Source organism: Procambarus clarkii, chromosome 18, assembly GCF_040958095.1.
Source record: "Procambarus clarkii isolate CNS0578487 chromosome 18, FALCON_Pclarkii_2.0, whole genome shotgun sequence".
Taxonomy (NCBI): domain Eukaryota; kingdom Metazoa; phylum Arthropoda; class Malacostraca; order Decapoda; family Cambaridae; genus Procambarus; species Procambarus clarkii.
The window spans coordinates 8005239-8077327 of record NC_091167.1 but is presented as its reverse complement, the minus strand read 5'-3'; the positions used below and the strand labels follow the sequence as shown (position 1 = coordinate 8077327).

The window sequence follows — 72089 nt, the reverse complement described above, 5'->3', positions numbered from 1 at the left end:
CAACACCCGGCGTCCCCAACGCCATCAACACAACACACCCTGTTCTCTGGTAATCCGATAATTACCTGACCAACACTCGTCAGGTATAATTTCTTGTGTAGTGGCCACCCGCCACATTCTACCACCTGCGTTAACATACTTCAACGCTAATGTCTACAATACACCCGGTGTTACAACAACCAGTTATGCTAAACATGCTACACCTTGGCGCTACAATGCCATGCACTATACTACATCCATAATATCAACAGTCAAAACATGCACATTTCACTACATTAAATACTATGCATTACGCTGGCGTTTAATAAGCCACTACACGTGCATTACACTACACACCCCGGCGTACAAACGCCAATACACAACCATGCACTACACTTGGCGTCCAAACACCAATACACAACCACGCACTACTCCCGGCGCCACACACCCCCACCAACGGGACACTCTCCCCGTGTCCCAAGGTAACACTCTCCATAATGCTACCTGCACCCACAAAAAAATCTCCAAGGACCTCTCCACGGTACACAGACATCGAACCCCAGACGTCAAATTACGCGTCGCTCGCTATGCCTAGGAGTTCACAATTCACTTCGCGTATTTTCTGTATCTATGTAACGCCTGAAATTGCTCGAATCTTTACGTAATATTTAATTATCTTTAAAATATTAGGTTTACACTTTACGTGAAATTTAATTTACGTCATATTACGTAGTTTTCACGCTTGATTTGTCCTTAGCAACGTTTTATCACTATTTCCGCCTTACCAACGATATAAAACAAGCTCCAAGGTGCGGCTTGCTTGGCCCACCCATCGCTTGGCCCGCACATGGCCGCACATGGCCCACGCTGGCCCACATTCACCCGCGCTAGTTTACCTCGCCACGCTGTATAATCCGCACTACGAACACTGTATAATCCGCACTACGAACACTGTATAATCCGCACTACGAACACTGTATAATCCGCACTACGAACACTGTATAATCCGCACGACGAACAATGCACTTGTTTTGGATCCCGATGCTTCAGTGGTCCAGACTTGCCTCTTAGCCATCTCTCGTTGCGGGAATCTGGAAAGAAAGAAATAAACCCCACATGTGCCCCACAATGGCCTAGTCCCTTTAATTAACTAACTCCTCTGACCTGGTCTCACCTGACCCTTCTTTCCTCCGTCTAGTAACCACCATTCTCACCACAACCCGACGTCTACCATTTCCCGAACATTCCCTCACCAACTAAACCAGAACCACACTTCGTTCATCTCGCACAGTGTTCCAAAACCTGTTTGCGCTGCCACCAAATATGTCATCTACCAATTCCCTAACATTCCCTCACCAACCAAACCAGGAACACTATGAGGGGACAGATGGAAGGTATTTAAAGGCCGTCGGGTTTTGTCATTTAATTACAAAGAATAGACTCTGACAAATAATAACATATTAACATACTCTATTAGGTCAATACACTTCCAATACCCATAGACCACTTGACCTCCGCGATCACCACCCACACTCGTAACTTCCGCCTAAGTCCCTAATACGGAATGATTACTACAACGCTCCACACCCGGTTAGTCTTTCATTCAATACTCACATACTGCAGACTTAACTTGGTCACTAAGATCACATCAGGTTCTCGCATAGCTGTCTGCTACACTTCGCTGCAGCTGCAAACGGAGATCCAGAGGACTTCTCAGTTCAACTCCCACAATCAGACTGACTCCAGTCAGCCATCTACCTCAACCATTTCACCCCGCCTCTCAAGGAAGGTATAATCCGATTAACTATAATTCATGACACTATTGGTGGCGGTGTCACTCTGTTCATGACACTATTGGTTGTGGTGTCACTCAGTTCAATACACTATTGGAGGCGGCGTCACTCTGTTCATTACACTAATGGAGGCAGCATCACTATGTTCATGACACTATTGGTGGCGGCGTTACTCTGTTCATGACACTATTGGTGGCGGTGTCACTCTGTTCATTACATTATTAGTGGCAACGTCACTCTGTTCATGACACTATTGGTGGCGGCGTCACTCTGTTCATGAAAATATTGGTTGCGGCGTCACTCTCTTCATTACACTATTGGTGGCGGTGTCACTCTGTTCATGACACTACTGGAGGCGGCGTCATTTTGTTCATGACACTATTGGTGGCGGTGTCATTCTGTTCATGACACTATTGGTAGCAGAGTCACTCTTTTCATGACACTATTGGTTACGGCGTCACTCTGTTCATGACACTATTGGTGGCAGCGTCACTCTGTTCATTACACTATTAGTGACGGCGTCACTCTGTTCACGACACTATTGGTGGCGGCGTCATTCTGTTCATGACACTTTTGGTCGCGGTGTCACTCTTTTCATGACACTGTTGGTGGCGGCGTCACTCTGTTCATGACACTATTGGTTATGGCGTCACTCTGTTCATTACAGTATTGGTGGCAGCGTCATTTTGTTCATGACACTATTGGTTGCGGCGTCACTCTTTTCAGGACACTATTGGTGGCGGCGTCACTCTATTCATGATACTATTGGTTGTGGCGTCACTCTTTTCAGGACACTATTGGTAAAGCCGTCAGTCTGTTCAAGACACTATTGGTGGCGGCGTCACTCTGTTCATAACATTATATGTGTCGGCGTCACTTTGTTCACGATACTATTGGCGGCGGCGTCACTCTGTTCATGACTCTATTGGTGGTGGTGTCAGTCTGTTCATAACATTATATGTGTCGGCGTCACTTTGTTCACGATACTATTGGCGGCGGCGTCACTCAGTTCATGTCTCTATTGGTGGTGGTGCCAGTCTGTTCATAACATTATAGGTGTCGGCGTCAATCTGTTCATGACACTGTTGATGACGGCGTCACTTTGTTAATGACACTATGTGCGGCGGCGTTACTCTGTTCATGACACTATTGGTGACGGCGTAACTCTGTTCATGACACTATTGGTGGCGGAGTCACTTTGTGACACTACTGATGGAGGCGTCAATCTATTCACGACACTATTGTCGGGTGCGTCACTCTGTTCATGACACTATTGGTTGCTACGTCACTTTGTTCATGAACTTTTGGTGGCGGTGTCACTCTGCTAATGACACTATTGGTGGCATCGTCACTCTGTTCATGACACTGTTGGTGGTGGCGTCACTCTGTTCATTACAATATTGGTGGCGGCGTTAGTCTATTCATGACACATTTGTGGCGGCGTCACTGTGTTCAAGACACTATTGGTAGCAGAGTCACTCTTTTCATGACACTTTAGGTAACGGCGTCACTCTGTTCATTACACTATTGGTAGTAGCTTCACTCTGTTCCATAACACTATTGGTGGCGGTGTCACTCAGTTAATTACACTATTAGTGGCGGTGCTGTTACTGTTCGTTCCCACCACTCGTAATATTGGGTACAGTGTTAAGTATAGTCTAGGGTCACTAGCCGTATCTAAATGATATACCAGGGTGCCCGGTGATACAGTACAAGAAAGAAAAAATATAATACCATGTTATAAACATAGGCACAACTTATATATATATACATATATATTATAATATATTTAACACACAAACTAATGGCATGTAATGTCAATACTATCAAACATGGCAATCACTTTGAATAACACTAGTGAATCAATGGGTAATTAATTAAAAGGTAAAGTTCCTTCAGACAAAAATTATGCTACATTACTACAACAGTACAGAACACTTAACCGAGTATGTTTCCCAGGTGACGTCTCTCAGCGAACTGAGCTCTCTCTCCGACACTACCCATAATTCTCGTAAAAGTCACAAGTCAAAATTCAAAAGTTTCATGAACAGAGTAACGCCGCCACCATTAGTGTCATGAACAGAGTGACCCCGCCACCATTAGTGTCATGAACAAAGTGACGCCGCCACAAATAGTGTTATGGAACAGCGTGACGCCGCCGCAAATAGTGTTATGGAACAGAGTGACGCCGCCACCAATAGTGTTATGGAACAGAGTGACGCCGCCACCAGTAGTGTTATGGAACAGAGTGAAGCTGTTACCAATAGTGTTATGGAGCAGAGTGACGCCGCCAGCAATAGTGTCATGAACAGAATGTCGCCGCCACCAATAGTGTGATGGAACAGAGTGACGCCACCACCAATAGTGTCATGAACAGAGTGACGCCGCCTCCAATACTGTTATGGAACAGATTTACGCCGCCACCAATAGTGTTATGGAACAGAGTGACGCCGCCTCCAATAGTGTTATGGAACAGAGTGACGCTGCCACCAATAGTGTCAGGAACAGAGTAACGCCGCCACCAATAGTGTCATGAACAGATTGACGCCGCCACCAATAGTGTTATGGAACAGAGTGACGCCGCCACCAATAGTGTCAGGAACAGAGTGACGTCACCACCAATAGTGTCATGAACAGAGTGACGCCGCCTCCAATAGTGTTATGGAACAGAGTGACGCCGCCGCCAATAGCGCTATAGAACAGAGTGACGCCGCCACCAATGGTGTTATGGAACAGATTGACGCCGCCACCAATAGTGTTATGGAACAAAGTGACGCCGCCACCAATAATGTTATTGAACAGAGTGACGCCGCCACCAATAGTGTTATGGAACAGAGTGACGCCGCCGCCAATAGTGTTATGGAACAGAGTGACGCCGCCTCCAATAGTGTCATGAATAGAATGTCGCCGCCACCAATAGTGTTATGGAACAGAGTGACGCCGCCGCCAATAGTGTTATGGAACAGATTGACGCCACCACCAATATTGTCATGAACAGATTGACGCCGCCACCAATAGTGTTATGGAACAGAGTGACGCCGCCACCAACAGTGTTATGGAACAGAGTCACGCCGCCACCTATAGTGTCGTGAACAGAGTAACGCCGCCACAAATATTGCATGAACAGAGTGACTCCGCCACCAATATTGCATGAACAGAGTGACGCCGCCACCAATAGTGTTATGGAACAGAGTGATGCCACAACCAATAGCGTCACGAACAGAGTGACGCCGCCACCAATAGTGTTATGGAACAGAGTGACGCCACAACCAATAGTGTCATGAACAGAGTGACGCTGCCACCAATAGTGTTATGGAACAGAGTAACGCCGCCACCAATAGTGTCATGAACAGAGTGACGCCGCAACCAATAGTGTCATGAACAAAGTGACGCCGCCTCCAATAGTGTCATGAACAGAGTGACACCGCCAACAGTAATGTCATGAACAAAGTGACGCCACCACCAATAGTATCATCAATAGAGTGACACCGCCACCAATAGTGTCATGAACAAAGTGACGCCGCCATCAATAGTGTCATGAACAAAGTGACGTCGCCACTAATAGTGTCATTAACAGAGTGACACCGCCATCAATAGTGTCATGAACAAAGTGACGCCGCCACCAATAGTGTCATGAACAGAGTGTCGCCGCCACCAATAGTGTTACGGAACAGAGTGACGCCGCCACCAATACTGTTATGGAACAGAGTGACGCCGCCACCAATAGTGTTATGGAACAGAGTGACGCCGCCACCAGTAGTGTCGGGAATCCGACACACACATACACACACACACATAACATAGTATCACCCTTTTTTCGTTTTCCCTTCAGGAAAGAAAATGGGATATCCCGTGACGTCATAGACAACACGTAGATTTCAATGTTCTAATGATGTTTATAGAAAAGTTTTGTATCTAGATTTAACAAAAAAGTAATGAACAAGACTGAATATAATTATTGTTATGGCCCTCTCGGGTCGCAACTGGGTTCTTACTCTGATGTTGTTAGAGGAAGGGTATCCGGCCCCAAGCCAGTAGTGGCTTTCAAGGGATGAGATCCGTAACGCAAGTAACTTAAAGGGGAAGGGAAATAAAGTCAAGAACTTAATACTATAATTATTACCATCACCAATAAATAATATATAAAAGATTACACGGGGGGAGGGGTATTAACACTGCACAGGGGAATTATTTACACTGTCGTCTTCTCCTGAAGACTCTGGATCCTCTCGGTGCCAAGCTCTCGGTGCTCTCGTGGTCTCTCGACGAATCCTTCGACAAGCTGAGTCTACCCCGGACACAGGCCAGCAAAAAACACAGTTCCACTGGGGCACCGCCGTGGAGGCCGTCAACCACAAGTCCAGCAAACTGCTGGCAGGTTCCGGATCAGCAACGCTGTTCAGGCCACTCCACGAGCGATACTAGGGTAGCGCCCTAGTCAGGAGCCTCGCGTGATACCACAGATCACTCTCTTGTCCACAATACCCCAGTGGTCAATCGTCTCCAGCAGTCGGTCCCGGGTACGACAATCCTTCAACTGCCACTACACTGGCAGGGTAACACCACAGTGTTCCTCCGGGAGGCGACTCACAGCTGCTGCAGCAAAGCACTTGGAATGGGGACGGCTGCCTTGGGTAGACTGACTCAACTTCCCTTACAGCAGTCCCAGGTCGACTCTTTAAGCAGACACATCATCAATAACAGGGACACACTAAAGCACCTCACTTACAGGCTCAGACACAAACGTCCGACATATCCACTCCATAGATGGCGTTGTCGTCTGAGCACCACCTCACCAGAGGTCAGCGGCGGCTGCGTGGTGAGCTGAACAGGACTGGAAACTGGCCCTCGTGGCCAGTACACTTCGTCCTCACCAGGTGTCGTCGTCCATTTGGAGGGGGTTTCGGGAGCTGACCCACAGATGGCGCGGTCGTCACTGCTCCGTGCTCGGACGTCGGGCTCGGGTCCGTAACAATTATTAACACCAAAATGTAGCTAGGTTCCCTTGTTAATGTAAAATTACTTTGAGAAGTGAACCAGGCTGAGGGCGTTGGCCCCAAAGAGAGACCGACGCTCCCACTCCACAACAATAACAAAACAGCCCTACGCTGTGCAAGGCTTTAGAGCTGGTGAAACCAACTAGACACCCCAATTACGCGTCAACAACCAGCAATACAGCCTATTAACATCACAACAACGACCGTATTCGGCTTATCAAGTATTGTATTTGAAATTATAGTGTACACATATTTTGGTTTATAAATAAGTCGGTCACGATGTATGAAGAAAACAAACACAATGTACGTGTACTCCATTACAGCCCTCACATTTCATGTCATACCTGTAATTGATATGTTTAGGGAACTTTGATTAATTCCTTGCATCCCATACAGGTAAATTGTGATAGGAGCACCAAGAATCTGTGCAGACAGTTGGTCCATACACATAATTAACTACTTGTTTGCCAAACCTTGTCCTTCCCACCAGCCGCCATTACGTGGCACAAAGAGGCAGGGCCACCCCCATCTTGATACTTCACCTACACGCCTTAGCAGGCCCCCACAACAGGCTCAGCTAAGCCATTTTAGTATAGTAGTATTAGTAGTCATAATTAGTAATTATTACTAGTAGATTAGACCACCATATGTGGTATGATGTAATGATAAGTGAAACACCACATGTGGTATTATAATATTATAAAGGGTAAACAATTGGTAGTTTAAGAAGGAGCCATCTCAAAGTGGTTTAGGCTACCAATTGTCCCCCCCATAATGTGAGATAATTTCAGGCAGTTTACAAGTACATACAGTTCACTCAATTAATTCTTACTTACTGAGAAAAATAAATAAGACAGAACTTTATCTTATTAAAGTCTATTTAAAAAAGAGAATAGCTGCCTGAAGTTTCTCCACATTAATTTGGTCCTTCGAACCTAGATATAATATACATAACATTAGTGCAATATTACCTTCACAAATTATAGCAGGAAGACACTGCTATATTTTTGCATTTTTCTAGCCTAACTTTTCAATCTCATAGCAAACAGAACTTACAACAAGCACTATTATTGTTCTGGCAGTACCAAAGGGACAATTGTGCTTTTTTCATTTCATTACAAGAGGTTGATAAGAGGCTACTTTACTTATAAGTTACTTATAAATGTTTTTTGTAATTTTAAGCATATAAAACATTACTTTATTACTTTAATATTGCATTATTACTGCCATTACTGTATCAATTACTGCATGCCACATTATTTACAACTAATTCTTGCACAAGGGTAGGACAGTTTAGGCTGGTGTTGTACAGCAACCTAGTCTAATTTATTGTGCTAGCCTGGTGTAAGGGTAAGAATTTTACACTTGTCTAGAGTTGAACACATATTACAACCTAGCAAGTACATATTTTTATGCAGTATTTAAGACAACCCGAATTGTGTTGTCAACATGATATCAATATAACTATAGGCATAATTTAACTATAATCATTTCACCTTTGAGTGTTAACCTGTGTCTCTGTACCAACCAAGAGTGATAAAGAAAGGCTAACTTGCGGATACCAGCATTGATACAGGTCTACCATTCAAATTATAGTGTGTATGATTATACAGTGTATATTTAAATAAATGATTAGTAGCTCTAGTTTGGAAACTAGTGGCTCTACTAATACAAGTGCCAGAAATAGTCCTGACACTTGTCCTACCCGACTAACAAGTACTTCCAAGATGTCTACTGTCAAAAATGTAAAAATAACCCTAACCAGTATGAAGGGACATTTGACACGACAGATTAGCAAATGTGAAGACTTGAGTAATCAAACTCCAGTTAATTATGCAGCACTGGAAAACTATCGTAAGCTTGCACAGAACAAATATCACCATGTGTTGCAACAAATGATGAAATATTAAGAATTACTTAACGTTACCAATATTGATGAAGATACAATGAACAACATACTACAAGAAAACTCTGATTTTGAGGATGCAATGTTTGCAAGGTTGCAACACTTTGATGATATCATAAATGCCCATAAAGCCAATATAAATATTGCAACCACAACTTCCCAGAACCAGACAGCACCAGAAGTCAAATTGCCATCACTCAGTCTCCCAACTTTTTCTGGAACAGAGGACGAGAGTTGGGACGGTTTCTGGAGCAAATTTGTCGATTCTGTGGATTCTAATGCTAATGTACCAAAAACGACAAAGTTTACATACTTAGAGAGTGTCTTAAAGGATGAAGCGTTTCAGGTGGTCTGTAATCTGAATCACACAGATGACGATTATGACAATGCAGTACAACTCCTGAAAGATAATTATGCTAAACCAGAAAGGACCATCAGAATTCTAACACAGAAACTGTTAGACATTAAACCTCCAAATAATACAGCAGTCTCACTCCAAGCCTTCAGATTGGAGCTTGAGTCCATGCTCAAGGCACTTAAAAATAAAGTGAACTTGCATGCATCAGATTGGATAATCCAAGTCCATATGACACGAAAATTACCCAGGGACATACTGGATTAGTTGTTTGTGTTATTTGGTAAGTCCTCCCTAACAGTAACGGAGATTACCAAGGGTTTACAAACCATCATAGAACGAGAAAGAGTTAATCCAGAAGGAAAAGCGACATCTAAACCTTCGTCTACTACTAATAGTAAACAACAGAGTACAAACAGTACTCCAAACAAAGCTAAAACAACTTCCCCCTCCACAAAGTGGAATCAAAGCAGAGTGGGCACATATGCAGTTGGTCCCTCCAAACCTACAGTTAACGCGTCACCCAAAACGGTGACTCCTCAAAATACTGTTAACGTCTGGAGACCATGTGTGTCTTGTGAGCAATCACATTCCATGTACAATTGCAGACGTTACCCCGATCGTGCAACACTCAAAAACGACTCAAGGAGTTACATAGATGTACCAAGTGTATAAGGGAACATCATCCCGACAACTGTACAACTACAATACACACCTGCAATAGGTGCCATAAGGGTCAACACCATACAGCACTTTGTGGGGACACAAGTACAAAGTCTGCCAAACCACAGGAGGAGGAAGGAGCTACCACTTCAGTACAGCTTTGTACTGTGTTACCTGACATAAGTGTCTTCTCAACAAGGTCTAAACATAAATCAGCTCTACCTACTGCACGATTGATCATTAGAAATGGAAAGAACAAGGCCACCGTACGTGGATTATTTGATCAAGGGTCCCAACTGACCTTTATATCAAAGGAGTTGGTAGATAAACTGAAACTTACACCTGTAGAGGAGACACGAATAAACATAGCAGGATTTCTGACTGACTCAGGAGCCCGAGCTTACAGGGTAGTACGACCCAAAGTACAATTAGGAGGTTATGTACGAAAGGTACTAGCACTGGTAGTTGATAGATTCCCAACAGACCTGTATGTAGAAGGTCTAGGAACAACAGCCAAATTCCTGGAAGAAAAGGGAATTCCTTTGGCTGATTAATTACATCGAACAACCTTTCCAATATTGGAATTCTTATGGGATCAGATGTCTACCATAAGTTTATCATAGGAAAGGAAGATTACCACGGTATGAACGTGTTAACATCTGCAGGTGGCTATTTACTAACAGGCCCAGTATTACGGCTGAAACAACCCGCACCTGTAGACCACCAACATGCCAACACAGTAATGGTTGCATGACTAAGAGACCAGTCTCCACTGCAACACAGAGGCATGTCCGAGGATGAGCTTGATCCCCCAGTACATAAATTATGGGACCTGGCAACTCTCGGCATTGTCCCTGAACAACCTAGCCCAGATGATGACTGGACTTACAAACAATACCTGGACTCAGTTATCTACAAAGATAATCAGTACTGGGTCAGGTTACTATGGAAGCTGAATCACCCTCAGCTACCCGTCAACCACTTTATGGCACAAAATCAATTAAGATCACAGGTGTTGCGCTTACAAAGACAACCTGAGTACTTGAAGTTGTACAGCTCGATGACAAATTTATCGAAGTTGTAACAAATGATAACCCAAAGGAAGGACACTACCTGCCACACCATCCTGTACAGAAGAATTCAGCTACTACCCCACTACAGATAGTATTTAATTGCAGGGCTAAGATGGGGCAGAATAGTGTTTCGTTAAATGACTGCCTTCAAACTACCCCCTAGCCTAACACAAAGGCTTTATGACGTGCGGTTAAAGTTTCGTATAGGGACTTATGCATATACGGCCGACATTAGCAAGGCATTCCTTAGGGTAGGTCTTCAAGAAGAAGACCGGAACTACACAAAGTTCCTATGGATTAAGGATCCTAACGATCCGAACAGTGAATTAATCACTTACCGGTTTGCGTCAGTTTTGTTTGGGGCCACGTCCTCTCCATTTCTGCTTCAAGCTACCTTGGATACGCACTTGAAGAAGTCCAATAGCCCGAAAAAGATGGAAATTAGCGAAAACCTGTATGTGGATAATTTTCAAGGAACAACCAACAGTGAGAGTAAACTGTTGGACATATACCATGAGGGCCAACCGAGAATTAATGGGAGTCAATATGCCTCTCCAGTCTTGGGTCTCTAACAATGACAAATTAAAACAACTGATCGCAACTGAATTTCCCGACTACCAAGTACCCGAGATGACAAAGGTACTAGGTGTCCAATGGAACACGACAACCGATCAGCTGACAATCAAGTCAGTGGAGACAGATACCACTAACTTAACAATGAGGAAATTGCTATTACAAGTCAGTAAACCCTTCGACCCATTAGGACTATTAAGTCCAATACTAATTAATGGGAAGAAGTTGATTTAAGATTGTTGGCAACAAAAGATAGGCTGGGATGATTTTCTAACACCTGCCCTACAAGAAAAATGGCAAGGGTTAGTGAAAGATTTAAGTATCCTAAAGTCTGTCAAGTTTCCTAGGAACACAGTAGTAAATGAAAAGGAACCAATTAAGCTGCATGTATTTTGTGATGCCTCAGGAAAGGCTTATGGTACAGTAGCTTACCTGGTCTCAAATGGGCAAGCCAATTTGCTCACATCAAAGGCCAGAGTGGCACCTTTAAAGAAAAGATCACTGCCACAACTGGAATTAACAGCCTTACTGCTAGGCGTAAGATTGGCTCATTATCTGATCAAGGCCTTAAGCCACATCCACTTTAAAGAAACAGTAGTATGGTCAGATAATGAGGCAGTGCTACAGTGGGTTAAAAACAATAACAGTAAGAATCCTTATGTGAGTAACCGCGTTAAGGAAATACGAGAGTTGTCAGCAGGGTATAAACTAAGATATGTACCTACTAAAGAGAATCCAGCTGACTATCTCTCCCGAGGCCTGACTTTACGGCAATTAACAAAGGCAGAGATGTGGTTCAATGGACCTCAGTGCCTAATCAGCGACCAGTGGCCTGAACAAAAGCCACAAGTCATTGTGACCAATCTCACTGTTCCCACTGAGAACCCGGAACTACCTCGGACTTTGGTAATTGATCCTGCTCGGTACTCTGAACTGAACAAACTTATAGGTGTCACCCAAGTAGTGTTTGATTTTCTAAAGAAAATGGGAATCAAGCATAAATTCCCTAGTGCCCTAAGGTACTGGGTCAAAAGAGCTCAGATCGACACATTCGGGACAGAATTTGACAATGTTCCTAAGAAGCTACAACATGATCTGGGTCTCTGGTTAGACACTGACAATTATAACTTGATAAGATGCGGAGGACGCTTACAGCATGCTGACATAGATCTGGAAGCAAAAACTCCAATATTGCTCCCTCGTCACCACATAGTAAGCAAACTAATTGTGTTACATATACACAAATACTGCACTCTGCATGGTGGGGTATTAGATACTCTCACGGACTTAAGACAACAGTACTGGCTACCCCAAGGTAGACAGACAGTAAAATCCATAATCAAATCCTGTGTTGTTTGCCGGAGATACGATGCCAGAGTGTGTCCATATCCTGGCCCTCCTCCACTTCCGAAGGAACGAGTCGTACATATTCGTCCCTTTGAGACAACAGGAGTAGATTTCACAGGAGCACTAACACTAACAGGCACTAAAGACAAGAAACCAGTAAAAGCCTATATCTGTCTTTTTACTTGTGCCACAACAAGGGCAGTCCATCTAGAAGTGACTCCCGATATGAGTGCCGAAGCATTCTTACAGGCTTTCCGCAGGTTTGCTTCACGTAGATCTTGTCCTAAGTTAATGATTTCAGACAATGGGTCCAACTTAGTGGCAGGAGAAGCATGTCTGAGGAAAATCTGGACACACCCAAAGGTATGACCAGCCCTAACTCAACGGCAGTGCCATTGGAAATTCATACCTCCCAGAGCACCATGGCACGGAGGTTTCTATGAACGCATGGTTGGTACGGTGAAACGTTCCCTACGGAAAAACCTACACCACCAAAGGATTGACCTACAGGAGCTTCAAACAGTAATCATAGAGATAGAAGCACGAGTTAATAACCGACCACTTACCTACCTCTCTGATGAAGTTTTGCAGCGTGAACCATTAAGTCCAGCTCATCTGATGTATGGGAGACCTCTCAAAACACTTGTGTCCCTTACGGACGAGGAACCAGAGGATCCTTCATATGTCAAAGAGAGTGATTTGGCTCAACATTTCAAACATCTTTCAAGGGTGATAAGTCGGTGGAATGACGTATGGACTCGTGAATACCTTACAGCTCTGAGGGAAGATCATTATGGGGCAAACAATCCCTATAACAGAATTAACTTGAACCCTGGTGACATAGTTCTGGTGGATAGTGATGGACCACACTCAGAGTGGCCTACAGGTCAATTAGTCTCTGTTCATCCAGACAGGCAGGGCATCTTGAGAATAGTGAAAGTAAAATGCCGAGGCATCACTACTCTCAAAACTTTAGAGAAATTAGTACCTTTAGAACTGGCCAGGAAAGAAGACTTGCAACGACTTCCAGCACCTGATACGCCAGTACGGGACATACGTCCCCAATGGACTGCTGCACAACAATGTAAACTCAAATTAAAGCAGCACTATAATTCTGAAGGAGAAGAATAAGTGATCGCAGTCCTTACTGGGACTTCGACCCGTGTTCTTCCCCCCCCCCCCCCCCCCCCCGGAATTATGTCGGAAATCCGACACACATACACACACACACACATAACATAGTATCACCCTTTTTTCGTTTTCCCTTCAGGAAAGAAAATGGGATATCCCGTGACGTCATAGACAACACGTATATTTCAATGTTCTAATGATGTTTATAGAATAGTTTTGTATCTAGATTTAACAAAAAAGTAATCAACAAGACTGAATATAATTATTAACACCAAAATGTAGCTAGGTTCCTTTGTTAATGTAAAATTACTTTGAGAAGTGAACCAGGCTGAGGGCGTGGCCCCAAAGAGAGACCGACGCTCCCACTCCACAACAATAACAAAACAGCCCTACTCTGTGCTAGGCTTTAGAGCTGGTGAAATCAACTAGACACCCCAATTACGTGTCAACAACCAGCAATACAGCCTATTAACATCACAACAACGACCGTATCCGGCTTATCAAGTATTGTATTTGAAATTATAGTGTACACATATTTTGGTTTATAAATAAGTCGGTCACGATGTATGAAGAAAACAAACACAATGTACGTGTACTCCATTACAGCCCTCACATTTCATGTCATACCTGTAATTGATATGTTTAGGGAACTTTGATTAATTCCTTGCATCCCATACAGGTAAATTGTGATAGGAGCACCAAGAATCTGTGCAGACAGTTGGTCCATACACATAATTAACTACTTGTTTGCCAAGCCTAGTACTCCCCACCGGTAGCCATTACGTGGCACAAAGAGGCAGTGCCACACCCATCTTGATGCTTCACCTACACGCCTTAGCAGGCCCCAACAACAGGCTCAGCTAAGCCATTTTAGTATAGTAGTATTAGTAGTCATAATTAGTAATTATTACTAATAGATTAGACCACCATATGTGGTATGATATAATGATAAGTGAAACACCACATGTGGTATTATAATATTATAAAGGGTAAACAATTGGTAGTTTAAGAAGGAGCCATCTCAAAGTGCTTGAGGCTACCAATTGTCCCCCCCCCATAATGTGAGATAATTTCAGGCAGTTTACAAGTACATACAGTTCACTCAATTAATTCTTACTTACTAAGAAAAATAAATAAGACAGAACTTTATCTTATTAAAGTCTATTTAAAAAAGAGAATAGCTGCCTGGAGTTTCCCCACAAGTAGTGTTATGGAACAGAGTGACGCCACCACTAATAGTGTCATGAACAGATTGACGCCGCCACCAATAGTGTCATGAACAGAGTGACGCCGCCACCAACATTGTTATGGAACAGAGTGACGCCACCACTAATAGTGTCATGATCAGATTGACGCCGCCACCAATAGTGTCATGAACAGAGTGACGCCGCCACCAACAGAGTTATGGAACAGAGTGACGCCACCACTAATAGTGTCATGATCAGATTGATGCCGCCACCAATAGTGTCATGAACAGAGTGACGCCGCCACCAACAGTGTTATGGAACAGAGTGACGCCGCCACCAATAGGGTTATGGAACAAAGTGACGCCACCAACAATAGTGTCATGAACAGAGTGACACTGCCACCAATAGTGTCATGAACAGAGTGACGCCACCACCAACATAGTTATGGAACAGAGTGACGCCGTCACCAGTAGTGTTATGGAAAAGAGTGAAGCCGCCACCAATAGTGTTATGGAACAGAGTGACGCCGTCGTCTATACTGTTATGGAACAGAGTGACGCCGCCACCAATAGTGACATGAACAGAGTGACGCCGCCACCAATAGTGTTATGGAATAGAGTGACGCCGCCGCCTATAGTGTTATGGAACAGAGTGATGCCGCCACCAATAGTGTTATGGAACAGAGTGACGCCGCCGCCAATAGTGTTATGGAACAGAATGTCGCCGCCACCAATAGTGTTATGGAACAGAGTGACGCCACCACCAGTAGAGTCATGAACAGAATGTCGCCGCCACCAATAGAGTTATGGAACAGAGTGACGCCACCACCAATAGTGTCAGAAACAGAGTGACGCCCCCACCAATAGTGTCATTAACAGAGTGACGCCACAGCCAATAGTGTCATGAACAGAGTGACACCGCCACAAATAGTATTATGAACAGAGTGACGCCGCCACCAATAGTGTCATGAACAGAGTGACGCCGCCACCAATAGTGTTATGGAACACAATGACGCCACCACCAATGGTGTCATGTACAGATTGACGTCGCCACCAATCGTGTTATGGAACAGAGTGACGCCGCCATTAGTAGTGTTATGGAACAGATTGACGCCGCCACCAATAGTGTTATGGAACAGTTTGACGCCGCTTCCAGTAGTGTTATGGAACAGAGTGACGCCGCCGCTTATATTGTTATGGAACAGAGTGACGCCGCCGCTTATACTGTTATGGAACAGAGTGACGCCGCCACCAGTAGTGTCATGAACAGAATGTCGCGGCCACCAATAGTGTTATGGAATAGAGTGACGCCACCACCAATAGTGTCAAGAACAGAGTGACGCCGCCTCCAATAGTGTCATGAACAGATTGACGCCGCAACCAATAGTGTCATGAACAAAGTAACACCTCCACCAATAGTGTCATGAACAGAGTGACACCGCCACCAATAGTGTCATGAACAGAGTGACGCCGCCACCAATAGTGTTATGGAACAGTTTGACGCCGCTTCCAGTAGTGTTATGGAACAGAGTGACGCCGCCGCTTATATTGTTATGGAACAGAGTGACGCCGCCACCAGTAGTGTCATTAACAGAATGTCGCCACCACCAATAGTGTTATGGAATAGAGTGACGCCACCACCAATAGTGTCATGAACAGAGTGACGCCGCCACCAATAGTGTCCTGAACAAAGTGACGCCGCCACAAATAGTGTCATGAACTGATTGATTCCCTAACCAATAGTGTCATGAACAGAGTGACGCCCTCACCAGTAGTGTCATGAAAAGAATGTCGCCGCCACCAATAGTGTTATGGAACAGAGTGACGCCACCACCAACACCTTGAGGTTACCTTGAGGTGCTTCCGGGGCTTAGCGTCCCCGCGGCCCGGTCGTCGACCAGGCCTCCTTGTTGCCGGACTGGTCAACCAGGCTGTTGGACGCGGCTGCTCGCAGCCTGACGTATGAACCAATAGTGTCATGAACAGATTGACGCCGCCACCAATAGTGTTATGGAACAGAGTGACGCCACCACCAATAGTGTCAGGAACAGAGTGACGCCACCACTAATAGTGTCATTAACAGAGTGACGCCACAGCCAATAGTGTCATGAACAGAGTGACACCGCCACAAATAGTATCATGAACAGAGTGACGCCGCCACCAATAGTGTCATGAACAGAGTGACGCCGCCACCAATAGTGTTATGGAACACAATGACGCCACCACCAATGGTGTCATGTACAGATTGACGTCGCCACCAATCGTGTTATGGAACAGAGTGACGCCGCCACTAGTAGTGTTATGGAACAGATTGACGCCGCCACCAATAGTGTTATGGAACAGTTTGACGCCGCTTCCAGTAGTGTTATGGAACAGAGTGACGCCGCCGCTTATATTGTTATGGAACAGAGTGACGCCGCCACCAGTAGTGTCATGAACAGAATGTCGCCGCCACCAATAGTGTTATGGAATAGAGTGACGCCACCACCAATAGTGTCATGAACAGAGTGACGCCGCCTCCAATAGTGCCATGAACAGATTGACGACGCAACCAATAGTGTCATGAACAAAGTGACACCTCCACCAATAGTGTCATGAACAGAGTGACACCGCCACCAATAGTGTCATGAACAAAGTGACGGCGCCTCCAATAGTGTCATCAATAGAGTGACGCCACCACCAGTAGTGTCATGAACAAAGTGACGCCGACACCAATTGTGTCATGAACAGAATGACACCGCCACCAATAGTGTCCTGAACAAAGTGACGCCGCCACAAATAGTGTCATGAACTGATTGATTCCCTAACCAATAGTGTCATGAACAGAGTGACGCCCTCACCAGTAGTGTCATGAAAAGAATGTCGCCGCCACCAATAGTGTTATGGAACAGAGTGACGCCACCACCAATACCTTGAGGTTACCTTGAGGTGTTTCCGGGGACTTGCGTCCCCGCGGCCCGGTCGTCGACCAGGCCTCCTTGTTGCCGGACTGGTCAACCAGGCTGTTGGACGCGGCTGCTCGCAGCCTGACGTATGAACCAATAGTGTCATGAAAAGATTGACGCCGCCACCAATAGCGTTATGGAACAGAGTGATGCCACCACCAATAGTGTCAGGAACAGAGTGACGCCACCACCAATAGCGTCATTAACGGAGTGACGCCACAGCTAATAGTGTCATGAACAGAGTGACACCGCCACAAATAGTATCATGAACAGAGTGACGCAGCCACCAATAGTGTCATGAACAGAGTAACGCCGCCACCAATAGTGTTATGGAACACAATGACGCCACCACCAATGGTGTCATGTACAGATTAACGTCGCCACCAATCGTGTTATGGAACAGAGTGACGCCGCCACTAGTAGTGTTATGGAACAGATTGACGCCGCCACCAATAGTGTTATGGAACAGTTTGACGCCGCTTCCAGTAGTGTTATGGAACAGAGTGACGCCGCCACTTATATTGTTATGGAACAGAGTGACGCCGCCACCAGTAGTGTCATGAACAGAATGTCGCCGCCACCAATAGTGTTATGGAATAGAGTGACGCCACCACCAATAGTGTCATGAACAGAGTGACTCCGCCTCCAATAGTGCCATGAACAGATTGACGCCGCAACCAATAGTGTCATGAACAAAGTGACACCTCCACCAATAGTGTCATGAACAGAGTGACACCGCCACCAATAGTGTCATGAACAAAGTTACGGCGCCTCCAATAGTGTCATCAATAGAGTGATGCCACCACCAATAGTGTCATGAACAAAGTGACGCCGACACCAATAGTGTCATGAACAGAGTGACACCGCCACCAATAGTGTCCTGAACTAAGTGACGCCGCCACAAATAGTGTCATGAACAGAATGACACCGCCACCAGTAGTGTCCTGAACAAAGTAACGCCGCCACAAATAGTGTCATGAACTGATTGAATCCCTAACCAATAGTGTCATGAACAGAGTGACGCCCTCACCAGTAGTGTCATGAAAAGAATGTCGCCGATACCAATAGTGTTATGGAACAGAGTGACGCCACCACCAATACCTTGAGGTTACCTTGAGGTGCTTCCGGGGCTTAGCGTCCCCGCGGCCCGGTCGTCGACCAGGCCTCCTTGTTGCCGGACTGGTCAACCAGGCTGTTGGACGTGGCTGCTCGCAGCCTGACGTATGAACCAATAGTGTCATGAGCAGATTGACGCCGCCACCAATAGTGTTATGGAACAGAGTGACGCCACCATCAAAAGTGTCAGGAACAGAGTGACGCCACCACCAATAGTGTCATTAACAGAGTGACGCCACAGCCAATAGTGTCATGAACAGAGTGACACCGCAACAAATAGAATCATGAACAGAGTGACGCCGCCACCAATAGTGTCATGAAGAGAGTAACGCCGCCACCAATAGTGTTATGGAACATAATGACGCCACCACCAATGGTGTCATGTACAGATTAACGTCGCCACCAATCGTGTTATGGAACAGATTGACGCCGCCACCAATAGTGTTATGGAACAGTTTGACGCCGCTTCCAGTAGTGTTATGGAACAGAGTGACGCCGCCGCTTATATTGTTATGAACAGAGTGACGCTGCCACCAGTAGTGTCATGAACAGAATGTCGCCACCACCAATAGTGTTATGGAATAGAGTGACGCCACCACCAATAGTGTCATGAACAGAGTGACGCCGCCTCCAATAGTGTCATGAACAGATTGACGCCGCAACCAATAGTGTCATGAACAAAGTGACACCTCCACCAATAGTGTCATGAACAGAGTGACACCGCCACCAATAGTGTCATGAACAAAGTGACGGCGCCTCCAATAGTGTCATCAATAGAGTGACGCCACCACCAATAGTGTCATGAACAAAGTGACGCCGACACCAATAGTGTCATGAACAGAGTGACACCGCCACCAATAGTGTCCTGAACAAAGTGATGCCGCAACAAATAGTGTCATGAACTGATTGATTCCCTAACCAATAGTGTCATGAACAGAGTGACGCCCTCACCAGTAGTGTCATGAAAAGAATGTCGCCACCACCAATAGTGTTATGGAACAGAGTGACGCCACCACCAATACCTTGAGGTTACCTTGAGGTGCTTCCGGGGCTTAGCGTCCCCGGGGCCCGGTCGTCGACCAGGCCTCCTGGTTGCCGGACTGATCAACCAGGCTGTTGGACGTGGCTGCTCGCAGCCTGACGTATGAACCAATAGTGTCATGAACAGATTGACGCCGCCACCAATAGTGTTATAGAACAAAATGACCCCGCCACCAACAGTGTTATGGAACAAAGTGACGCCGCCACCAATAGTGTTATGGAACAGTGTGATGCCGCCACCAATAGTGTCATGAACAGAGTGACGCCGCCACCATTATTGTCATGAACAGAGTGACGCCGCCACCAACAGTGTTATGGAACAGAGTGACGCCACCACCAAGAGTGTCATGAACTGAGTGACACCACCACCAATAGTGTCATGAACAGAATGACGCCACCACCAATAGTGTCATGAACAGAGTGACACCGCCACCAATAGTGTCATGAACAGAGTGACGCCGCCACCAATAGTGTTATGGAACAGAGTGACGCTGCCACCAACAGTGTTATGGAACAGAGTTACGCCGCCACCAGTAGTGTCATGAACAGAATGTCGCCGAAACCAATAGTGTTATGGAACAGTGACCCCACCACCAATAGTGTCATGAACAGAGTGACACCGCCACCAATTGTGTTATGGAACAGAATGTCGCCGCTACCAGTAGTATTATGGAACAGAGTGACGCCGCCACCAATAGTGTCATGAACAGAATGACGCCACCACAAATAGTGTTATGGAACAGAGTGACGCCACCACCAAGAGTGTCATGAACAGAGTGACACCGCCACCAATAGTGTCCTGAACTAAGTGACGCCGCCACAAATAGTGTCATGAACAGAATGACACCGCCACCAATAGTGTCCTGAACAAAGTAACGCCGCCACAAATAGTGTCATGAACTGATTGAATCCCTAACCAATAGTGTCATGAACAGAGTGACGCCCTCACCAGTAGTGTCATGAAAAGAATGTCGCCGATACCAATAGTGTTATGGAACAGAGTGACGCCACCACCAATACCTTGAGGTTACCTTGAGGTGCTTCCGGGGCTTAGCGTCCCCGCGGCCCGGTCGTCGACCAGGCCTCCTTGTTGCCGGACTGGTCAACCAGGCTGTTGGACGTGGCTGCTCGCAGCCTGACGTATGAACCAATAGTGTCATGAGCAGATTGACGCCGCCACCAATAGTGTTATGGAACAGAGTGACGCCACCATCAAAAGTGTCAGGAACAGAGTGACGCCACCACCAATAGTGTCATTAACAGAGTGACGCCACAGCCAATAGTGTCATGAACAGAGTGACACCGCAACAAATAGAATCATGAACAGAGTGACGCCGCCACCAATAGTGTCATGAAGAGAGTAACGCCGCCACCAATAGTGTTATGGAACATAATGACGCCACCACCAATGGTGTCATGTACAGATTAACGTCGCCACCAATCGTGTTATGGAACAGATTGACGCCGCCACCAATAGTGTTATGGAACAGTTTGACGCCGCTTCCAGTAGTGTTATGGAACAGAGTGACGCCGCCACCAATAGTGTCATGAACAGAATGACGCCACCACAAATAGTGTTATGGAACAGAGTGACGCCACCACCAAGAGTGTCATGAACAGAGTGACGCCGCAACCAATAGTGTCATGAACAAAGTGACGCCGCCACCAATAGTGTCATGAACAGAGTGACACCGCCACCAGTAATGTCATGAACAAAGTGACGCCGCCACCAATAGTGTCATCAATAGAGTGACACCGCCACCAATAGTGTAATGAACAAAGTGACGCCGCCACCAATAGTGTCATGAACAAAGTGACGTCGCCACTAATAGTGTCATTAACAGAGTGACACCGCCATCAATAGTGTCATGAACAAAGTGACGCCGCCACCAATAGTGTCATGAACAGAGTGTCGCCGCCGACAATAGTGTTAGGGAACAGAGTGACGCCACCACCAATAGTGTCATGAACAAAGTGACGCCGCCACCAATAGTGTCATGAACACAGTGACGCCGCCACCAATACTCTTATGGAACAGAGTGACGCCGCCACCAATAGTGTTATGGAACAGAGTGACGCCGCCACCAGTAGTGTTATGGAACAGAGTGACGCCACCACTAATAGTGTCATGATCAGATTGACGCCGCCACCAATAGTGTCATGAACAGAGTGAGGCCGCCACCAACAGTGTTATGGAACAGAGTGACGCCGCCTCCAATAGATTCATAAACAGAGTGACGCCGCCATCAATAGTGTCATGGACAGAGTGACGCCGCCACCAATAGTGTCATGAACAGAGTGACACCGCCACGAATAGTGTCATGAAGAGAGTGACGCCGCCACCAACATTGTTATGGAACAGAGTGACGCCGCCACCAGTAGTTTTATGGAACTGAGTGAAGCCGCTAGCAATAGTGTTATGGAACAGATTGACGCCGCCGTCTGTACTGTTATGGAACAGAGTGACGCCGCCACCAATAGTGTCATGAACAGAGTGACGCCGCCACCAATAAAGTTATGGAATAGAGTGATGCCGCCGCCTATAGTGTTACGGAACAGAGGGACGCCGCCACCGATAGTGTTATGGAACAGAGTGACCCCCCCACAAATAGTGTCATGAACAGAGTGACGCCGCCACCAATAGTGTTATGGAACACAATGACGCCACCACCAATTGTGTCATGTACAGATTGACGTCGCCACTAATAGTGTTATGGAACAGAGTGACGCCGCCGCTTATATTGTTATGGAACAGAGTGACGCCGCCACCAGTAGTGTTATGGAACAGAGTGACGCCACCACTAATAGTGTCATGATCAGATTGACGCCGCCACCAATAGTGTCATGAACAGAGTGAAGCCGCCACCAACAGTGTTATGGAACAGAGTGACGCCGCCTCCAATAGATTCATAAACAGAGTGACGCCGCCATCAATAGTGTCATGGACAGAGTGACGCCGCCACCAATAGTGTCATGAACAGAGTGACACCGCCACGAATAGTGTCATGAAGAGAGTGACGCCGCCACCAACATTGTTATGGAACAGAGTGACGCCGCCACCAGTAGTTTTATGGAACTGAGTGAAGCCGCTAGCAATAGTGTTATGGAACAGAGTGACGCCGCCGTCTGTACTGTTATGGAACAGAGTGACGCCGCCACCAATAGTGTCATGAACAGAGTGACGCCGCCACCAATAAAGTTATGGAATAGAGTGATGCCGCCGCCTATAGTGTTACGGAACAGAGTGACGCCGCCACCGATAGTGTTATGGAACAGAGTGACCCCCCCACAAATAGTGTCATGAACAGAGTGACGCCGCCACCAATAGTGTTATGGAACACAATGACGCCACCACCAATTGTGTCATGTACAGATTGACGTCGCCACTAATAGTGTTATGGAACAGAGTGACGCCGCCGCTTATATTGTTATGGAACAGAGTGACGCCGCCACCAGTAGTGTCATGAACAGAATGTCGCCGCCACAAATAGTGTTATGGAATAAAGTGACGCCATCACCCATTGTGTCATGAACAGATGAACGCCGCAACCAATAGTGTCATTAACAAAGTGACACCTCCACCAATAGTGTCATGAACAGAGTGACACCGCCACCAATAGTGTCATGAACAAAGTGACGCCGCCACCAATAGTGTCATCAATAGAGTGACACCGCCACCAATAGTGTTATGAACAAAGTGACGCCGCCACCAATAGTGTCATGAACAGAGTGACGCCGCCACCAACAGTGTTATGGAACAGAGTGACGCCACCACCAATAGTGTTATGGAACAGAGTGTAGCTGCCACCAGTAGTGTTATGGAACAGAGTGACGCCGCCACCAACAAAATGAACAAAATGACGCCGCCACAAATAGTGTCATGAACTGTGTGATTCCCTAACTAATAGTGTCATGAACAGAGTGATGCCGCCACCAACAGTGTTATGGAACAGAGTGACGCCGCCACTAATAGTGTCATGAACAGATTCATGACACCAATAGTGTCATGAACAATAGTGTTCATGACACCAATAGTGTCATGAACAGAGTGACACCGCCACCAATAGTGTCATGAACAAAGTGACGCTGCCACCAATAGTGTCATCAATAGAGTGACACCGCCACCAATAGTGTTATGAACAAAGTGACGCCGCCACCAATAGTGTCATGAACAGAGTGACGCCGCCACCAACAGTGTTATGGAACAGAGTGACGCCACCACCAATAGTGTTATGGAACAGAGTGTAGCTGCCACCAGTAGTGTTATGGAACAGAGTGACGCCGCCACCAACAAAATGAACAAAATGACGCCGCCACAAATAGTGTCATGAACTGTGTGATTCCCTAACTAATAGTGTCATGAACAGAGTGACGCCGCCACCAACAGTGTTATGGAACAGAGTGACGCCGCCACTAATAGTGTCATGAACAGATTGACGCCGCCACCAATAGTGTTATAGAACAGAGTGACGCCGCCACCAATAGTGTTATAGAACAGAGTGACGCCGCCACCAATAGTGTTTTGGAACAGAGTGACGCCACCACCAATAGTGTCAAGAACAGAGTGACGCCGCCACCAATAGTGTCATGAACAGAGTGACGCCGCAACCAATTGGGTTAAGGAACAGAGTGACGCCACCACCAATAATGTTATGAACAGAGTGACACCGCCACCAATAGTGTCATGAACAGAGTGACGCCGCCACCAATAGTGTTATGGAACAGAGTGACGCCGCCACCAATAGTGTTATGGAACAGAGTGACGCCGCCACCAACAGTGTTATTGAACAGAGTGACGCCGCCACCAACAGTGTTAAATTTGTCAAATATTAGGGGGACTCCCGGTTTGCCTCCTGCCTTCTCATACGGGGGACAAAGTGACACCTCCACCAATAGTGTTATGAACAGAGTGACACCGCCACCAGTAGTGTCATGAAAAGAATGTTGCCGCCACCAATAGTGTCATGAAAAGAATGTCGCGACCACCAACAGTGTTATAGAACAGAGTGACGCCGTTACCAATAGTGTTATGGAACAGAGTGACGCCGCCACCAATAGTGTTATGGAACAGAGTGACGCCGCCACCAACAGTGACGCCGCCACCAACAGTGTTATGGAACAGAGTGATGCCGCCACCAATAGTGTTATGGAACAGAGTGACGCTGCCACCAACAGTGTTATGAAACAGAGTGACGCCGCCACTAGTAGTGGTATGGAACAGAATGTCGTCGCTACCAATAGTGTTATGGAACAGAGTGACGCCACCACCAGTAGTGTCATGAACAGAATGTCACCGCCACAAATAGTGTTATGGAATAAAGTGACGCCACCACCAATAGTGTCATGAACATATGGACGCCGCAACCAATAGTGTCATGAACAAAGTGACACCTCCACCAATAGTGTCATGAACAGAGTGACACCGCCACGAATAGTGTCATGAAGAGAGTGACGCCGCCACCAACATTGTTATGGAACAGAGTGACGCCGCCACCAGTAGTTTTATAGAACAGAGTGAAGCCGCCACCAATAGTGTTATGGAACAGAGTGACGCCGCCGTCTATACTGTTATGGAACAGAGTGACTCCGCCACCAATAGTGTCATGAACAGAGTGACGCCGCCACCAATAAAGTTATGGAATAGAGTGACGCCGCCGCCTATAGTGTTACGGAACAGAGGGACGCTGCCACCAATAGTGTTATGGAACAGAGTGACGGCGCCACCAATAGTGTTATGGAACAGAATGTCGCCGCCACCAATAGTGTTATGGAACAGAGTGACGCCACTACCAGTAGAGTCATGAACAGAATGTCGCCGCCACCAATAGAGTTACGGAACAGAGTGACGCCGCCACAAATAGTATCATGAACAGAGTGACGCTGCCACCAATAGTGTCATGAACAGAGTGACGCCGCCACCAATAGTGTTATGGAACACAATGACGCCACCACCAATGGTGTCATGTACAGATTGACGTCGCCACCAATAGTGTTATGGAACAGAGTGACGCCGCCATCAGTAGTGTCATGAACAGAATGTCGCCGCCACAAATAGTGTTATGGAATAAAGTGACGCCATCACCAATAGTGTCATGAACAGATGAACGCCGCAACCAATAGAGTCATGAACAAAGTGACACCTCCACCAATAGTGTCATGAACAGAGTGACACCGCCACCAATAGTGTCATGAACAATTGACGCCGCCACCAATAGTGTCATCAATAGAGTGACACCGTCACAAATAGTGTTATGAACAAATTGACGCCGCCACCAATAGTGTCATGAACAGAGTGACGCCGCCACCAACAGTGTTATGGAACAGAGTGACGCCGCCACCAATAGTGTTATGGAACAGAGTGTAGCTGCCACCAGTAGTGTTATGGAACAGAGTAACGCCGCCACCAACAGTGTCCTGAACAAAATGACGCCGCCACAAATAGTGTCATGAACTGTGTGATTCCCTAACTAATAGTGTCATGAACAGAGTGACGCCGCCTCCAACAGTGTTATGGAACAGAGTGACGCCGCCACTAATAGTGTCATGAACAGATTGACGCCGCCACCAAAAGTGTTATAGAACAGAGTGACGCCGCCACCAACAGTGTTATGGAACAGAGTGACGCCGCCACCAATAGTGTTATAGAACAGAGTGACGCCGCCACCAATAGTGTTTTGGAACAGAGTGACGCCACCACCAATAGTGTCAAGAACAGAGTGACGCCGCCACCAATAGTGTCATGAACAGAGTGACGCCGCAACCAATTGGGTTAAGGAACAGAGTGACGCCACCACCAATAGTGTTATGAACAGAGTGACACCGCCACCAATAGTGTCATGAACAGAGTGACGCCGCCACCAATAGTGCTATGGAACAGAGTGACGCCGCCACCAACAGTGTTATTGAACAGAGTGACGCCGCCACCAATAGTGTTAAATTTGTCAAATATTAGGGGGACTCCCGGTTTGCCTCCTGCCTTCTCATACGGGGGACAAAGTGACACCTCCACCAATAGTGTTATGAACAGAGTGACAGCCGCCACCAATAGTGGCATGAACAAAGTGACGCCGCCACCAATAGTGTCATGAAGAGAGTGACACCGCCACCAGTAGTGTCATGAAAAGAATGTTGCCGCCACCAATAGTGTCATGAAAAGAATGTCGCGGCCACCAACAGTGTTATAGAACAGAGTGACGCCGTTACCAATAGTGTTATGGAACAGAGTGACGCCGCCACCAATAGTGTTATGGAACAGAGTGACGCCGCCACCAACAGTGTTATGGAACAGAGTGATGCCGCCACCAATACTCTTATAGAACAGAGTGAAGCCGCCACCAATAGTGTTATGGAACAGAGTGACGCCGCCACCAGTAGTTTTATAGAACTGAGTGAAGCCGCTAGCAATAGTGTTATGGAACAGAGTGACGCCGCCGTCTGTACTGTTATGGAACAGAGTGACGCCGCCACCAATAGTGTCATGAACAGAGTGACGCCGCCACCAATAAAGTTATGGAATAGAGTGATGCCGCCGCCTATAGTGTTACGGAACAGAGGGACGCCGCCACCGATAGTGTTATGGAACAGAGTGACCCCGCCACAAATAGTATCATGAACAGAGTGACGCTGCTACCAATAGTGTCATGAACAGAGTGACGCCGCCACCAATAGTGTTATGGAACACAATGACGCCACCACCAATGGTGTCATGTACAGATTGACTTCGCCACTAATAGAGTTATTGAACAGAGTGACGCCGCCACTAATAGTGTTATGGAACAGAGTGACGCCGCCGCTTATATTGTTATGGAACAGAGTGACGCCGCCACCAGTAGTGTCATGAACAGAATGTCGCCGCCACAAATAGTGTTATGGAATAAAGTGACACCATCACCCATTGTGTCATGAACAGATGAACGCCGCAACCAATAGTGTCATGAACAAAGTGACACCTTCACCAATAGTGTCATGAACAGAGTGACACCGCCACCAATAGTGTCATGAACAAAGTGACGCCGCCACCAATAGTGTCATCAATAGAGTGACACCGCCACCAATAGTGTTATCAACAAAGTGACGCCGCCACCAATAGTGTCATGAACAGAGTGACGCCGCCACCAACAGTGTTATGGAACAGAGTGACGCCACCACCAATAGTGTTATGGAACAGAGTGTAGCTGCCACCAGTAGTGTTATGGAACAGAGTGACGCCGCCACCAACAGTGTCCTGAACAAAATGACGCCGCCACAAATAGTGTCATGAACTGTGTGATTCCCTAACTAATAGTGTCATGAACTGTGTGATTCCCTAACTAATAGTGTCATGAACAGAGTGACGCCGCCACCAATAGTGTTTTTGAACAGAGTGACGCCACCACCAATAGTGTCAAGAACAGAGTGACGCCGCCACCAATAGTGTCATGAACAGAGTGACGCCGCCACCAATAGTGTTATGGAACAGAGTGACGCCGCCACCAACAGTGTTATTGAACAGAGTGACGCCGCCACCAATAGTGTTAAATTTGTCAAATATTAGGGGGACTCCCGGTTTGCCTCCTGCCTTCTCATACGGGGGACAAAGTGACACCTCCACCAATAGTGTTATGAACAGAGTGACAGCCACCACCAATAGTGGCATGAACAAAGTGACGCCGCCACCAATAGTGTCATGAAGAGAGTGACACCGCCACCAGTAGTGTCATGAAAAGAATGTTGCCGCCACCAATAGTGTCATGAAAAGAATGTCGCGGCCACCAACAGTGTTATAGAACAGAGTGACGCCGTTACCAATAGTGTTATGGAACAGAGTGACGCCGCCACCAATAGTGTTATGGAACAGAGTGACGCCGCCACCAACAGTGTTATGGAACAGAGTGATGCCGCCACCAATAGTGTTATGGAACAGAGTGACGCTGCCACCAACAGTGTTATGGAACAGAGTGACTCCGCCACTAGTAGTGGTATGGAACAGAATGTCGTCGCTACCAATAGTGTTATGGAACAGAGTGACGCCACCACCAGTAGTGTCATGAACAGAATGTCACCGCCACAAATAGTGTTATGGAATTAAGTGACGCCACCACCAATAGTGTCATGAACATATGGACGCCGCAACCAATAGTGTCATGAACAAAGTGACACCTCCACCAATAGTGTCATGAACAGAGTGACACCGCCACGAATAGTGTCATGAAGAGAGTGACGCCGCCACCAACATTGTTATGGAACAGAGTGACGCCGCCACCAGTAGTTTTATAGAACAGAGTGAAGCCGCCACCAATAGTGTTATGGAACAGAGTGACTCCGCCACCAATAGTGTCATGAACAGAGTGACGCCGCCACCAATAAAGTTATGGAATAGAGTGACGCCGCCGCCTATAGTGTTACGGAACAGAGGGACGCCGCCATCTATAGTGTTATGGAACAGAGTGACGGCGCCACCATTAGTGTTATGGAACAGAATGTCGCCGCCACCAATAGTGTTATGGAACAGAGTGACGCCACTACCAGTAGAGTCATGAACAGAATGTCGCCGCCACCAATAGAGTTTCGGAACAGAGTGACGCCGCCACAAATAGTATCATGAACAGAGTGACGCTGCCACCAATAGTGTCATGAACAGAGTGACGCCGCCACCAATAGTGTTATGGAACACAATGACGCCACCACCAATGGTGTCATGTACAGATTGACGTCGCCACCAATAGTGTTATGGAACAGAGTGACGCCGCCATCAGTAGTGTCATGAACAGAATGTCGCCGCCACAAATAGTGTTATGGAATAAAGTGACGCCATCACCAATAGTGTCATGAACAGATGAACGCCGCAACCAATAGTGTCATGAACAAAGTGACACCTCCACCAATAGTGTCATGAACAATTGACGCCGCCACCAATAGTGTCATCAATAGAGTGACACCGCCACAAATAGTGTTATGAACAAATTGACGCCGCCACCAATAGTGTCATGAACAGAGTAACGCCACCACCAATAGTGTCATGAACAGAGTGACACCGCCACCAATAGTGTCATGAACAATTGACGCCGCCACCAATAGTGTCATCAATAGAGTGACACCGCCACAAATAGTGTTATGTACAAATTGACGCCGCCACCAATAGTGTCATGAACAGAGTGACGCCGCCACCAACAGTGTTATGGAACAGAGTGACGCCGCCACCAATAGTGTTATGGAACAGAGTGTAGCTGCCACCAGTAGTGTTATGGAACAGAGTAACGCCGCCACCAACAGTGTCCTGAACAAAATGACGCCGCCACAAATAGTGTCATGAACTGTGTGATTCCCTAACTAATAGTGTCATGAACAGAGTGACGCCGCCACCAACAGTGTTATGGAACAGAGTGACGCCGCCACTAATAGTGTCATGAACAGATTGACGCCGCCACCAAAAGCGTTATAGAACAGAGTGACGCCGCCACCAACAGTGTTATGGAACAGAGTGACGCCGCCACCAATAGTGTTATAGAACAGAGTGACGCCACCACCAATAGTGTTTTGGAACAGAGTGACGCCACCACCAATAGTGTCAAGAACAGAGTGACGCCGCCACCAATAGTGTCATGAACAGAGTGACGCCGCAACCAATTGGGTTAAGGAACAGAGTGACGCCACCACCAATAGTGTTATGAACAGAGTGACACCGCCACCAATAGTGTCATGAACAGAGTGACGCCGCCACCAATAGTGCTATGGAACAGAGTGACGCCGCCACCAACAGTGTTATTGAACAGAGTGACGCCGCCACCAATAGTGTTAAATTTGTCAAATATTAGGGGGACTCCCGGTTTGCCTCCTGCCTTCTCATACGGGGGACAAAGTGACACCTCCACCAATAGTGTTATGAACAGAGTGACAGCCGCCACCAATAGTGGCATGAACAAAGTGACGCCGCCACCAATAGTGTCATGAAGAGAGTGACACCGCCACCAGTAGTGTCATGAAAAGAATGTTGCCGCCACCAATAGTGTCATGAAAAGAATGTCGCGGCCACCAACAGTGTTATAGAACAGAGTGACGCCGTTACCAATAGTGTTATGGAACAGAGTGACGCCGCCACCAATAGTGTAATGGAACAGAGTGACGCCGCCACCAACAGTGTTATGGAACAGAGTGATGCCGCCACCAATACTCTTATAGAACAGAGTGAAGCCGCCACCAATAGTGTTATGGAACAGAGTGACGCCGCCACCAGTAGTTTTATAGAACTGAGTGAAGCCGCTAGCAATAGTGTTATGGAACAGAGTGACGCCGCCGTCTGTACTGTTATGGAACAGAGTGACGCCGCCACCAATAGTGTCATGAACAGAGTGACGCCGCCACCAATAAAGTTATGGAATAGAGTGATGCCGCCGCCTATAGTGTTACGGAAAAGAGGGACGCCGCCACCGATAGTGTTATGGAACAGAGTGACCCCGCCACAAATAGTATCATGAACAGAGTGACGCTGCCACCAATAGTGTCATGAACAGAGTGACACCGCCACCAATAGTGTTATGGAACACAATGACGCCACCACCAATGGTGTCATGTACAGATTGACTTCGCCACTAATAGAGTTATTGAACAGAGTGACGCCGCCACTAATAGTGTTATGGAACAGAGTGACGCCGCCGCTTATATTGTTATGGAACAGAGTGACGCCGCCACCAGTAGTGTCATGAACATTATGTCGCCGCCACAAATAGTGATATGGAATAAAGTGACGCCATCACCCATTGTGTCATGAACAGATGAACGCCGCAACCAATAGTGTCATGAACAAAGTGACACCTTCACCAATAGTGTCATGAACAGAGTGACACCGCCACCAATAGTGTCATGAACAAAGTGACGCCGCCACCAATAGTGTCCTCAATAGAGTGACACCGCCACCAATAGTGTTATCAACAAAGTGACGCCGCCACCAATAGTGTCATGAACAGAGTGACGCCGCCACCAACAGTGTTATGGAACAGAGTGACGCCACCACTAATAGTGTTATGGAACAGAGTGTAGCTGCCACCAGTAGTGTTATGGAACAGAGTGACGCCGCCACCAACAGTGTCCTGAACAAAATGACGCCGCCACAAATAGTGTCATGAACTGTGTGATTCCCTAACTAATAGTGTCATGAACTGTGTGATTCCCTAAATAATAGTGTCATGAACAGAGTGACGCCGCCACCAACAGTGTTATGGAACAGAGTGACGCCGCCACTAATAGTGTCATGAACAGATTGACGCCGCCACCAATAGTGTTATAGAACAGAGTGACGCCGCCACCAACAGTGTTATGGAACAGAGTGACGCCGCCACCAATAGTGTTATAGAACAGAGTGACGCCGCCACCAATAGTGTTTTTGAACAGAGTGACGCCACCACCAATAGTGTCAAGAACAAAGTGACGCCGCCACCAATAGTGTCATGAACAGAGTGACGCCGCCACCAATAGTGTTATGGAACAGAGTGACGCCGCCACCAACAGTGTTATTGAACAGAGTGACGCCGCCACCAATAGTGTTAAATTTGTCAAATATTAGGGGGACTCCCGGTTTGCCTCCTGCCTTCTCATACGGGGGACAAAGTGACACCTCCACCAATAGTGTTATGAACAGAGTGACAGCCGCCACCAATAGTGGCATGAACAAAGTGACGCCGCCACCAATAGTGTCATGAAGAGAGTGACACCGCCACCAGTAGTGTCATGAAAAGAATGTTGCCGCCACCAATAGTGTCATGAAAAGAATGTCGCGGCCACCAACAGTGTTATAGAACAGAGTGACGCCGTTACCAATAGTATTATGGAACAGAGTGACGCCGCCACCAATAGTGCTATGGAACAGAGTGACGCCGCCACCAACAGTGTTATGGAACAGAGTGATGCCGCCACCAATAGTGTTATGGAACAGAGTGACGCTGCCACCAACAGTGTTATGGAACAGAGTGACTCCGCCACAAGTAGTGGTATGGAACAGAATGTCGTCGCTACCAATAGTGTTATGGAACAGAGTGACGCCACCACCAGTAGTGTCATGAACAGAATGTCACCGCCACAAATAGTGTTATGGAATTAAGTGACGCCACCACCAATAGTGTCATGAACATATGGACGCCGCAACCAATAGTGTCATGAACAAAGTGACACCTCCACCAATAGTGTCATGAACAGAGTGACACCGCCACGAATAGTGTCATGAAGAGAGTGACGCCGCCACCAACATTGTTATGGAACAGAGTGACGCCGCCACCAGTAGTTTTATAGAACAGAGTGAAGCCGCCACCAATAGTGTTATGGAACAGAGTGACGCCGCCGTCTATACTGTTATGGAACAGAGTGACTCCGCCACCAATAGTGTCATGAACAGAGTGACGCCGCCACCAATAAAGTTATGGAATAGAGGGACGCCGCCGCCTATAGTGTTACGGAACAGAGGGACGCCGCCATCTATAGTGTTATGGAACAGAGTGACGGCGCCACCAATAGTGTTATGGAAAAGAATGTCGCCGCCACCAATAGTGTTATGGAACAGAGTGACGCCACTACCAGTAGAGTCATGAACAGAATGTCGCCGCCACCAATAGAGTTACGGAACAGAGTGACGCCGCCACAAATAGTATCATGAACAGAGTGACGCTGCCACCAATAGTGTCATGAACAGAGTGACGCCGCCACCAATAGTGTTATGGAACACAATGACGCCACCACCAATGGTGTCATGTACAGATTGACGTCGCCACCAATAGTGTTATGGAACAGAGTGCGCCGCCGCTTATATTGTTTTGGAACAGAGTGACGCCGCGATCAGTAGTGTCATGAACAGAATGTCGCCGCCACAAATAGTGTTATGGAATAAAGTGACGCCATCACCAATAGTGTCATGAACAGATGAACGCCGCAACCAATAGTGTCATGAACAAAGTGACACCTCCACCAATAGTGTCATGAACAGAGTGACACCGCCACCAATAGTGTCATGAACAAAGTGACGCCGCCACCAATAGTGTCATCAATAGAGTGACACCGCCACAAATAGTGTTATGAACAAATTGACGCCGCCACCAATAGTGTCATGAACAGAGTGACGCCGCCACCAACAATGTTATGGAACAGAGTGACGCCGCCACCAATAGTGTTATGGAACAGAGTGTAGCTGCCACCAGTAGTGTTATGGAACAGAGTGACGCCGCCACCAACAGTGTCCTGAACAAAGTGACGCCGCCACAAATAGTGTCATGAACTGTGTGATTCCCTAACTAATAGTGTCATGAACAGAGTGACGCCGCCACCAACAGTGATATGGAAGAGAGTGACGCCGCCACCAATAGTGTTACGGAACAGAGTGCCGCCACCACCAATAGTGTCATGAACAGATTGACGCCGCCACCAATAGTGTTATAGAACAGAGTGACGCCGCCACCAACAATGTTATGCAACAGAGTGACGCCTCCACCAATAGTGTTATAGAACAGAGTGACGCCACCACCAATAGTGTCATGAACAGATTGACGCCGCCACCAATAGTGTTATAGAACAGAGTGACGCCACCACCAATAGTGTCATGAACAGAGTGACGCCGCCACCAATAATGTCATGAACAGAGTGACGCCGCAACCAATAGGGTTAAGGAACAGAGTGACGCCACTACCAATAGTGTTATGAACAGAGTGACACCGCCACCAATAGTGTCATGAACAGATTGACGCCGCCACCAATAGTGTTATGGAACAGAGTGACGCCGCCACCAACAGTGTTATGGAACAGAGTGACGCCGCCACCAATAGTGTTATAGAACAGAGTTTAGCTGCCACCAGTATTGTTATGGAACAGAGTGACGCCGCCACCAACAGTGTTATGGAACAGATTGACGCTGCCACCAGTAGTGTCATGAACAGATTGACGCAGCAACCAATAGTGTCATGAACAAAGTGGCGCCGCCTCCATTAGTGTCATGAACAGAGTGACACCGCCACCAATAGTGTCATGAACAGAGTTACGCCGCCACCAATAGTGTCATCAATAGAGTGACACCGCCACCAATAGTGTCATGAACAAAGTGACGCCGCCACCAATAGTGTCATGAAGAGAGTGACACCGCCACCAGTAGTGTCATGAAAAGAATGTTGCCGCCACCAATAGTGTCATGAAAAGAATGTCGCGGCCTAAAATAGTGTTATAGAACAGAGTGACGCTGCCACCAACAGTGTTATGGAACAGAGTGACGCCGCCACCAGTAGTGGTATGGAACAGAATGTCGTCGCTACCAATAGTGTTATGGAACAGAGTGACGCCACCACCAGTAGTGTCATGAACAGAATGTCACCGCCACAAATAGTGTTATGGAATAAAGTGACGCCACCACCAGTAGTGTCATGAACATATGGACGCCGCAACCAATAGTGTCATGAACAAAGTGACACCTCCACCAATAGTGTCATGAACAGAGTGACACCGCCACGAATAGTGTCATGAAGAGAGTGACGTCGCCACCAACATTGTTATGGAACAGAGTGACGCCGCCACCAGTAGTTTTATAGAACAGAGTGAAGCCGCCACCAATAGTGTTATGGAACAGAGTGACGCCGCCGTCTATACTGTTATGGAACAGAGTGACTCCGCCACCAATAGTGTCATGAACAGAGTGACGCCGCCACCAATAAAGTTATGGAATAGAGTGACGCCGCCGCCTATAGTGTTACGGAACAGAGGGACGCCGCCACCAATAGTGTTATGGAACAGAGTGACGGCGCCACCAATAGTGTTATGGAACAGAGTGACGCCACTACCAGTAGAGTCATGAACAGAATGTCGCCGCCACCAATAGAGTTATGGAACAGAGTGACGCCGCCACAAATAGTATCATGAACAGAGTGACACTGCCACCAATAGTGTCATGAACAGAGTGACGCCGCTACATATAGTGTTAGGGAACACAATGACGCCACCACGAATGGTGTCATGTAAAGATTGACGTCGACACCAATAGTGTTATGGAACAGAGTGACGCCGCCACTAATAGTGTTATGGAACAGAGTGACGCCGCCGCTTATATTGTTATGGAACAGAGTGACGCCGCCACTAGTAGTGTCATGAACAGAATGTCGCCGCCACAAATAGTGTTATGGAATAAAGTGACGACAACACCAATAGTGTCATGAACAGAGTGACACCGCCAGCAATAGTGTTATGGAACAGTGTGATGCCGCCACCAATAGTGTCATGAACAGAGTGACGCCGCCACCATTATTGTCATGAACAGAGTGACGCCGCAACCAACAATGTTATGGAACAGAGTGACGCCACCACCAAGAGAGTCATGAACAGAGTGACACCACCACCAATAGTGTCATGAACAGAGTGACGCCACCACCAATAGTGTCATGAAGAGAGTGACACCGCCACCAGTAGTGTCATGAAAAGAATGTTGCCGCCACCAATAGTGTCATGAAAAGAATGTCGCGGCCTAAAATAGTGTTATAGAACAGAGTGACGCTGCCACCAACAGTGTTATGGAACAGAGTGACGCCGCCACCAGTAGTGGTATGGAACAGAATGTCGTCGCTACCAATAGTGTTATGGAACAGAGTGACGCCACCACCAGTAGTGTCATGAACAGAATGTCACCGCCACAAATAGTGTTATGGAATAAAGTGACGCCACCACCAGTAGTGTCATGAACATATGGACGCCGCAACCAATAGTGTCATGAACAAAGTGACACCTCCACCAATAGTGTCATGAACAGAGTGACACCGCCACGAATAGTGTCATGAAGAGAGTGACGTCGCCACCAACATTGTTATGGAACAGAGTGACGCCGCCACCAGTAGTTTTATAGAACAGAGTGAAGCCGCCACCAATAGTGTTATGGAACAGAGTGACGCCGCCGTCTATACTGTTATGGAACAGAGTGACTCCGCCACCAATAGTGTCATGAACAGAGTGACGCCGCCACCAATAAAGTTATGGAATAGAGTGACGCCGCCGCCTATAGTGTTACGGAACAGAGGGACGCCGCCACCAATAGTGTTATGGAACAGAGTGACGGCGCCACCAATAGTGTTATGGAACAGAGTGACGCCACTACCAGTAGAGTCATGAACAGAATGTCGCCGCCACCAATAGAGTTATGGAACAGAGTGACGCCGCCACAAATAGTATCATGAACAGAGTGACACTGCCACCAATAGTGTCATGAACAGAGTGACGCCGCTACATATAGTGTTAGGGAACACAATGACGCCACCACGAATGGTGTCATGTAAAGATTGACGTCGACACCAATAGTGTTATGGAACAGAGTGACGCCGCCACTAATAGTGTTATGGAACAGAGTGACGCCGCCGCTTATATTGTTATGGAACAGAGTGACGCCGCCACTAGTAGTGTCATGAACAGAATGTCGCCGCCACAAATAGTGTTATGGAATAAAGTGACGACAACACCAATAGTGTCATGAACAGAGTGACACCGCCAGCAATAGTGTTATGGAACAGTGTGATGCCGCCACCAATAGTGTCATGAACAGAGTGACGCCGCCACCATTATTGTCATGAACAGAGTGACGCCGCAACCAACAATGTTATGGAACAGAGTGACGCCACCACCAAGAGAGTCATGAACAGAGTGACACCACCACCAATAGTGTCATGAACAGAGTGACGCCACCACCAATAGTGTCATGAACAGAGTGACACCACCACCAATAGTGTCATGAACAGAGTGACGCCGCCACCAATAGTGTTATGGAACAGAGTGACGCTGCCACCAACAGTGTTATGGAACAGAGTTACGCCGCCACCAGTAGTGTCATGAACAGAATGTCGCCGAAACCAATAGTGTTATGGAACAGTGACCCCACCACCAATAGTGTCATGAACAGAGTGACACCGCCACCAATTGTGTTATGGAACAGAATGTCGCCGCCACCAACAGTGTTATGAAACAGAGTGACGCCACCACCAGTAGAGTCATGAACAGATTGTCGCCGCCAGCAATAGTGTTATGGAACAGAGTTATTCCCTAACCAATAGTGTCATGCACAGAGTGACGCCGCCACCAATAGTGTTATGGAACAGAGTGACGCCGCTACCAGCAGTGTTATGGAACAGAGTGACGCCGCCACCAATAGTGTCATGAACAGAATGACGCCACCACATATAGTGTTATGGAACAGAGTGACGCCACCACCAAGAGTGTCATGAACAGAGTGACGCCGCAACCAATAGTGTCATGAACAAAGTGACGCCGCCACCAATAGTGTCATGAACAGAGTGACACCGCCACCAATAGTGTCATGAAGAAAGTGACGCCGCCACCAATAGTGTCATGAACAAAGTGACGTCGCCACTAATAGTGTCATTAACAGAGTGACACCGCCATCAATAGTGTCATGAACAAAGTGACGCCGCCACCAATAGTGTCATGAACAGAGTGTCGCCGCCGACAATAGTGTTAGGGAACAGAGTGACGCCACCACCAATAGTGTCATCAATAGAGTGACACCGACACCAATAGTGTCATGAACAAAGTGACGCCGCCACCAATAGTGTCATGAACAAAGTGACGTCGCCACTAATAGTGTCATTAACAGAGTGACACCGCCATCAATAGTGTCATGAACAAAGTGACGACGCCACCAATAGTGTCATGAACAGAGTGTCGCCGCCGACAATAGTGTTAGGGAACAGAGTGACGCCACCACCAATAGTGTCATGAACAAAGTGACGCCGCCACCAATAGTGTCATGAACACAGTGACGCCGCCACCAATACTCTTATGGAACAGAGTGACGCCGCCACCAATAGTGTTATGGAACAGAGTGACGCCGCCACCAGTAGTGTTATGGAACAGAGTGACGCCACCACTAATAGTGTCATGATCAGATTGACGCCGCCACCAATAGTGTCATGAACAAAGTGAGGCCGCCACCAACAGTGTTATGGAACAGAGTGACGCCACCTCCAATTGATTCATAAACAGAGTGACGCTGCCATCAATAGTGTCATGGACAGAGTGACGCCGCCACCAATAGTGTCATGAACAGAGTGACACCGCCACGAATAGTGTCATGAAGAGAGTGACGCCGCCACCAACATTGTTATGGAACAGAGTGACGCCGCCACCAGTAGTTTTATAGAACTGAGTGAAGCCGCTAGCAATAGTGTTATGGAACAGAGTGACGCCGCCGTCTGTACTGTTATGGAACAGAGTGACGCCGCCACCAATAGTGTCATGAACAGAGTGACGCCGCCACCAATAAAGTTATGGAATAGAGTGATGCCGCCGCCTATAGTGTTACGGAACAGAGGGAAGCCGCCACCGATAGTGTTATGGAACAGAGTTACCCCGCCACAAATAGTATCATGAACAGAGTGACGCTGCCACCAATAGTGTCATGAACAGAGTGATGCCGCCACCAATAGTGTTATGGAACACAATGACGCCACCACCAATGGTGTCATGTACAGATTGACGTCGCCACTAATAGAGTTATTGAACAGAGTGACGCCGCCACTAATAGTGTTATGGAACAGAGTGACGCCGCCGCTTATATTGTTATGGAACAGAGTGACGCCGCCACCAGTAGTGTCATGAACAGAATGTCGCCGCCACAAATAGTGTTATGGAATAAAGTGACGCCATCACCCATTGTGTCATGAACAGATGAACGCCGCAACCAATAGTGTCATGAACAAAGTGACACCTCCACCAATAGTGTCATGAACAGAGTGACACCGCCACCAATAGTGTCATGAACAAAGTGACGCCGCCACCAATAGTGTCATCAATAGAGTGACACCGCCACCAATAGTGTTATGAACAAAGTGACGCCGCCACCAATAGTGTCATGAACAAAGTGACGCCGCCACCAACAGTGTTATGGAACAGAGTGACGCCACCACCAATAGTGTTATGGAACAGAGTGTAGCTGCCACCAGTAGTGTTATGGAACAGAGTGACGCCGCCACCAACAGTGTCCTGAACAAAGTGACGCCGCCACAAATAGTGTCATGAACTGTGTGATTCCCTAACTAATAGTGTCATGAACAGAGTGACGCCGCCACCAACAGTGTTATGGAACAGAGTGACGCCGCCACTAATAGTGTCATGAACAGATTGACGCCGCCACCAATAGTGTTATAGAACAGAGTGACGCCGCCACCAACAGTGTTATGGAACAGAGTGACGCCGCCACCAATAGTGTTATAGAACAGAGTGACGCCGCCACCAATAGTGTTTTCGAACAGAGTGACGCCACCACCAATAGTGTCAAGAAAAGAGTGACGCCGCCACCAATAGTGTCATGAACAGAGTGACGCCGCCACCAATAGTGTTATGGAACAGAGTGACGCCGCCACCAACAGTGTTATTGAACAGAGTGACGCCGCCACCAATAGTGTTAAATTTGTCAAATATTAGGGGGACTCCCGGTTTGCCTCCTGCCTTCTCATACGGGGGACAAAGTGACACCTCCACCAATAGTGTTATGAACAGAGTGACAGCCGCCACCAATAGTGGCATGAACAAAGTGACGCCGCCACCAATAGTGTCATGAAGAGAGTGACACCGCCACCAGTAGTGTCATGAAAAGAATGTTGCCGCCACCAATAGTGTCATGAAAAGAATGTCGCGGCCACCAACAGTGTTATAGAACAGAGTGACGCCGTTACCAATAATGTTATGGAACAGAGTGACGCCGCCACCAATAGTGTTATGGAACAGAGTGACGCCGCCACCAACAGTGTTATGGAACAGAGTGATGCCGCCACCAACAGTGTTATGGAACAGAGTGACGCCGCCACTAGTAGTGGTATGGAACAGAACGTCGTCGCAACCAATAGTGTTATGGAACAGAGTGACGCCACCACCAGTAGTGTCAAGAACAGAATGTCACCGCCACAAATAGTGTTATGGAATAAAGTGACGCCACCACCAATAGTGTCATGAACATATGGACGCCGCAACCAATAGTGTCATGAACAAAGTGACACCTCCACCAATAGTGTCATGAACAGAGTGACACCGCCACGAATAGTGTCATGAAGAGTATGACGCTGCCACGAATAGTGTCATGAAGAGTGTGACGCTGCCACCAACATTGTTATGGAACAGAGAGACGCCGCCACCAGTAGTTTTATAGAACAGAGTGAAGCCGCCACCAATAGTGTTATGGAACAGAGTGACGCCGCCGTCTATACTGTTATGGAACAGAGTGACTCCGCCACCAATAGTGTCATGAACAGAGTGACGCCGCCACCAATAGTGTCATGAACAGAGTGACACCGCCACGAATAGTGTCATGAAGAGAGTGACGCCGCCACCAACATTGTTATGGAACAGAGTGACGCCGCCACCAGTAGTTTTATAGAACTGAGTGAAGCCGCTAGCAATAGTGTTATGGAACAGAGTGACGCCGCCGTCTGTACTGTTATGGAACAGAGTGACGCCGCCACCAATAGTGTCATGAACAGAGTGACGCCGCCACCAATAAAGTTATGGAATAGAGTGATGCCGCCGCCTATAGTGTTACGGAACAGAGGGAAGCCGCCACCGATAGTGTTATGGAACAGAGTTACCCCGCCACAAATAGTATCATGAACAGAGTGACGCTGCCACCAATAGTGTCATGAACAGAGTGATGCCGCCACCAATAGTGTTATGGAACACAATGACGCCACCACCAATGGTGTCATGTACAGATTGACGTCGCCACTAATAGAGTTATTGAACAGAGTGACGCCGCCACTAATAGTGTTATGGAACAGAGTGACGCCGCCGCTTATATTGTTATGGAACAGAGTGACGCCGCCACCAGTAGTGTCATGAACAGAATGTCGCCGCCACAAATAGTGTTATGGAATAAAGTGACGCCATCACCCATTGTGTCATGAACAGATGAACGCCGCAACCAATAGTGTCATGAACAAAGTGACACCTCCACCAATAGTGTCATGAACAGAGTGACACCGCCACCAATAGTGTCATGAACAAAGTGACGCCGCCACCAATAGTGTCATCAATAGAGTGACACCGCCACCAATAGTGTTATGAACAAAGTGACGCCGCCACCAATAGTGTCATGAACAAAGTGACGCCGCCACCAACAGTGTTATGGAACAGAGTGACGCCACCACCAATAGTGTTATGGAACAGAGTGTAGCTGCCACCAGTAGTGTTATGGAACAGAGTGACGCCGCCACCAACAGTGTCCTGAACAAAGTGACGCCGCCACAAATAGTGTCATGAACTGTGTGATTCCCTAACTAATAGTGTCATGAACAGAGTGACGCCGCCACCAACAGTGTTATGGAACAGAGTGACGCCGCCACTAATAGTGTCATGAACAGATTGACGCCGCCACCAATAGTGTTATAGAACAGAGTGACGCCGCCACCAACAGTGTTATGGAACAGAGTGACGCCGCCACCAATAGTGTTATAGAACAGAGTGACGCCGCCACCAATAGTGTTTTCGAACAGAGTGACGCCACCACCAATAGTGTCAAGAAAAGAGTGACGCCGCCACCAATAGTGTCATGAACAGAGTGACGCCGCCACCAATAGTGTTATGGAACAGAGTGACGCCGCCACCAACAGTGTTATTGAACAGAGTGACGCCGCCACCAATAGTGTTAAATTTGTCAAATATTAGGGGGACTCCCGGTTTGCCTCCTGCCTTCTCATACGGGGGACAAAGTGACACCTCCACCAATAGTGTTATGAACAGAGTGACAGCCGCCACCAATAGTGGCATGAACAAAGTGACGCCGCCACCAATAGTGTCATGAAGAGAGTGACACCGCCACCAGTAGTGTCATGAAAAGAATGTTGCCGCCACCAATAGTGTCATGAAAAGAATGTCGCGGCCACCAACAGTGTTATAGAACAGAGTGACGCCGTTACCAATAATGTTATGGAACAGAGTGACGCCGCCACCAATAGTGTTATGGAACAGAGTGACGCCGCCACCAACAGTGTTATGGAACAGAGTGATGCCGCCACCAACAGTGTTATGGAACAGAGTGACGCCGCCACTAGTAGTGGTATGGAACAGAACGTCGTCGCAACCAATAGTGTTATGGAACAGAGTGACGCCACCACCAGTAGTGTCAAGAACAGAATGTCACCGCCACAAATAGTGTTATGGAATAAAGTGACGCCACCACCAATAGTGTCATGAACATATGGACGCCGCAACCAATAGTGTCATGAACAAAGTGACACCTCCACCAATAGTGTCATGAACAGAGTGACACCGCCACGAATAGTGTCATGAAGAGTATGACGCTGCCACGAATAGTGTCATGAAGAGTGTGACGCTGCCACCAACATTGTTATGGAACAGAGAGACGCCGCCACCAGTAGTTTTATAGAACAGAGTGAAGCCGCCACCAATAGTGTTATGGAACAGAGTGACGCCGCCGTCTATACTGTTATGGAACAGAGTGACTCCGCCACCAATAGTGTCATGAACAGAGTGACGCCGCCACCAATAAAGTTATGGAATAGAGTGACGCCGCCGCCTATAGTGTTACGGAACAGAGGGACGCCGCCACCAATAGTGTTATGGAACAGAGTGACGGCGCCACCAATAGTGTTATGGAACAGAATGTCGCCGCCACCAATAGTATTATGGAACAGAGTGACGCCACTACCAGTAGAGTCATGAACAGAATGTCGCCGCCACCAATAGAGTTATGGAACAGAGTGACGCCGTAACAAATAGTATCATGAACAGAGTGACGCTGCCACCAAAAGTGTCATGAACAGAGTGACGCCGCCACCAATAGTGTTATGGAACACAATGACGCCACCACCAATGGTGTCATGTACAGATTGACGTCGCCACCAATAGTGTTATGGAACAGAGTGACGCCGCCGCTTATATTGTTTTGGAACAGAGTGACGCCGCCATCAGTAGTATCATGAACAGAATGTCGCCGCCACAAATAGTGTTATGGAATAAAGTGACGCCATCACCAATAGTGTCATGAACAGATGAACGCCGCAACCAATAGTGTCATGAACAAAGTGACACCTCCACCAATAGTGTCATGAACAGAGTGACACCGCCACCAATAGTGTCATGAACAAAGTGACGCCGCCACCAATAGTGTCATCAATAGAGTGACACCGCCACAAATAGTGTTATGAACAAATTGAAGCCGCCACCAATAGTGTCATGAAAAGAGTGATGCCGCCACCAACAGTGTTATGGAACAGAGTGACGCCGCCACCAATAGTGTTATGGAACAGAGTGTAGCTGCCACCAGTAGTGTTATGGAACAGAGTGACGCCGCCACCAATAGTGGCATGAACAAAGTGACGCCGCCACCAATAGTGTCATGAAGAGAGTGACACCGCCACCAGTAGTGTCATGAAAAGAATGTTGCCGCCACCAATAGTGTCATGAAAAGAATGTCGCGGCCACCAACAGTGTTATAGAACAGAGTGACGCCGTTACCAATAGTGTTATGGAACAGAGTGACGCCGCCACCAATAGTGTTATGGAACAGAGTGACGCCGCCACCAACAGTGTTATGGAACAGAGTGATGCCGCCACCAACAGTGTTATGGAACAGAGTGACGCCGCCACTAGTAGTGGTATGGAACAGAACGTCGTCGCAACCAATAGTGTTATGGAACAGAGTGACGCCACCACCAGTAGTGTCATGAACAGAATGTCACCGCCACAAATAGTGTTATGGAATAAAGTGACGCCACCACCAATAGTGTCATGAACATATGGACGCCGCAACCAATAGTGTCATGAACAAAGTGACACCTCCACCAATAGTGTCATGAACAGAGTGACACCGCCACGAATAGTGTCATGAAGAGTGTGACGCTGCCACGAATAGTGTCATGAAGAGTGTGACACTGCCACCAACATTGTTATGGAACAGAGAGACGCCGCCACCAGTAGTTTTATAGAACAGAGTGAAGCCGCCACCAATAGTGTTATGGAACAGAGTGACGCCGCCGTCTATACTGTTATGGAACAGAGTGACTCCGCCACCAATAGTGTCATGAACAGAGTGACGCCGCCACCAATAAAGTTATGGAATAGAGTGACGCCGCCGCCTATAGTGTTACGGAACAGAGGGACGCCGCCACCAATAGTGTCATGGAACAGAGTGACGGCGCCACCAATAGTGTTATGGAACAGAATGTCGCCGCCACCAATAGTATTATGGAACAGAGTGACGCCACTACCAGTAGAGTCATGAACAGAATGTCGCCGCCACCAATAGAGTTATGGAACAGAGTGACGCCGTAACAAATAGTATCATGAACAGAGTGACGCTGCCACCAAAAGTGTCATGAACAGAGTGACGCCGCCACCAATAGTGTTATGGAACACAATGACGCCACCACCAATGGTGTCATGTACAGATTGACGTCGCCACCAATAGTGTTATGGAACAGAGTGACGCCGCCGCTTATATTGTTTTGGAACAGAGTGACGCCGCCATCAGTAGTATCATGAACAGAATGTCGCCGCCACAAATAGTGTTATGGAATAAAGTGACGCCATCACCAATAGTGTCATGAACAGATGAACGCCGCAACCAATAGTGTCATGAACAAAGTGACACCTCCACCAATAGTGTCATGAACAGAGTGACACCGCCACCAATAGTGTCATGAACAAAGTGACGCCGCCACCAATAGTGTCATCAATAGAGTGACACCGCCACAAATAGTGTTATGAACAAATTGACGCCGCCACCAATAGTGTCATGAAAAGAGTGATGCCGCCACCAACAGTGTTATGGAACAGAGTGACGCCGCCACCAATAGTGTTATGGAACAGAGTGTAGCTGCCACCAGTAGTGTTATGGAACAGAGTGACGCCGCCACCAACAGTGTCCTGAACAAAGTGACGCCGCCACAAATAGTGTCATGAACTGTGTGATTCCCTAAGTAATAGTGTCATGAACAGAGTGACGCCGCCACCAACAGTGTTATGGAACAGAGTGACGCCGCCACCAATAGTGTTATGGAACAGAGTGACGCCACCACCAATAGTGTCATGAACAGATTGACGCCGCCACCAATAGTGTTATAGAACAGAGTGACGCCGCCACCAACAATGTTATGCAACAGAGTGACGCCGCCACCAATAGTGTTATAGAACAGAGTGACGCCACCACCAATAGTGTCATGAACAGATTGACGCCGCCACCAATAGTGTTGTAAAACAGAGTGACGCCACCACCAATAGTGTCATGAACAGAGTGACGCCGCCACCAATAATGTCATGAACAGAGTGACGCCGCAACCAATAGGGTTAAGGAACAGAGTGACGCCACTTCCAATAGTGTTATGAACAGAGTGACACAGCCACCAATAGTGTCATGAACAGATTGACGCCGCCACCAATAGTGTTATGGAACAGAGTGACGCCGCCACCAACAGTGTTATGGAACAGAGTGACGCCGCTACCAATAGTGTTTTAGAACAGAGTTTAGCTGCCACCAGTAGTGTTATGCAACAGAGTGACGCCGCCACCAACAGTGTTATGGAACAGATTGACGCTGCCACCAGTAGTGTCATGAACAGATTGACGCAGCAACCAATAGTGTCATGAACAAAGTGGCGCCGCCTCCAATAGTGTCATGAACAGAGTGACACCGCCACCAATAGTGTCATGAACAGAGTTACGCCGCCACCAATAGTGTCATCAATAGAGTGACACCGCCACCAATAGTGTCATGAACAAAGTGACGCCGCCACCAATAGTGTCATGAAGAGAGTGACACCGCCACCAGTAGTGTCATGAAAAGAATGTTGCCGCCACCAATAGTGTCATGAAAAGAATGTCGCGGCCACTAACAGTGTTATAGAACAGAGTGACGCCGTTACCAATAGTGTTATGGAACAGAGTGACGCCGCCACCAATAGTGTTATGGAACAGAGTGACGCCGCCACTAACAGTGTTATGGAACAGGGTGATGCCGCCACCAATAGTGTTATGGAACAGAGTGACGCTGCCACCAACAGTGTTATGGAACAGAGGGATGCCGCCACCAGTAGTGGTATGGAACAGAATGTCGTCGCTACCAATAGTGTTATGGAACAGAGTGACGCCACCACCAGTAGTGTCATGAACAGAACGTCACCGCCACAAATAGTGTTTTGGAATAAAGTGACGCCACAACCAATAGTGTCATGAACATATGGACGCCGCAACCAATAGTGTCATGAACAAAGTGACCCCTCCACCAATAGTGTCATGAACAGAGTGACACCGCCACGAATAGTGTCATGAAGAGAGTGACGTCGCCACCAACATTGTTATGGAACAGAGTGACGCCGCCACCAGCAGTTTTATAGAACAGAGTGAAGCCGCCACCAATAGTGTCATGAACAGAGTGACGCCGCCACCAATAAAGTTATGGAATAGAGTGACGCCGCCGCCTATAGTGTTACGGAACAGAGGGACGCCGCCACCAATAGTGTTATGGAACAGAGTGACGGCGCCACCAATAGTGTTATGGAACAGAGTGACGCCACTACCAGTAGAGTCATGAACAGAATGTCGCCGCCACCAATAGAGTTATGGAACAGATTGACGCCGCCACAAATAGTATCATGAACAGAGTGACACTGCCACCAATAGTGTCATGAACAGAGTGACGCCGCTACATACAGTGTTAGGGAACACAATGACGCCACCACGAATGGTGTCATGTAAAGATTGACGTCGCCACCAATAGTGTTATGGAACAGAGTGACGCCGCCACTAATAGTGTTATGGAACAGAGTGACGCCGCCGCTTATATTGTTATGGAACAGAGTGACGCCGCCACTAGTAGTGTCATGAACAGAATGTCGCCGCCACAAATAATGTGTTATGGAATAAAGTGACGACAACACCAATAGTGTCATGAACAGAGTGACACCGCCACCAATAGTGTCATGAACAGAGTGACGCCGCCACCAATAGTGTCATGAACAGAGTGACGCCGCCACCAACAGTGTTATGGAACAGAGTGACGCCGCCACCAACAGTGTTATGGAACAGAGTGACGCCGCCACCAACAGTGTTATGGAACAGAGTGACGCCGCCACCAATACGATTCTTCGCGGCAGGGGATCGTATTCCAGGGACCATAGGATTAAGGACTTGCCCGAAACGCTACGCGTACTAGTGGCTGTACAAGAATGTAACAACTCTTGTATATATCTCAAAAAAAAAAAAAAAAAAATAGTGTTATGGAACAGAGTGACGCCGCCACCAACCGTGTTATGGAACAGAGTGACGCCGCCACCAATAGTCTTATGGAACAGAGTGTAGCTGCCACCAGTAGTGTTATGGAACAGAGTGACGCCGCCACCAACAGTGTTATGGAACAGATTGACGCTGCCACCAGTAGTGTCATGAACAGATTGACGCTGCAGCCAATAGTGTCATGAACAAAGTGACGCCGCCACCAATAGTGTCATGAAGAGAGTGACACCGCCACCAGTAGTGTCATGAAAAGAATGTTGCCGCCACCAATAGTGTCATGAAAAGAATGTCGCGGCCACCAACAGTGTTATGAAACAGAGTGACGCCGTTACCAATAGTGTTATGGAACAGAGTGACGCCGCCACCAATAGTGTTATGGAACAGTGTGACGCCGCCACCATCAGTGTTATGGAACAGAGTGACGCTGCCACCAACAGTGTTATGGAACAGAGTGACGCCGCCACCAGTAGTTGTATGGAGCAGAATGTCGTCGCTACCAATAGTGTTATGGAACAGTGTGACGCTGCCACCAACAGTGTTATGGAACAGAGTGACGCCGCAACCAGTAGTGTCATGAACAGAATGTCGCCGCCACAAATAGTGTTATGGAATAAAGTGACGCCACCACCAATAGTGTCATGAACAGATGGACGCCGCAACCAATAGTGTCATGAAGAGAGTGACGCCGCTACCAACATTGTTATGGAACAGAGTGACGCCGCCACCAATAGTGTTATGGAACAGAGTGACGCCGCCATCTATACTGTTATGGAACAGAGTGACGCCGCCAGCAATAGTGTCATGAACAGAGTGACGCCGCCACAAATAGTATCATGAACAGAGTGACACTGCCACCAATAGTGTCATGAACAGAGTGACGCCGCTGCATATAGTGTTAGGGAACACAATGACGCCACCACCAATGGTGTCATGTAAAGATTGACGTCGCCACCAATAGTTTTATGGAACAGAGTGACGCCGCCACTAATAGTGTTATGGAACAGAGTGACGCCGCCGCTTATATTGTTATGGAACAGAGTGACGCCGCCACTAGTAGTGTCGTGAACAAATAGTGTTATGGAATAAAGTGACGACAACACCAATAGTGTCATGAACAGATGGACGCCGCAACCAATAGTGTCAAGAACAAAGTGACACCTCCACCAATAGTGTCATGAACAGAGTGACACCGCCACCAATAGTGTCATGAACAGAGTGACGCCGCCACCAACAGTGTTATGGAACAGAGTGACGCCGCCACCAACAGTGTTATGGAACAGAGTGACGCCGCCACCAATAGTGTTATGGAGCAGAGTGACGCCGCCACCAACAGTGTTATGGAACAGAGTGACGCCGCCACCAATAGTGTTATGGAACAGAGTGTAGCTGCCACCAGTAGTGTTATGGAACAGAGTGACGCCGCCACCAACAGTGTTATGGAACAGATTGACGCTGCCACCAGTAGTGTCATGAACAGATTGACGCTGCAACCAATAGTGTCATGAACAAAGTGACGCCGCCACCAATAGTGTCATGAAGAGAGTGACACCGCCACCAGTAGTGTCATGAAAAGAATGTTGCCGCCACCAATAGTGTCATGAAAAGAATGTCGCGGCCACCAACAGTGTTATGAAACAGAGTGACGCCGTTACCAATAGTGTTATGGAACAGAGTGACGCCGCCACCAATAGTGTTATGGAACAGTGTGACGCCGCCACCATCAGTGTTATGGAACAGAGTGACGCTGCCACCAACAGTGTTATGGAACAGAGTGACGCCGCCACCAGTAGTTGTATGGAGCAGAATGTCGTCGCTACCAATAGTGTTATGGAACAGAGTGACGCTGCCACCAACAGTGTTATGGAACAGAGTGACGCCGCAACCAGTAGTGTCATGAACAGAATGTCGCCGCCACAAATAGTGTTATGGAATAAAGTGACGCCACCACCAATAGTGTCATGAACAGATGGACGCCGCAACCAATAGTGTCATGAAGAGAGTGACGCCGCTACCAACATTGTTATGGAACAGAGTGACGCCGCCACCAATAGTGTTATGGAACAGAGTGACGCCGCCATCTATACTGTTATGGAACAGAGTGACGCCGCCAGCAATAGTGTCATGAACAGTGTGACGCCGCCACAAATAGTATCATGAACAGAGTGACACTGCCACCAATAGTGTCATGAACAGAGTGACGCCGCTGCATATAGTGTTAGGGAACACAATGACGCCACCACCAATGGTGTCATGTAAAGATTGACGTCGCCACCAATAGTTTTATGGAACAGAGTGACGCCGCCACTAATAGTGTTATGGAACAGAGTGACGCCGCCGCTTATATTGTTATGGAACAGAGTGACGCCGCCACTAGTAGTGTCGTGAACAAATAGTGTTATGGAATAAAGTGACGACAACACCAATAGTGTCATGAACAGATGGACGCCGCAACCAATAGTGTCAAGAACAAAGTGACACCTCCACCAATAGTGTCATGAACAGAGTGACACCGCCACCAATAGTGTCATGAACAGAGTGACGCCGCCACCAACAGTGTTATGGAACAGAGTGACGCCGCCACCAACAGTGTTATGGAACAGAGTGACGCCGCCACCAATAGTGTTATGGAGCAGAGTGACGCCGCCACCAACAGTGTTATGGAACAGAGTGACGCCGCCACCAATAGTGTTATGGAACAGAGTGTAGCTGCCACCAGTAGTGTTATGGAACAGAGTGACGCCGCCACCAACAGTGTTATGGAACAGATTGACGCTGCCACCAGTAGTGTCATGAACAGATTGACGCCGCCACCAATAGTGTTATGGAACAGAGTGACGCCGCCACCAACAGTGTTATGGAACAGAGTGACGCCGCTACCAATAGTGTTTTAGAACAGAGTTTAGCTGCCACCAGTAGTGTTATGCAACAGAGTGACGCCGCCACCAACAGTGTTATGGAACAGATTGACGCTGCCACCAGTAGTGTCATGAACAGATTGACGCAGCAACCAATAGTGTCATGAACAAAGTGGCGCCGCCTCCAATAGTGTCATGAACAGAGTGACACCGCCACCAATAGTGTCATGAACAGAGTTACGCCGCCACCAATAGTGTCATCAATAGAGTGACACCGCCACCAATAGTGTCATGAACAAAGTGACGCCGCCACCAATAGTGTCATGAAGAGAGTGACACCGCCACCAGTAGTGTCATGAAAAGAATGTTGCCGCCACCAATAGTGTCATGAAAAGAATGTCGCGGCCACTAACAGTGTTATAGAACAGAGTGACGCCGTTACCAATAGTGTTATGGAACAGAGTGACGCCGCCACCAATAGTGTTATGGAACAGAGTGACGCCGCCACTAACAGTGTTATGGAACAGGGTGATGCCGCCACCAATAGTGTTATGGAACAGAGTGACGCTGCCACCAACAGTGTTATGGAACAGAGGGATGCCGCCACCAGTAGTGGTATGGAACAGAATGTCGTCGCTACCAATAGTGTTATGGAACAGAGTGACGCCACCACCAGTAGTGTCATGAACAGAACGTCACCGCCACAAATAGTGTTTTGGAATAAAGTGACGCCACAACCAATAGTGTCATGAACATATGGACGCCGCAACCAATAGTGTCATGAACAAAGTGACCCCTCCACCAATAGTGTCATGAACAGAGTGACACCGCCACGAATAGTGTCATGAAGAGAGTGACGTCGCCACCAACATTGTTATGGAACAGAGTGACGCCGCCACCAGCAGTTTTATAGAACAGAGTGAAGCCGCCACCAATAGTGTCATGAACAGAGTGACGCCGCCACCAATAAAGTTATGGAATAGAGTGACGCCGCCGCCTATAGTGTTACGGAACAGAGGGACGCCGCCACCAATAGTGTTATGGAACAGAGTGACGGCGCCACCAATAGTGTTATGGAACAGAGTGACGCCACTACCAGTAGAGTCATGAACAGAATGTCGCCGCCACCAATAGAGTTATGGAACAGATTGACGCCGCCACAAATAGTATCATGAACAGAGTGACACTGCCACCAATAGTGTCATGAACAGAGTGACGCCGCTACATACAGTGTTAGGGAACACAATGACGCCACCACGAATGGTGTCATGTAAAGATTGACGTCGCCACCAATAGTGTTATGGAACAGAGTGACGCCGCCACTAATAGTGTTATGGAACAGAGTGACGCCGCCGCTTATATTGTTATGGAACAGAGTGACGCCGCCACTAGTAGTGTCATGAACAGAATGTCGCCGCCACAAATAATGTGTTATGGAATAAAGTGACGACAACACCAATAGTGTCATGAACAGAGTGACACCGCCACCAATAGTGTCATGAACAGAGTGACGCCGCCACCAATAGTGTCATGAACAGAGTGACGCCGCCACCAACAGTGTTATGGAACAGAGTGACGCCGCCACCAACAGTGTTATGGAACAGAGTGACGCCGCCACCAACAGTGTTATGGAACAGAGTGACGCCGCCACCAATACGATTCTTCGCGACAGGGGATCGTATTCCAGGGACCATAGGATTAAGGACTTGCCCGAAACGCTACGCGTACTAGTGGCTGTACAAGAATGTAACAACTCTTGTATATATCTCAAAAAAAACAAAAAAAAAAATAGTGTTATGGAACAGAGTGACGCCGCCACCAACCGTGTTATGGAACAGAGTGACGCCGCCACCAATAGTCTTATGGAACAGAGTGTAGCTGCCACCAGTAGTGTTATGGAACAGAGTGACGCCGCCACCAACAGTGTTATGGAACAGATTGACGCTGCCACCAGTAGTGTCATGAACAGATTGACGCTGCAGCCAATAGTGTCATGAACAAAGTGACGCCGCCACCAATAGTGTCATGAAGAGAGTGACACCGCCACCAGTAGTGTCATGAAAAGAATGTTGCCGCCACCAATAGTGTCATGAAAAGAATGTCGCGGCCACCAACAGTGTTATGAAACAGAGTGACGCCGTTACCAATAGTGTTATGGAACAGAGTGACGCCGCCACCAATAGTGTTATGGAACAGTGTGACGCCGCCACCATCAGTGTTATGGAACAGAGTGACGCTGCCACCAACAGTGTTATGGAACAGAGTGACGCCGCCACCAGTAGTTGTATGGAGCAGAATGTCGTCGCTACCAATAGTGTTATGGAACAGTGTGACGCTGCCACCAACAGTGTTATGGAACAGAGTGACGCCGCAACCAGTAGTGTCATGAACAGAATGTCGCCGCCACAAATAGTGTTATGGAATAAAGTGACGCCACCACCAATAGTGTCATGAACAGATGGACGCCGCAACCAATAGTGTCATGAAGAGAGTGACGCCGCTACCAACATTGTTATGGAACAGAGTGACGCCGCCACCAATAGTGTTATAGAACAGAGTGACGCCGCCATCTATACTGTTATGGAACAGAGTGACGCCGCCAGCAATAGTGTCATGAACAGAGTGACGCCGCCACAAATAGTATCATGAACAGAGTGACACTGCCACCAATAGTGTCATGAACAGAGTGACGCCGCTGCATATAGTGTTAGGGAACACAATGACGCCACCACCAATGGTGTCATGTAAAGATTGACGTCGCCACCAATAGTTTTATGGAACAGAGTGACGCCGCCACTAATAGTGTTATGGAACAGAGTGACGCCGCCGCTTATATTGTTATGGAACAGAGTGACGCCGCCACTAGTAGTGTCGTGAACAAATAGTGTTATGGAATAAAGTGACGACAACACCAATAGTGTCATGAACAGATGGACGCCGCAACCAATAGTTTCAAGAACAAAGTGACACCTCCACCAATAGTGTCATGAACAGAGTGACACCGCCACCAATAGTGTCATGAACAGAGTGACGCCGCCACCAACAGTGTTATGGAACAGAGTGACGCCGCCACCAACAGTGTTATGGAACAGAGTGACGCCGCCACCAATAGTGTTATGGAGCAGAGTGACGCCGCCACCAACAGTGTTATGGAACAGAGTGACGCCGCCACCAATAGTGTTATGGAACAGAGTGTAGCTGCCACCAGTAGTGTTATGGAACAGAGTGACGCCGCCACCAACAGTGTTATGGAACAGATTGACGCTGCCACCAGTAGTGTCATGAACAGATTGACGCTGCAACCAATAGTGTCATGAACAAAGTGACGCCGCCACCAATAGTGTCATGAAGAGAGTGACACCGCCACCAGTAGTGTCATGAAAAGAATGTTGCCGCCACCAATAGTGTCATGAAAAGAATGTCGCGGCCACCAACAGTGTTATGAAACAGAGTGACGCCGTTACCAATAGTGTTATGGAACAGAGTGACGCCGCCACCAATAGTGTTATGGAACAGTGTGACGCCGCCACCATCAGTGTTATGGAACAGAGTGACGCTGCCACCAACAGTGTTATGGAACAGAGTGACGCCGCCACCAGTAGTTGTATGGAGCAGAATGTCGTCGCTACCAATAGTGTTATGGAACAGAGTGACGCTGCCACCAACAGTGTTATGGAACAGAGTGACGCCGCAACCAGTAGTGTCATGAACAGAATGTCGCTGCCACAAATAGTGTTATGGAATAAAGTGACGCCACCACCAATAGTGTCATGAACAGATGGACGCCGCAACCAATAGTGTCATGAAGAGAGTGACGCCGCTACCAACATTGTTATGGAACAGAGTGACGCCGCCACCAATAGTGTTATGGAACAGAGTGACGCCGCCATCTATACTGTTATGGAACAGAGTGACGCCGCCAGCAATAGTGTCATGAACAGAGTGACGCCGCCACAAATAGTATCATGAACAGAGTGACACTGCCACCAATAGTGTCATGAACAGAGTGACGCCGCTGCATATAGTGTTAGGGAACACAATGACGCCACCACCAATGGTGTCATGTAAAGATTGACGTCGCCACCAATAGTTTTATGGAACAGAGTGACGCCGCCACTAATAGTGTTATGGAACAGAGTGACGCCGCCGCTTATATTGTTATGGAACAGAGTGACGCCGCCACTAGTAGTGTCGTGAACAAATAGTGTTATGGAATAAAGTGACGACAACACCAATAGTGTCATGAACAGATGGACGCCGCAACCAATAGTGTCAAGAACAAAGTGACACCTCCACCAATAGTGTCATGAACAGAGTGACACCGCCACCAATAGTGTCATGAACAGAGTGACGCCGCCACCAACAGTGTTATGGAACAGAGTGACGCCGCCACCAACAGTGTTATGGAACAGAGTGACGCCGCCACCAATAGTGTTATGGAGCAGAGTGACGCCGCCACCAACAGTGTTATGGAACAGAGTGACGCCGCCACCAATAGTGTTATGGAACAGAGTGTAGCTGCCACCAGTAGTGTTATGGAACAGAGTGACGCCGCCACCAACAGTGTTATGGAACAGATTGACGCTGCCACCAGTAGTGTCATGAACAGATTGACGCTGCAACCAATAGTGTCATGAACAAAGTGACGCCGCCACCAATAGTGTCATGAAGAGAGTGACACCGCCACCAGTAGTGTCATGAAAAGAATGTTGCCGCCACCAATAGTGTCATGAAAAGAATGTCGCGGCCACCAACAGTGTTATGAAACAGAGTGACGCCGTTACCAATAGTGTTATGGAACAGAGTGACGCCGCCACCAATAGTGTTATGGAACAGAGTGACGCCGCCACCATCAGTGTTATGGAACAGAGTGACGTCGCCACCAATAGTGTTATGGAACAGAGTGACGCTGCCACCAACAGTGTTATGGAACAGAGTGACGCCGCCACCAGTAGTGGTATGGAGCAGAATGTCGTCGCTACCAATAGTGTTATGGAACAGAGTGACGCTGCCACCAACAGTGTTATGGAACAGAGTGACGCCGCCACCAGTAGTGTAATGAACAGAATGTCGCCGCCACAAATAGTGTTATGGAATAAAGTGACGCCACCACCAATAGAGTCATGAACAGATGGACGCCGCAACCAATAGTGTCATGAAGAGAGTGACGCCGCTACCAACATTGTTATGGAACAGAGTGACGCCGCCACCAATAGTGTTATGGAACAGAGTGACGCCGCCGTCTATACTGTTATGGAACAGAGTGACGCCGCCACCAATAGTGTCATGAACAGAGTGACGCCGCCACCAATAAAGTTATGGAATAGAGTGACGCCGCCGCCTATAGTGTTACGGAACAGAGGGACGCCGCCACCAATAGTGTTATGGAACAGAGTGACGGCGCCACCAATAGTGTTATGGAACAGAATGTCGCCGCCACCAATAGAGTTATGGAACAGAGTGACGCCGCCACAAATAGTATCATGAACAGAGTGACGCTGCCACCAATAGTGTCATGAACAGAGTGACGCCGCCACCAATAGTGTTATGGAACACAATGACGCCACCACCAATGGTGTCATGTACAGATTGACGTCGCCACCAATAGTGTTATGGAACAGAGTGACGCCGCCACTAATAGTGTTATGGAACAGAGTGACGCCGCCGCTTATATTGTTATGGAACAGAGTGACGCTGCCACCAATAGTGTCATGAACAGAGTGACGCCGCCACCAATAGTGTTATGGAACACAATGACGCCACCACCAATGGTGTCATGTACAGATTGACGCTGCCACCAGTAGTGTCATGAACAGATGTACGCCGCAACCAATAGTGTCATGAACAAAGTGACACCTCCACCAATAGTGTCATGAACAGAGTGACACCGCCACCAATAGTGTCATGGACAAAGTGACGCCGCCACCAATAGTGTCATCAATAGAGTGACACCGCCACCAATAGTGTTATGAACAAAGAGACGCCGCCACCAACAGTGTCATGAACAAAGTGACGCCGCCACCAATAGTGTCATGAACAGAGTGACGCCGCCTACCAACAGTGTTATGGAACAGAGTGACGCCACCACCAGTAGTGTCATGAACAGAATGTCGCCGCCACAAATAGTGTTATGGAATAAAGTGACGCCACCACCAATAGTGTCATGAACAGATGGACGCCGCAACCAATAGTGTTATGGAACAGAGTGTAGCTGCCACCAGTAGTGTTATGGAACAGAGTGACGCCGCCACCAATAGTGTTATGGAACAGAGTGTAGCTGCCACCAGTAGTGTTATGAAACAGAGTGACGCCGCCACCAACAGTGTCCTGAACAAAGTGACGCCGCCACAAATAGTGTCATGAACTGTGTGATTCCCTAACCAATAGTGTCATGAACAGAGTGACGCCGCCACCAACAGTGTTATGGAACAGAGTGACGCCGTTACCAATAGTGTTATGGAACAGAGTGACGCCGCCACCAATAGTGTTATGGAACAGAGTGACGCCACCACCAATAGTGTCATGAACAGATTGACGCCGCCACCAATAATGTTATAAAACAGAGTGACGCCGCCACCAATAGTGTTATGGAACAGAGTGATTCCACCACCAATAGTGTCAAGAACAGAGTGACGCCGCCACCAATAGTGTCATGAACAGGGTGACGCCGCAACCAATAGGGTTAAGGAACAGAGTGACGCCACCAACAATAGTGTTATGAACAGAGGGACACCGCCACCAATAGTGTCATGAACAGAGTGACGCCGCCACCAATAGTGTTATGGAACAGAGTGACGCCGCCACCAACAGTGTTATGGAACAGAGTGACGCCGCCACCAATAGTGTTATGGAACAGAGTGTAGCTGCCACCAGTAGTGTTATGGAACAGAGTGACGCCACCACCAACAGTGTTATGGAACAGATTGACGCTGCCACCAGTAGTGTCATGAACAGATTGACGCTGCAACCAATAGTGTCATGAACAAAGTGTCGCCGCCACCAATAGTGTCATAAATAGAGTGACACCGCCACCAATAGTGTCATGAACAGAGTTACGCCGCCACCAATAGTGTCATCAATAGAGTGCCACCGCCACTAATAGTGTCATGAACAAAGTGACACCGCCACCAATAGTGTCATGAACAAAATGACGCCGCCACCAATAGTGTCATGAAGAGAGTGACACCGCCACCAGTAGTGTCATGAAAAGAATGTTGCCGCCACCAATAGTGTCATGAAAAGAATGTCGCGTCCACCAATATTGTTATGGAACAGAGTGACGCCGCCATCAATAGTGTTATGGAACAGAGTGATGCCGCCACCAACAGTGTTATGGAACAGAGTGATGCCGCCACCAATAGTGTTATGGAAGAGAGTGACGCTGCCACCAACAGTGTTATGGAACAGAGTGACGCCGCCACCAGTAGTGGAACGGAACAGAATGTCGTCGCTACCAATAGTGTTATGGAACAGAGTGACGCCACCACCAATAGTGTCATGAACAGAGTGACGCCGCCACCAGTAGTGTTATGGAACAGAGTGACGCCGCCACCAATAGTGTCATGAACAGAGTGACGCCGCCACCATTAGTGTTATGGAACAGAGTGACGCCGCCACCAATAGTGTCATGAACAAAGTGACGCCGCCACCAATTGTGTTATGGAACACAGTGACGCCGCTACCAATAGTGTCATGAACAGATTGGCGCAGCCACGAATAGTGACATCAACAAAGTGACGCCACCGCCAATAGTGTCATGAACAGAGTGACACTATTGGTGGCGGCGTCACTCTGTTATTGACACTATTGGCGGCGGATTCACTCCGTTCATGACTCTATTGGTGGCGGCATTTCTCTGTGCATGACACTATTGGTGGCGGCATCACTCTGTTCATAGTACTATTGGTGGCGGCGTCACTCTGCTCATGACACTTTTGGTGGCGGCGTCACTTTGTTCATGGCACTATTGGTGGCGGTGTCACTCTGTTCATGACACTTTTGGTGGCGGCGTCACTCTGTTCATGGCCCTATTTGTGGCGGCTTCACTCTGTTTATGACACTATTGGTGGCGGCGTCACTCTGTCCATGATTCTATTGGTGGCGACGTCACTCTGTTCATGACACTTTTGGTGGCGGCGTCACTCCGTTGATAAAACTATTGTTGCTGCGTCACCCTGTTCATGACACTATTGGTGGCGGCGTCACTCTCTTCATGACACTATTATTGGCGGCGTCACTCTCTTCATGACACTATTGGTGGCGGCTTCACTCTGTTCATGACACTATTGGTTGCGGCGTCACTCTGTTCGTAACACTATTGATGCCGGCGTCATTCTGTTTGTGACTTAATTAATTGCAGCGTCACTCTACTCGTGACACCAGCGGTGGCGGCGTCACACTGTTCATGACACTCTTAGTGGCGGCGTATTATGACACAAATAGTGACGATGTCACACTCTTAAAGACACCATCGGGGACATGGTTACTGTGTTAACGACACCAGTTTTGGCGCCGTCACGATCATTGACACAGGAGATAACGGCATTACTTTCTTCACTGGAACAGTGGCAGTGTCCTCGCTTTCTCATAGACTTCAGCGGCGTCACAGTCTTCATAACACCAGTGATGGCGGCATCATTCTTGTCGTGACAACAGCTGCGGCGGTGTGTCTGTCTCTCTTCCTGGCACCATTGATGCTACCGTCAATCTCCTATTGACACCAGTGTTGGCGTGACAGAAGATGTAAGGATGCGACAATAGCGTTGATGGCGTGGCAATAGTGGAGGAGACGTGCCATCATTAGTGTCAACTTGAACATAAGAAGAGGCCGCCGACACATGACATTGCGAGGTCTAGACTAGGTCACGTGTGATTTGTTTCATATAAATTAACCTGATGAGGTGATAATTCCCAGTCATCGGCCAAACATTAGTGAGAACAGTCATCACTATAGTGTTCTCTCGAGTACAGTGTTGTTGGTGACGTGGTCTTTCCCTGTGATGTCAAGGATGCGTCTCAGGTTCCGCATGTGAAAGGTATTAAGCCGTCTCTCCTGGCGAGAGCGCAGGGTCCAGGATTCCGAGCCGTAGAGAAGTGTTCTCACCACACATGCCATGTAGACTTGTACCTTGGTGTGTACTGTCAGTTTTTTATTTTCCCAAACGCGCTTTGTGAGCCTGGCCAGTGTTGTTGCGGCCTTTCCGATACGCCTGTTGAGCTCAGTGACCAGGGAAAGGGTGTCTGAGATTGTGGAACCCAGGTACACAAACTCGTGAACTGCCTCCAGCACATTGTCTGCTATATTTATACAGGGTAGCTCATTGACATCTTGTCCCATCACCTGTGTCTTCTTCAGACTGATTGTCAGGCCGAATGCAGAACAGGCTGCGTCAAAGCGGTTGAGTAACTCCTGCAGGCCTTCTGCTGTGTGTGTGGTGATCGCTGCGTCGTCGGCGAAGAGGAACTCCCTGAGGATTCGCATCTGTACTTTTGTCTTTGCTCGGAGTCTGGATAGATTATTGAGCTTTCCATCAGATCTTGTACGGAGATAGATGCCTTCTGTGGTTGTTCCAAAGGCATGCTTGACGAGGATCGTGAAGAAGATGCCGAACAGGGTTGGAACAAGAACACACCCCTTTTTAACACCACTGTTAATGTTGAATGGTTCAGAAGTTGAGCCGTCGTACACGACTGTCCCCTTCATGTCCTTGTGGAACGATTGTATCATGCTGAGTAGGATGGGTGGACAGCCAATTTTGGCCAAGATCTTGAAGAGTCCGTCCCTACTCACGAGGTCGAAGGCTTTTGTAAGGTCAATAAAGAAAATGTACAAGGCTTTTCTCTGCTCCCTGCACTTTTCTTGAAGCTGTCTCAGGGAGAACACCATGTCAGTGGTCGACCTCTCTGCTCGGAAACCACACTGTGACTCAGGGTACACTCTTTCGGCAAGAATCTGAAGCCTGACCAAAACGACCCTAGCGAAGAGTTTGCCAACGACGCTGAGGAGGGATATGCCGCGATAGTTGTTTACATCGCTTCTGTCACCTTTATTTTTGTAGAGAGTGATGATGTTTGCATCTCTCATGTCTAGTGGCAAGGAGCCCTCCCTCCAGCACTGGCACAGAAGTTCATGAAGCTCAGATTTAAGTGTTCCACGAGCGTACTTGTGAACTTTAGGCGGAATCCTGTCGTCTCCTGGGGCCTTCCTTGAGGAAAGTGAATCCACTGCTTTCTCAACTTCTTCCACAGTTGGTTCAAGATCAAGTTCTTCCATGATAGGCAGGCATTCAATTGCATCCAAAGCCTCTACGCTGACCAAGTTCTCTCTGGAGTGGAGTTCGGAGTAATGTTCCACCCAGCGATTCATCTGTTGATCACGGTCTTTAATGATCTCTCCAGTGGCTGACTTTAGAGGAGCCGTCCGGTTTTGTGTAGGGCCTGTTGCCTGTTTGATCTCTTCGTACATGCCTCTTATGTTGCCGACAGTGGCCACAGTCTGGATGCTGGAACAGAGTCGAAGCCAGTAATCATTAGCACAACGCCTCGCAGTTTGTTGAACTGTACTGCGGGCAGTACGGAGGGCCTGAAGGTTCCATTCTGAGGGCAGGTTCTTGTAGGATGAGAGAGCTCGTCTCTTTTCCTCTACGAGGGGTAACAGTTCCTCTGCACTGGCCTCGAACCAATCTGCTGACTTGTTCTGCCTCTTACCGAAGATGGACATGGCAGTGTTGAAAATAGTGCCCCTGAGGTGTAACCACCTCTCACTTGCGCTATCGCAGGATGGAACAGGAAGGGCATTTACCAGCGCCGCAGTGAATTCCTCCACCTTGTGAAGGTCACGGGTCTTGTTTACGTTAGTGCGTGGCCTTCCCTCCTTCTTTGCTCTGTGGATTTTCCGGGGCTGGAACTTTACTCTGCAAACGACGACAGAGTGGTCGGTGTCGCAATCTGCGCTCTGGAAGCTGCGGGTCAGTTTGACATTTCTCAGATTGCTACGCCCCCTAAGCACCAGGTCGAGTTGGTGCCAATGCTTAGACTTGGGATGTCTCCAGGAAACCTTATGCTGGGGCTTGGTGTCGAAGAAGGAATTGGTGATGCAGAGATCATGACGGCAGCAGAACTCCAGGAGGCGCTGCCCACTCTTATTCATCTTCCCAAATCCAAACTGGCCCAGGCAGGAAGGCCAAGAGCTGTGATCCAACTCTTGCATTAAAATCTCCCAGGAGGAAGACTGGCTCTTGTTGAGCTATATCTCTGAGAGCTAGGCCGAGGTCATCATTAAACTTGTCCTTCGCTTCGGTAGAGAAAGTCAGTGTTGGTGCATAGGCATTGATGAGGCTGACCATTCCTACTGCTGTATGAAGCTGAAATTTGATGATCCTTGCAGACCCCTCCATAGGCGGTACTATGGACCCTAACAACCTGTTCCTGATGGCAAAGCCAACGCCATGCTCCCTTACCTCTTCTGGTGGTTTGCCCTGCCAGAAGAAGGTAAAGTCCTTCTCCCGTATGCTTCCGGTTGCGGGCAGATGTGTTTCCTGCAGGGCGACTATGTCCATCTGGAGCCTGCGCAGTTCATTGTTGATCACAGCTGTCTTGCGGGCGTCGTTCACTTCCAGTAGATCTTCCGAGAGACCCGGTGTCATGGTCCTTACATTCCATGTGCCCAGTTTGAGAGCTGGGTGGCTCTGTGTTTGTTTTCTTTTGCCTGGTGCATGGGTTGACGATCCGCTTATTGGATTGTGGCCTAAGCCCCACACACCCAGTGGAGCAGACGGACTGTGGCGGGACAGAATCTTCTTGGCTGGGGACTGCCCAGCTTGAGGCGGGCGGTAGCTGTCCTATGAAATCGGATGATTTCTCCCACCGACGGAAGCAACCCCTGGCGCCCTACTCTACGCCAATTGAGTGGCAGGCTTATCACCGGTAACTGTCACTTCCCGTGTTGAGCCATCGCCAAGGCAACGCTGGAGTATCCTCTCTAGGGCACAGGCCTGGGCAGTAATTATGGAGGATCAGCTGTTGCCCATGCAGAAGATCCACCCTCTCCACGCCACCGATGTGATCCAAGGGACCGGCAGGCGCCCATACGCTTGGCACCAGTGTCGTCGCAGGAGTTGCCAGACTGTAGCTGTAAACAGCTGCAAACTGCCTTAGGGACTCCGACTCCGGATTTTTCCTCAGGGTTGACTCCCGAAGTCTTTCCCATGAGTGGGTTTAGCCACAAGACAGCAGAGGGTTGAATTCGGGGTTTTCCTTCCCCTCGATGGGCTGCCTTTCCAGGCTAACGAGTCCCATCTGCACGAAGCAACTGGTTTTAAGGCGCCAGAGATGTGCCTTCGCCCGTTCTCCTGTTGGTAAAAGCAGTTCCGCCAGGCCTAGAGGCTAAGCCACACGTGCAGGCCAGGAGCTGGACTTGGTTGTCAGAGGCTATTTGAGACACAAGCCATCAAGGGCACTTTACAGGCTGTGGGATCTTATCTCTACAACCCTTCCCCCCGGCTATAACAACCCTTGGAACCATATGTGTATATATATGTATATATATGTATATATATGTATATATATGTATATATATATATATATATATATATATATATATATATATATATATATATATATATATATATATATATATATATATATATATATATATATATATATGTCGTACCTAGTAGCCAGAACTCACTTCTCAGCCTAATATGCAAGGCCCGATTTGCCTAATAAGCCTAGTTTTCATGAATTAATGTTTTTTCGACTACCTAACCTACCTAACCTAACCTAACCTAACTTTTTCGGCTACCTAACCTAACCTAACCTATAAAGATAGGTTAGGTTAGGTTAGGTAGGGTTGGTTAGGTTCGGTCATATATCTACGTTAATTTTAACTCAAATAAAAAAAAATTGACCTCATATATAATGAAATGGGTAGCTTTATCATTTCATAAGAAAAAAATTAGAGAAAATATATTAATTCAGTAAAACTTGGCTTATTAGGCAAATCGGGCCTTGAATAGTAGGCTGAGAAGTGAGTTCTGGCTACTAGGTACGACATATATATATATATATATATATATATATATATATATATATATATATATATATATATATATATATATATATATATATATATATATATGTCGTACCTAATAGCCAGAACGCACTTCTCAGCCTACTGTTCAAGGCCCGATTTGCCTAATAAGCCAAGTTTTCATGAATTAATGTTTTTTCGTCTACCTAACCTACCTAACCTAACCTAACCTAGCTTTTTTTGGCTACCTAACCTAACCTTACCTATAAATATAGGTTAGGTTAGGTTAGGTAGGGTTGGTTAGGTTCGGTCATATATCTACGTTAATTTTAACTCCAATAAAAAAAAATTGACCTCATACATAGAGAAAAGGGTTGTTTTATCATTTGATAAGAAAAAAATTATAGTAAATATATTAATTCAGGAAAACTTGGCTTATTAGGCAAATCGGGCCTTGAATAGTAGGCTGAGAAGTGAGTTCTGGCTACTAGGTACGACATATATATATATATATATATATATATATATATATATATATATATATATATATATATATATATATATATATGTCGGACCTAGTAGCCAGAACGCACTTGTCAGACTACTATGCAAGGCCCGATTTGCCTAATAAGCCAAGTTTTCATGAATTAATTGTTTTTCGACTACCTAACCTACCTAACCTAACCTAACCTAACTTTTTCGGCTACCTAACCTAACCTAACCTATAAAGATAGGTTAGGTTAGGTTAGGTAGGGTTGGTTAGGTTCGGTCATATATCTACGTTAATTTTAACTTAAATAAAAAAAATTGACCTCATATATAATGAAATGGGTAGCTTTATCATTTCATAAGAAAAAAATTAGAGAAAATATATTAATTCATGAAAACTTGGCTTATTAGGCAAATCGGGGCTTGCATAGTAGGCTGAGAAGTGCGTTCTGGCTACTAGGTACGACATATATATATATATATATATATATATATATATATATATATATATATATATATATATATATATATATATATATATATATATGTGTGTGTGTGTGTGTGTGTGTGTGTGTGTGTGTGTGTGTGTGTGTGTGTGTGTGTGTGCGTGCGCGCGCGCGTGTATAAAGTTGATATAATAATTCACTAATTATTTTTGTTTCACTAATGACAGCATGGTCTGGGTGTCTGAAATTTTAAGTTTTGTTAACAAATCAACAATCTGTATTTATATTTCAGAAGTTATTATTTAATTTTGGAAAATTTGCAATTCAATTTACAATTATTTTTGTGAGAAATAAAGTAGGATCCAAGAGAAGGATTAGAATCCTTTTACTCCCAGGCAACGCATTGGACCACAACTCAACGACGTGATCAAAGCAGTGGGAATCCTCCTCGTGGCTCCTGTCTTCTCTTGATCATCACGTTAATATGATTTTATTTGTTATAAATAAATTATGCTGTTTTGGTTAAAAAAAATAAACAAAGGATGTTGTCTAATAAATTAATGGTAAACAGGAGGCGGCAACAACAACCAATGCAGAGGGTACAAGTCTCAGTTGACGAAGCACTTGGTCGACATCATTGCTTCAGCTCCTTTGGGTAAGTGCAAATTATTCTTTTGAATTATTTTTTTCTGAACTTACTATAGATAGGCAAGTTAATTATGAGGAGAGAGCACAAACTCGTGTTACTTTTATGTACTTGGGAAAGATACAAGGAAAACAAGCTTGGACATGAGAATGGAGGGAAGAAACGATGCCCAACCACTTGAACCATTGGGGGATCGAACGCCAACCTTACAAAGAGCGAAGTCACCTCTCTATTCACCTGTCTTTGGCATAGTAGTAGTAGAGGTAAACATATTAGGAATAAATTAACAATTAGCAATGACTACAGAACTCATTTACCAGCATACTCTTTGATGAAGTTTATTAAAGACTAATGTGTATTCTATAAGACATAAAGTTATAGTTCGTTGGTTGGAGTGTGGTTGTTACTCTTGTTTTACCAGAGTAATGACCTAAACTAACACACTACTTACTTACTAATCTTAACAAGAGTTTTGATTAGTAACATTTTAACATTTAGTGAGTAACATCTTAAAACTTAACCATATACAATTATAATTTCATGAGGTAATAATAATCCTGAACGAAGTATACCTTGTTAAGAAGGGTTCACGTAGTCACTTTACATGACAACAGGAATATACTGACAGAACTCTCGGAATGTTTACACTTAGACCTTCTGAGTGACGAGTTAATTAGACTGTTTAGACACCTGTAAGTAAAGAGTGTGTGCTGAGCAAGGAGTGTGATCCCGTTTGTTCTTGTAGGAATTCTTTATTGCTGTGTGTGAACGACCACGGGAATTAATAGTACAGAATATGGGTTTATACAAGAACGATATTTACAGGTTGTGTGTCTACACATGAGGCAGTGAATGAGCTCATGAAACGGTCGCCCTCCTGCATAAGAGACGTGCCTTTATCTCGTGTGAGGAAGCGAGTTGGAGACCTGCTTCACCGCAGTCGTCTCATCATAGCTGCTCCAGAAACCTTCAACCAAGGATTCCGACGACGTTTTCGTCTGGCTTTTCCTCATGCTGCAGCCTCCACAAGTCAACAGCAGCAGGCACCTCTTCCTGCTGCCTCCACAAGTCAACAGCAGCAGGCACCTCCTCCTGCTGCCTCCACAAGTCAACAGCAGCAGGCACCTCTTCCTGCTGCCTCCACAAGTCAACAGCAGCAGGCACCTCTTCCTGCTGCCTCCACAAGTCAACAGCAGCAGGCATCTCTTCCTGCTGCCTCCACAAGTCAACAGCAGCAGGCACCTCTTCCTGCTGCCTCCACAAGTCAACAGCAGCAGGCACCTCTTCCCGCTGCCTCCACAAGTCAACAGCAGCAGGCACCTCTTCCTGCTGCCTCCACAAGTCAACAGCAACAGGCACCTCTTCCTGCTGCCTCCACAAGTCCACAGCAGCAGGCACCTCTTCCTGCTGCCTCCACAAGTCAACAGCAGCAGGCACCTCCTCCTGCTACTTCCACAAGTCAACAGCAGCAGGCACCTCTTCCTGCTGCCTCCACAAGTCAACAGCAGCAGGCACCTCTTCCTGCTGCCTCCACAAGTCAACAGCAGCAGGCACCTCTTCCTGCTGCCTCCACAAGTCAACAGCAGCAGGCACCTCCTCCTGCTACTTCCACAAGTCAACAGCAGCAGGCATCTCTTCCTGCTGCCTCCACACGTCAACAGCAGCAGGCACCTGCTCCTGCTGCCTCCACAAGTCAACAGCAGCAGGCACCTCTTCCTGCTGGCTCAACAAGTCAACAGCAGCAGGCACCTCCTCTTCCTGCTCGACATCCAGCGTTCAACAAGTAAGACAATTACCAAAAGTATTTCTTAATGATGTATATAAGTTTCTAGAATGTAACTGTTAACTGTATTGTTATCAGCTTTCCATAGATCTTGACTGCTTATGTTGAATATATTTCTCTGTAAATATGTTGAATCGTGACCAGGTACAAGTTCTCTACATTCTTCGTAACGATACTTTCAGACCAAGCAGGGTATTGAATGTACCTCCCAGCCTGTCTCAAGTGTTCACATCACCGCCGCCGCCTACCACTGGCCCGTCTCACCTGTCTACACCGGCTCCGCCTACCACTGGCCCGTCTCACCTGTCTACACCGGCTCCGCCTACTACTGGACCGTCTCACCTGTCTACACCGGCTCCGCCTACTACTGGACCGTCTCACCTGTCTACACCGGCTCCGCCTACTACTGGACCGTCTCACCTGTCTACACCGGCTCCGCCTACTACTAGACCGTCACAAGTGTCCACACTGGGGCCGTTAACAAGTTGGCCTGCCGTCCCTCGTCAACCTCCCCCAGCCATCCACAATCAACTCAGACAAATATTACCTAAGCCTCCTGTCCCCTCCACCCAACCCAAAAGGCCCAAGTACAACACGTTAGTATTATCTCCTTCTTCCCATACACCGGGACCTCCCACTCACTATACAACAGTGGCTCTCACCAATCAAACACAAGCACCCACAAACTATATTACGCCATTACTACCCATACATTATAAAACACTGGCTTCCCCCCAGAATACAGCGATGATCAACACCGACTATGCACAAGTGCCCCACGCCTACCATACCTCAGTGACCCCCACACACTATACACCATCTTCATCCGTCCACTATACTGCAGCGCATACACCGGTCCCTCCCATCCAGCACACGCCAGTGCCTCCCTTCCAGCATACACCGGTGCCTCCCTTCCAGCATACACCAGTGACTCCCTTCCAGCATACACCGGTGCCTCCCTTCCAGCATACACCGGTGACTCCCTTCCAGCACACACTGGTGACTCCCTTCCAGCATACACCGGTGACTCCCTTCCAGCATACACCGGTGCCTCCCTTCCAGCATACACCGGTGACTTCCTTCCAGCACACACTGGTGACTCCCTTCCAGCATACACCGGTGACTCCCTTCCATCATTCAACAGTGCCTCCCTTCCAGCATACACCGGTGCCTCCCTTCCAGCAGTCGCCAATGCCTCCCTTCCAACATACACCGTTGACTCCCTTCCAGCACTCGCCAGTGCCTCCCTTCCAGCATACACCGGTGCCTCCCTTCCAGCATACACCGGTGCCTGCCATCCATCATTCAACATGGCCTCCGGTCCAGTACACTGTAGTGCCTCAGGTCTGCTATACACCTGTCCCGCAAGCTAAATATTCCTCAGTTAATCATGACCAACTTAAGCCAGAGCTCCCCGCCAGCGTTATGACAGTGCCAAAAGTACATCGCATGACAGTGCCTCAAGAACGCAATATTAGAGTGCCTCAAGAACGCAATATGACAGTGCCTCAAGAACGCAATATGACAGTGCCTCAGGAACGTAATATTAGAGTGCCTCAAGAACGCAATATTAGAGTGCCTCAAGAACGCAATATGACAGTGCCTCAGGAACGCAATATTAGAGTGCCTCAAGAACGCAATATGACAGTGCCTCAGGAACGCAATATTAGAGTGCCTCAAGAACGCAATATGACAGTGCCTCAAGAACGCAATATGACAGTGCCTCAAGAACGCAATATTAGAGTGCCTCAAGAACGCAATATGACAGTGCCTCAAGAATGCCATATAGCAATACCTCACGAGCCCCATACGACAGTGCCAACAAAGCCCCACGTGACAGGTTCTCATATGTCCCACATGACAGTGCCGCAAAAGTCCCGCATGACAGTGCCTCACAAGCCCCACATGACAGGGCCTCAAATGCCTCACATGACAGTGTCTCAAATGCCTCACATGACAGTGTCTCAAAAGCCCCACATGACAGTGCCTCAAATGCCTCACATGACAGTGCCTCAAAAGCCCCACATGACAGTGCCTCAGGATCACAACATGACAGTGCCTCAGGATCACAACATGACAGTGGGTCAAAAGCCCTACATGACAGTGCCACAAGAGCCCCAAATGACAGTGCCACGAGAGTCTCGCATGACAGTGCCTCAGGATCACCACATGACAGTGCCTCAGAATCACAACATGACAGTGCCTCAGGACCACCACATGACAGTGCCTCAAGATCACCACATGACAGTGCCTCAGGACCACCACATGACAGTGCCTCAGGACCACCACATGACAGTGCCTCAGGACCACCACATGACAGTGCCTCAGGATCACCACATGACAGTGCCTCAGGACCACCACATGACAGTGCCTCAGGACCACCACATGAGAGTACCTCAAGAGCCCCAAATGACGATGCCTCAAGAGCCCCACATGACAGTGCCACAAGAGCCCCAAATGACGGTGTCTCAAGAGCCCCAAATGACAGTAACTCAAGAGCTCCACATGACAGTGCCACAAGAGCCCCAAATGACGGTGTCTCAAGAGCCCCAAATGACAATGCCTCAAGAGCTTCACATGACAGTGCCACAAGAGCTCCACATGACAGTGGATCAAGAGCCCCACATGACAGTGCCACAAGAGCCCCACATGACAGTGCCACAAGAGCCCCAAATGACGGTGTCTCAAGAGCCCCAAATGACAGTAACTCAAGAGCTCCACATGAGAGTCCCTCATGAACACAATAAGACAGTGCCTAACCCACTCCGAAGATTAAAGCCATACTCACGTTGTGCACCGAAGGCTTCCGTCAATCACTCAACAATGGTTCCCGTCCACTGTTCACCGGCGACTCCTGTCCGCCATTCACAAGGGGCGTCTGTCAACCGTACGCCAGTGCCTCCTGTCCACTATACAAATGTTCCACACGTCCAGTATAGGCCAGTATCAGCTGCCCAGTATCCAGAAGTGTCTTATGTTCAGTCTATGCGAGTACCAGCCGTCCACGATGCAGAAGTGCCACCCGTCCACTCTACGACAGTGCCACTTACTCAAAGGAGAGAATTGCCTCCCGTCCACTGTATGGCAGAGCCTCGAGCTCAAAATACAGAAGTGTCGCCCGTCCACTCAGAGACAGTGTCTCCTTCTAAGCATACAGATGTGCTATCCGTCCACGCTAGGACAGTGTCTCCAGTCCAAAATACAGAAGTGCCATCCGTCCACCATTGGACAGTGTCTCCTGCCAAGAATAGGGAAGTGTCACCCGTCCACCCTAGAGCAGTGCCACCTGTCCACTATAGAGAAGCGTCATCCACCCACAACTCACACAACACCTATAACACCAATAACACGCACAACACCCACCACGCATCTACAACACCCATAACACCCACAACACTAGCTGAAGAACATGAAGGCTCGATCATGGAAGCTGAGATAATGAGAGGTGGTCGTATTGAACCATGGTTCGTGTCCCATCTCTTGCTTAACTCCGAAAATCTTGATCAATACTGCAGTGATGACAGTGATTAATCTCGATCTTTTTGGTTATCATAAAAGCAGTGTCCACAATTCAGAAAGTTCAGACACAAAGCAATCTTCAGCTATCATGCTTCCTTGTTTCATTAGTGAAGACGCCTTCATTGTCTTATAAATATTAATTTTGGAAAAAATGGTGACATAACTGACAGTTGTAGTGATTTGTAGACTCACCGCTGTAGTGTTAATTTCTTCCCTGAAATTCATTTAAGAAAATTAATATAAATATTAATTTCATATTTAAGAAATTATGGGGTTACTGTTAATGTAACGTCCGGCCGTGGCCCTCACACTTCAGTTGCTTTATACCACCCCCAATGTGTTCTCTGGTGTGTTGTGGTGACTCAAGTGAGGCTCCGAGTCCCAGGATCTCCGCTACTCCTGACGGTGTCAGCACCCGACCTTCTGTACATGTCAAAACTGTTAAATATAAGTTTTCTACTAAATAAACTTTATGCTAAAATTCTAATTTTTTGTGTGTGAATGTGTTGTGGTGGTGCAAGATGTCGGTGGCTCGGAACATAAATTTTTGCTCTTCAGAATAAGTAGTCGTGAACAATTATATTTGTCTCTCATTGTTGTCGCTGCCAATATCTGCCCCGGCGATGTCCGTCCTGCAGGAGACGACCTCAGAAGCAGACAACCTCAGTGGCATACGATCTCAGAGGCAAATGCCAGGTAGACGATCTCAGAGGCAGACGACTTCAGAGGAAGACGACCTTAGAGGCGGACGACCTCAGAGGTAACGACCTCAAAGACTGACTTCCACAGAGGCAGACGATCTCAGAGGCAGACAACTTTAGAGGCAGATGATTTCAGAGGCGGACGACCTTAAAGGTTAACCTCCTGAAAGGCTGACGAGCTCAGAGGTAGACGACCTCAGATCAAGACGACATCAGCATCCATCACCTTCCATCCTTGCACAACCAGCTCGCCAATAAAATTTATATATTTTTGTATAA

The 72089-nt window shown here is 47.5% G+C and overlaps 4 protein-coding genes across 4 annotated transcripts in view; all 4 read left to right on the top strand.

Annotated features, from left to right (window-relative positions):
• LOC138365945 (putative leucine-rich repeat-containing protein DDB_G0290503) overlaps positions 1 to 8679 on the top strand; it is a 134443-nt gene extending 125764 nt beyond the window's left edge. Inside the window, exon 6 of the mRNA XM_069326657.1 lies at positions 8560 to 8679. Within this exon, the coding sequence (XP_069182758.1) occupies positions 8560 to 8679 (120 nt within the window). The remainder of the gene's footprint in view (positions 1 to 8559) is intronic.
• Positions 8680 to 8715: 36 nt separating this feature from the next.
• LOC138365944 (uncharacterized) lies at positions 8716 to 9297 on the top strand. The gene has a single exon (XM_069326655.1). It carries the CDS (start codon positions 8716 to 8718, stop codon positions 9295 to 9297), a length of 582 nt encoding a protein of 193 aa, XP_069182756.1.
• Positions 9298 to 14379: 5082 nt separating this feature from the next.
• On the top strand, positions 14380 to 67594 carry LOC138365943 (uncharacterized). The gene is made up of 5 exons (XM_069326654.1): positions 14380 to 14403; positions 16044 to 16229; positions 17248 to 17428; positions 66633 to 66889; positions 67040 to 67594. Exons 1-5 carry the CDS (start codon positions 14380 to 14382, stop codon positions 67592 to 67594), a joined length of 1203 nt encoding a protein of 400 aa, XP_069182755.1.
• A 1421-nt stretch (positions 67595 to 69015) lies between these two features.
• On the top strand, positions 69016 to 71121 carry LOC123753066 (proteoglycan 4-like). Its single transcript, XM_069326653.1, has 2 exons — positions 69016 to 69861; positions 69943 to 71121. Exons 1-2 carry the CDS (start codon positions 69016 to 69018, stop codon positions 71119 to 71121), a joined length of 2025 nt encoding a protein of 674 aa, XP_069182754.1.
• Positions 71122 to 72089: the final 968 nt, after the last annotated feature.

Coding starts and splice junctions, on each gene's coding strand:
- LOC138365943 (XM_069326654.1), top strand. CDS start 14,380: ATGTATGAAGAAAACAAACACAAT. Junction 14,404..16,043: donor ATGAAGAAAACAAACACAAT/GTACGTGTACTC, acceptor TGTCATGTACAG/ATTGACGTCGCCACCAATCG. Junction 66,890..67,039: donor CCACAAGTCAACAGCAGCAG/GCACCTCCTCCT, acceptor ACAAGTCAACAG/CAGCAGGCACCTCTTCCTGC.
- LOC138365944 (XM_069326655.1), top strand. CDS start 8,716: ATGAACAACATACTACAAGAAAACTCTGATTTTGAGGATGCAATGTTT.
- LOC123753066 (XM_069326653.1), top strand. CDS start 69,016: ATGACAGTGCCAAAAGTACATCGCATGACAGTGCCTCAAGAACGCAAT. Junction 69,862..69,942: donor CTCAGGACCACCACATGACA/GTGCCTCAGGAC, acceptor ACAGTGCCTCAG/GACCACCACATGACAGTGCC.